At 43.1% G+C, this 70,830-nt stretch overlaps 3 protein-coding genes and 1 long non-coding RNA gene across 7 annotated transcripts; 2 read left to right on the top strand and 2 right to left on the bottom strand.

Annotated features, from left to right (window-relative positions):
- Nucleotides 1-14,837: 14,837 nt before the first annotated feature.
- Nucleotides 14,838-26,752, bottom strand: LOC306964882 (uncharacterized protein; the record flags this gene model as incomplete). Its single annotated transcript, XM_079559049.1, has 7 exons — nucleotides 26,618-26,752; nucleotides 26,208-26,417; nucleotides 23,477-23,605; nucleotides 21,284-21,421; nucleotides 20,879-21,124; nucleotides 17,760-17,885; nucleotides 14,838-15,076 (listed from the first exon to the last, which is right to left on the bottom strand). Exons 1-7 carry the CDS (start codon nucleotides 26,745-26,747, stop codon nucleotides 14,838-14,840), a joined length of 1,218 nt encoding a protein of 405 aa, XP_079415175.1. The 5' UTR covers nucleotides 26,748-26,752.
- Nucleotides 26,753-28,628: 1,876 nt separating this feature from the next.
- Nucleotides 28,629-32,600, bottom strand: LOC306964955. The gene is made up of 3 exons (XR_013793007.1): nucleotides 32,474-32,600; nucleotides 28,774-28,872; nucleotides 28,629-28,698 (listed from the first exon to the last, which is right to left on the bottom strand). It is a non-coding gene; the product is annotated as an uncharacterized lncRNA (long non-coding RNA).
- A 1,958-nt stretch (nucleotides 32,601-34,558) lies between these two features.
- On the top strand, nucleotides 34,559-39,102 carry LOC306964883 (uncharacterized protein). The gene is made up of 2 exons (XM_079559050.1): nucleotides 34,559-34,708; nucleotides 38,235-39,102. Exons 1-2 carry the CDS (start codon nucleotides 34,663-34,665, stop codon nucleotides 39,062-39,064), a joined length of 876 nt encoding a protein of 291 aa, XP_079415176.1. The 5' UTR covers nucleotides 34,559-34,662; the 3' UTR covers nucleotides 39,065-39,102.
- Nucleotides 39,103-53,958: 14,856 nt separating this feature from the next.
- Nucleotides 53,959-58,144, top strand: LOC306964932 (uncharacterized protein). Of its 4 annotated transcripts, none has more exons than XM_079559107.1 (3): nucleotides 53,959-54,271; nucleotides 54,338-54,386; nucleotides 57,521-58,144. In XM_079559107.1, the coding sequence occupies exons 1-3, from the start codon at nucleotides 53,963-53,965 to the stop codon at nucleotides 58,141-58,143; spliced, it is 981 nt and encodes a 326-aa protein (XP_079415233.1). In that variant the 5' UTR covers nucleotides 53,959-53,962; the 3' UTR covers nucleotide 58,144. The 4 variants fall into 4 exon arrangements, with proteins under 4 accessions (XP_079415233.1, XP_079415234.1, XP_079415235.1 ...); XM_079559108.1 differs by having other exon boundaries at nucleotides 54,359-54,386; XM_079559109.1 differs by having other exon boundaries at nucleotides 53,959-54,112; nucleotides 54,272-54,386.
- Nucleotides 58,145-70,830: the final 12,686 nt, after the last annotated feature.

The following is a 70,830-nucleotide window of genomic DNA, read 5'->3' on the forward strand; positions in this document are numbered from 1 at the left end:
AAGCTCGAATGAAAAAAAGTGCGACTGAAAAGAAGCGCGACTGAAAAAAAGAGCGACTAAAAAGAAGCGCGACTGAAAAAAAGAGCGACTAAAAAGAAGAGCGACTGAAAAAAAGTGCGACTGAAAAGAAGAGCGACTGAAAAAAAGTGCGACTGAAAAGAAACGCGACTGAAAAAAAGAGCGACTAAAAAGAAGAGCGACTGAAAAAAAGTGCGACTGAAAAGAAGCGCGACTGAAAAAAAGAGCGACTAAAAAGAAGAGCAACTGAAAAAAAGTGCGACTGAAAAGAAGAGCGTCTGAAAAAAAGCGCGTCTGAAAAGAAGAACGACTGAAAAGAAGAGCGACTGAAAAAAAAGTGCGTCTGAAAAGAAGAGCGACTGAAAAAAAAGTGCGACTGAAAAGAAGCGCGACTGAAAAAAAGTGCGTCTGAAAAGAAGAGCGACTGAAAAGAGCGACTGAAAAGAAGCGCGACTGAAAAAAAGAGCGACTAAAAAGAAGCGCGACTGAAAAAAAGAGCGACTAAAAAGAAGAGCGACTGAAAAAAAGTGCGACTGAAAAGAAGAGCGACTGAAAAAAAGTGCGACTGAAAAGAAACGCGACTGAAAAAAAGAGCGACTAAAAAGAAGAGCGACTGAAAAAAAGTGCGACTGAAAAGAAGCGCGACTGAAAAAAAGAGCGACTAAAAAGAAGAGCAACTGAAAAAAAGTGCGACTGAAAAGAAGAGCGTCTGAAAAAAAGCGCGTCTGAAAAGAAGAACGACTGAAAAGAAGAGCGACTGAAAAAAAAGTGCGTCTGAAAAGAAGAGCGACTGAAAAAAAAGTGCGACTGAAAAGAAGCGCGACTGAAAAAAAGTGCGTCTGAAAAGAAGAGCGACTGAAAAGTGCGTCTGAAAAGAAGAGCGACTGAAAAGAAGCGCGACTGAAAAAAAGAGCGACTGAAAAGAAGAGCGACTGAAAAGAGCGACTGAAAAGAAGCTCGAATGAAAAGAAGCGCGACTGAAAAAAAGAGCAACTGAAAAAAAGAGCGACTGAAAAGAAGAGCGACTGAAAAGAAGAGCGACTGAAAAGAAGCGCGACTGAAAAAAAGAGCAACTGAAAAAAAGAGCGACTGAAAAGAAGAGCGACTGAAAAGAAGAGCGACTGAAAAGCTCGAATGAAAAGAAGAGGGACTGAAAAGAAGAGCGACTGAAAAGAAGAGCGACTGAAAAGAAGAAAAACTGAAAAGAAGAACGACTGAAAAGAAGAGCGACTGAAAAGAAGAGCGACTGAAAAGAGCGACTGAAAAGAAGAACGACTGAAAAGAAGCGCGACTGAAAAGAAGCGCGACTGAAAAGAAGAACGACTGAAAAGAAGCTCGAATGAAAAGAAGAGCGACTGAAAAGAAGAGCGACTGAAAAAAAGTGCGTCTGAAAAAAAGTGCGTCTGAAAAAAAGAGCGACTAAAAAGAAGAGCGACTGAAAAAAAGTGCGTCTGAAAAGAAGAGCGACTGAAAAAAAGTGCGACTGAAAAGAAGCTCGAATGAAAAGAAGAGCGACTGAAAAGAAGAGCAACTGAAAAGAAGAGCGACTGAAAAGAAGAGCGACTGAAAAGAAGCTCGACTGAAAAGAAGAGCGACTGAAAAGAAGAACGACTGAAAAGAAGAGCGACTGAAAAGAAGCTCGACTGAAAAGAAGAGCGACTGAAAAGAAGAACGACTGAAAAGAAGCTCGACTGAAAAGAAGAACGACTGAAAAGAAGAACGACTGAAAAGCTCGAATGAAAAGAAGAGCGACTGAAAAGAAGAACGACTGAAAAGAAGCTCGACTGAAAAGAAGCTCGACTGAAAAGAAGAACGACTGAAAAGAAGAACGACTGAAAAGCTCGAATGAAAAAAAGTGCGTCTGAAAAGAAGCGCGACTGAAAAAAGTGCGTCTGAAAAGAAGCGCAACTGAAAAAAAGTGCGTCTGAAAAAAGTGCGTCTGAAAAGAAGCGCGACTGAAAAAAAGAGCGACTAAAAAGAAGAGCGACTGAAAAGAAGCTCGAATGAAAAGAAGAACGACTGAAAAAAAGTGCGTCTGAAAAAAAGTGCGTCTGAAAAAAAGTGCGTCTGGAAAGAAGAGCGACTGAAAAAAAGAGCGACTAAAAAGAAGAGCGACTGAAAAGAGCGACTGAAAAGAAGCTCGAATGAAAAGAAGAGCGACTGAAAAGAAGAGCGACTGAAAAGAAGAGCGACTGAAAAGAAGAGCGACTGAAAAGAAGAACGACTGAAAAGAAGAGCGACTGAAAAGAAGCTCGACTGAAAAGAAGAACGATTGAAAAGAAGAGCGACTGAAAAGAAGAGCGACTGAAAAGAACGACTAAAAACAAGAGCGACTGAAAAGAAGCGCGACTGAAAAGAAGAGCGACTGAAAAGCTCGAATGAAAAGAAGAACGACTGAAAAGAAGAGCGACTGAAAAGAAGAACGACTAAAAACAAGAGCGACTGAAAAGAAGAGCGACTGAAAAAAAGTGCGTCTGAAAAGAAGCTCAACTGAAAAGAAGAACGACTGAAAAGAAGAGCGACTGAAAAGGACTGAAAAGAAGAGCGACTGAAAAGAAGCACGACTAAAAAAAAGTGCGTCTGAAAAGAAGAGCGACTGAAAAAAAGTGCGTCTGAAAAGAAGTGCGTCTGAAAAAAAGTGCGTCTGAAAAAAAGTGCGTCTGAAAAAAAGTGCGTCTGAAAAAAAGTGCGTCTGAAAAGAAGAGCGACTGAAAAAAAGTGCGTCTGAAAAGAAGAGCGACTGAAAACAAGAGCGACTGAAAAGAAGAGCGTCTGAAAAGAAGAGCGACTGAAAAGAAGAGCGTCTGAAAAGAAGAGCGACTGAAAAGAAGAGCGACTGAAAAAAAGTGCGTCTGAAAAGAAGTGCGTCTGAAAAGAAGAGCGACTGAAAAGAAGTGCGTCTGAAAAGAAGAGCGTCTGAAAAAAAGTGCGTCTGAAAAGAAGAGCGTCTGAAAAAAAGTGCGTCTGAAAAAAAGTGCGTCTGAAAAAAAGTGCGTCTGAAAAAAAGTGCGTCTGAAAAGAAGAGCGTCTGAAAAAAAGTGCGTCTGAAAAAAAGTGCGTCTGAAAAAAAGTGCGTCTGAAAAAAAGTGCGTCTGAAAAAAAGTGCGTCTGAAAAGAAGAGCGACTGAAAAAAAGTGCGTCTGAAAAGAAGAGCGACTGAAAAGAAGAGCGACTGAAAAGAAGCTCGAATGAAAAGAAGCGCGACTGAAAAGAAGAGCGACTGAAAAGAAGAACGACTGAAAAGAACGACTAAAAAGAAGAGCGACTGAAAAGAACGACTAAAAAGAAGCTCGAATGAAAAGAAGCGCGACTGAAAAGAAGAGCGACTGAAAAGCTCGAATGAAAAGAAGAGGGACTGAAAAGAAGAGCGACTGAAAAGAAGAGCGACTGAAAAGCTCGAATGAAAAGAAGAGGGACTGAAAAGAAGAGCGACTGAAAAGAAGAGCGACTGAAAAGAAGAAAAACTGAAAAGAAGAACGACTGAAAAGAAGAGCGACTGAAAAGAAGAGCGACTGAAAAGAGCGACTGAAAAGAAGAACGACTGAAAAGAAGCGCGACTGAAAAGAAGAACGACTGAAAAGAAGAGCGACTGAAAAGAAGAGCGACTGAAAAAAAGTGCGTCTGAAAAAAAGTGCGTCTGAAAAAAAGAGCGACTAAAAAGAAGAGCGACTGAAAAAAAGTGCGTCTGAAAAGAAGAGCGACTGAAAAAAAGTGCGACTGAAAAGAAGCTCGAATGAAAAGAAGAGCGACTGAAAAGAAGAGCAACTGAAAAGAAGAGCAACTGAAAAGAAGAGCGACTGAAAAGAAGAGCGACTGAAAAGAAGCTCGACTGAAAAGAAGAGCGACTGAAAAGAAGAACGACTGAAAAGAAGAGCGACTGAAAAGAAGCTCGACTGAAAAGAAGAACGACTGAAAAGAAGAACGACTGAAAAGCTCGAATGAAAAGAAGAGCGACTGAAAAGAAGAACGACTGAAAAGAAGCTCGACTGAAAAGAAGAACGACTGAAAAGAAGAACGACTGAAAAGCTCGAATGAAAAAAAGTGCGACTGAAAAGAAGCGCGACTGAAAAAAAGTGCGTCTGAAAAGAAGCGCAACTGAAAAAAAGTGCGTCTGAAAAAAGTGCGTCTGAAAAGAAGCGCGACTGAAAAAAAGAGCGACTGAAAAGAAGCTCGAATGAAAAGAAGAACGACTGAAAAAAAGTGCGTCTGAAAAAAAGTGCGTCTGAAAAAAAGTGCGTCTGGAAAGAAGAGCGACTGAAAAAAAGTGCGTCTGAAAAAAAGTGCGTCTGAAAAAAAGCGCGTCTGAAAAAAAGAGCGACTAAAAAGAAGAGCGACTGAAAAGAGCGACTGAAAAGAAGCTCGAATGAAAAGAAGAGCGACTGAAAAGAAGAGCGACTGAAAAGAAGAGCGACTGAAAAGAAGAGCGACTGAAAAGAAGAGCGACTGAAAAAAAGAGCGACTAAAAAGAAGAGCGACTGAAAAGAGCGACTGAAAAGAAGCTCGAATGAAAAGAAGAGCGACTGAAAAGAAGAGCGACTGAAAAGAAGAGCGACTGAAAAGAAGAGCGACTGAAAAGAAGAGCGACTGAAAAGAAGCTCGACTGAAAAGAACGACTAAAAACAAGAGCGACTGAAAAGAAGCGCGACTGAAAAGAAGAGCGACTGAAAAGCTCGAATGAAAAGAAGAACGACTGAAAAGAAGAGCGACTGAAAAGAAGAACGACTAAAAAGAACGACTAAAAACAAGAGCGACTGAAAAAAAGTGCGTCTGAAAAGAAGAGCGACTGAAAAAAAGTGCGTCTGAAAAGAAGTGCGTCTGAAAAAAAGTGCGTCTGAAAAAAAGTGCGTCTGAAAAAAAGTGCGTCTGAAAAAAAGTGCGTCTGAAAAAAAGTGCGTCTGAAAAAAAGTGCGTCTGAAAAGAAGAGCGACTGAAAAAAAGTGCGTCTGAAAAGAAGAGCGTCTGAAAAGAAGAGCGACTGAAAAGAAGAGCGTCTGAAAAGAAGAGCGACTGAAAAGAAGAGCGACTGAAAAAAAGTGCGTCTGAAAAGAAGTGCGTCTGAAAAGAAGAGCGTCTGAAAAAAAGTGCGTCTGAAAAGAAGAGCGTCTGAAAAAAAGTGCGTCTGAAAAGAAGTGCGTCTGAAAAAAAGTGCGTCTGAAAAAAAGTGCGTCTGAAAAAAAGTGCGTCTGAAAAAAAGTGCGTCTGAAAAGAAGAGCGTCTGAAAAAAAGTGCGTCTGAAAAAAAGTGCGTCTGAAAAAAAGTGCGTCTGAAAAAAAGTGCGTCTGAAAAAAAGTGCGTCTGAAAAGAAGAGCGACTGAAAAAAAGTGCGTCTGAAAAGAAGAGCGACTGAAAAGAAGAGCGACTGAAAAGAAGAGCGTCTGAAAAGAAGAGCGACTGAAAAGAAGAGCGTCTGAAAAGCGCGACTGAAAAAAGTGCGTCTGAAAAGAAGCGCGACTGAAAAAAAGTGCGTCTGAAAAAAAGTGCGTCTGAAAAGAAGCGCGACTGAAAAAAAGAGCGACTAAAAAGAAGAACGACTGAAAAGAAGCTCGAATGAAAAGAAGAACGACTGAAAAAAAGTGCGTCTGAAAAGAAGCGCGTCTGAAAAAAAGCGCGTCTGAAAAGAAGTGTGTCTGAAAAGAAGAGCGACTGAAAAAAAGTGCGACTGAAAAAAAGTGCGACTGAAAAAAAGTGTGTCTGAAAAGAAGAACGACTGAAAAGAAGTGCGTCTGAAAAGAAGAGCGACTGAAAAAAAGTGCGACTGAAAAGAAGCGCGTCTGAAAAGAAGTGCGTCTGAAAAGAAGTGCGTCTGAAAAGAAGAGCGACTGAAAAAAAGAGCGACTGAAAAGAGCGACTGAAAAGAAGAACGACTGAAAAGAAGCGCGACTGAAAAGAAGCGCGACTGAAAAGAAGAACGACTGAAAAGAAGCTCGAATGAAAAGAAGAGCGACTGAAAAGAAGAGCGACTGAAAAAAAGTGCGTCTGAAAAAAAGTGCGTCTGAAAAAAAGAGCGACTAAAAAGAAGAGCGACTGAAAAAAAGTGCGTCTGAAAAGAAGAGCGACTGAAAAAAAGTGCGACTGAAAAGAAGCTCGAATGAAAAGAAGAGCGACTGAAAAGAAGAGCAACTGAAAAGAAGAGCGACTGAAAAGAAGAGCGACTGAAAAGAAGCTCGACTGAAAAGAAGAGCGACTGAAAAGAAGAACGACTGAAAAGAAGAGCGACTGAAAAGAAGCTCGACTGAAAAGAAGAGCGACTGAAAAGAAGAACGACTGAAAAGAAGCTCGACTGAAAAGAAGAACGACTGAAAAGAAGAACGACTGAAAAGCTCGAATGAAAAGAAGAGCGACTGAAAAGAAGAACGACTGAAAAGAAGCTCGACTGAAAAGAAGCTCGACTGAAAAGAAGAACGACTGAAAAGAAGAACGACTGAAAAGCTCGAATGAAAAAAAGTGCGTCTGAAAAGAAGCGCGACTGAAAAAAGTGCGTCTGAAAAGAAGCGCAACTGAAAAAAAGTGCGTCTGAAAAAAGTGCGTCTGAAAAGAAGCGCGACTGAAAAAAAGAGCGACTAAAAAGAAGAGCGACTGAAAAGAAGCTCGAATGAAAAGAAGAACGACTGAAAAAAAGTGCGTCTGAAAAAAAGTGCGTCTGAAAAAAAGTGCGTCTGGAAAGAAGAGCGACTGAAAAAAAGAGCGACTAAAAAGAAGAGCGACTGAAAAGAGCGACTGAAAAGAAGCTCGAATGAAAAGAAGAGCGACTGAAAAGAAGAGCGACTGAAAAGAAGAGCGACTGAAAAGAAGAGCGACTGAAAAGAAGAACGACTGAAAAGAAGAGCGACTGAAAAGAAGCTCGACTGAAAAGAAGAACGATTGAAAAGAAGAGCGACTGAAAAGAAGAGCGACTGAAAAGAACGACTAAAAACAAGAGCGACTGAAAAGAAGCGCGACTGAAAAGAAGAGCGACTGAAAAGCTCGAATGAAAAGAAGAACGACTGAAAAGAAGAGCGACTGAAAAGAAGAACGACTAAAAACAAGAGCGACTGAAAAGAAGAGCGACTGAAAAAAAGTGCGTCTGAAAAGAAGCTCAACTGAAAAGAAGAACGACTGAAAAGAAGAGCGACTGAAAAGGACTGAAAAGAAGAGCGACTGAAAAGAAGCACGACTAAAAAAAAGTGCGTCTGAAAAGAAGAGCGACTGAAAAAAAGTGCGTCTGAAAAGAAGTGCGTCTGAAAAAAAGTGCGTCTGAAAAAAAGTGCGTCTGAAAAAAAGTGCGTCTGAAAAAAAGTGCGTCTGAAAAGAAGAGCGACTGAAAAAAAGTGCGTCTGAAAAGAAGAGCGACTGAAAACAAGAGCGACTGAAAAGAAGAGCGTCTGAAAAGAAGAGCGACTGAAAAGAAGAGCGTCTGAAAAGAAGAGCGACTGAAAAGAAGAGCGACTGAAAAAAAGTGCGTCTGAAAAGAAGTGCGTCTGAAAAGAAGAGCGACTGAAAAGAAGTGCGTCTGAAAAGAAGAGCGTCTGAAAAAAAGTGCGTCTGAAAAGAAGAGCGTCTGAAAAAAAGTGCGTCTGAAAAAAAGTGCGTCTGAAAAAAAGTGCGTCTGAAAAAAAGTGCGTCTGAAAAGAAGAGCGTCTGAAAAAAAGTGCGTCTGAAAAAAAGTGCGTCTGAAAAAAAGTGCGTCTGAAAAAAAGTGCGTCTGAAAAAAAGTGCGTCTGAAAAGAAGAGCGACTGAAAAAAAGTGCGTCTGAAAAGAAGAGCGACTGAAAAGAAGAGCGACTGAAAAGAAGCTCGAATGAAAAGAAGCGCGACTGAAAAGAAGAGCGACTGAAAAGAAGAACGACTGAAAAGAACGACTAAAAAGAAGAGCGACTGAAAAGAACGACTAAAAAGAAGCTCGAATGAAAAGAAGCGCGACTGAAAAGAAGAGCGACTGAAAAGCTCGAATGAAAAGAAGAGGGACTGAAAAGAAGAGCGACTGAAAAGAAGAGCGACTGAAAAGCTCGAATGAAAAGAAGAGGGACTGAAAAGAAGAGCGACTGAAAAGAAGAGCGACTGAAAAGAAGAAAAACTGAAAAGAAGAACGACTGAAAAGAAGAGCGACTGAAAAGAAGAGCGACTGAAAAGAGCGACTGAAAAGAAGAACGACTGAAAAGAAGCGCGACTGAAAAGAAGAACGACTGAAAAGAAGAGCGACTGAAAAGAAGAGCGACTGAAAAAAAGTGCGTCTGAAAAAAAGTGCGTCTGAAAAAAAGAGCGACTAAAAAGAAGAGCGACTGAAAAAAAGTGCGTCTGAAAAGAAGAGCGACTGAAAAAAAGTGCGACTGAAAAGAAGCTCGAATGAAAAGAAGAGCGACTGAAAAGAAGAGCAACTGAAAAGAAGAGCAACTGAAAAGAAGAGCGACTGAAAAGAAGAGCGACTGAAAAGAAGCTCGACTGAAAAGAAGAGCGACTGAAAAGAAGAACGACTGAAAAGAAGAGCGACTGAAAAGAAGCTCGACTGAAAAGAAGAACGACTGAAAAGAAGAACGACTGAAAAGCTCGAATGAAAAGAAGAGCGACTGAAAAGAAGAACGACTGAAAAGAAGCTCGACTGAAAAGAAGAACGACTGAAAAGAAGAACGACTGAAAAGCTCGAATGAAAAAAAGTGCGACTGAAAAGAAGCGCGACTGAAAAAAAGTGCGTCTGAAAAGAAGCGCAACTGAAAAAAAGTGCGTCTGAAAAAAGTGCGTCTGAAAAGAAGCGCGACTGAAAAAAAGAGCGACTGAAAAGAAGCTCGAATGAAAAGAAGAACGACTGAAAAAAAGTGCGTCTGAAAAAAAGTGCGTCTGAAAAAAAGTGCGTCTGGAAAGAAGAGCGACTGAAAAAAAGTGCGTCTGAAAAAAAGTGCGTCTGAAAAAAAGCGCGTCTGAAAAAAAGAGCGACTAAAAAGAAGAGCGACTGAAAAGAGCGACTGAAAAGAAGCTCGAATGAAAAGAAGAGCGACTGAAAAGAAGAGCGACTGAAAAGAAGAGCGACTGAAAAGAAGAGCGACTGAAAAGAAGAGCGACTGAAAAAAAGAGCGACTAAAAAGAAGAGCGACTGAAAAGAGCGACTGAAAAGAAGCTCGAATGAAAAGAAGAGCGACTGAAAAGAAGAGCGACTGAAAAGAAGAGCGACTGAAAAGAAGAGCGACTGAAAAGAAGAGCGACTGAAAAGAAGCTCGACTGAAAAGAACGACTAAAAACAAGAGCGACTGAAAAGAAGCGCGACTGAAAAGAAGAGCGACTGAAAAGCTCGAATGAAAAGAAGAACGACTGAAAAGAAGAGCGACTGAAAAGAAGAACGACTAAAAAGAACGACTAAAAACAAGAGCGACTGAAAAAAAGTGCGTCTGAAAAGAAGAGCGACTGAAAAAAAGTGCGTCTGAAAAGAAGTGCGTCTGAAAAAAAGTGCGTCTGAAAAAAAGTGCGTCTGAAAAAAAGTGCGTCTGAAAAAAAGTGCGTCTGAAAAAAAGTGCGTCTGAAAAAAAGTGCGTCTGAAAAGAAGAGCGACTGAAAAAAAGTGCGTCTGAAAAGAAGAGCGTCTGAAAAGAAGAGCGACTGAAAAGAAGAGCGTCTGAAAAGAAGAGCGACTGAAAAGAAGAGCGACTGAAAAAAAGTGCGTCTGAAAAGAAGTGCGTCTGAAAAGAAGAGCGTCTGAAAAAAAGTGCGTCTGAAAAGAAGAGCGTCTGAAAAAAAGTGCGTCTGAAAAGAAGTGCGTCTGAAAAAAAGTGCGTCTGAAAAAAAGTGCGTCTGAAAAAAAGTGCGTCTGAAAAAAAGTGCGTCTGAAAAGAAGAGCGTCTGAAAAAAAGTGCGTCTGAAAAAAAGTGCGTCTGAAAAAAAGTGCGTCTGAAAAAAAGTGCGTCTGAAAAAAAGTGCGTCTGAAAAGAAGAGCGACTGAAAAAAAGTGCGTCTGAAAAGAAGAGCGACTGAAAAGAAGAGCGACTGAAAAGAAGAGCGTCTGAAAAGAAGAGCGACTGAAAAGAAGAGCGTCTGAAAAGCGCGACTGAAAAAAGTGCGTCTGAAAAGAAGCGCGACTGAAAAAAAGTGCGTCTGAAAAAAAGTGCGTCTGAAAAGAAGCGCGACTGAAAAAAAGAGCGACTAAAAAGAAGAACGACTGAAAAGAAGCTCGAATGAAAAGAAGAACGACTGAAAAAAAGTGCGTCTGAAAAGAAGCGCGTCTGAAAAAAAGCGCGTCTGAAAAGAAGTGTGTCTGAAAAGAAGAGCGACTGAAAAAAAGTGCGACTGAAAAAAAGTGCGACTGAAAAAAAGTGTGTCTGAAAAGAAGAACGACTGAAAAGAAGTGCGTCTGAAAAGAAGAGCGACTGAAAAAAAGTGCGACTGAAAAGAAGCGCGTCTGAAAAGAAGTGCGTCTGAAAAGAAGTGCGTCTGAAAAGAAGAGCGACTGAAAAAAAGAGCGACTGAAAAAAAGAGCGACTAAAAAGAAGCGCGACTGAAAAAAGTGCGTCTGAAAAGAAGCGCGACTGAAAAAAAGAGCGACTAAAAAGAAGAGCGACTGAAAAAAGTGCGTCTAAAAAGAAGTGTGTCTGAAAAGGAGAGCGACTGAAAAGAAGCTCGAATGAAAACAAGAACGACTGAAAAGAAGAGCGACTGAAAAGAAGAGGGACTGAAAAGAAGAACAATGCTGGCGCATTCCTACCTCATGGTGGAGCTCCTGAGTCCTGTGTCGTCGTCCGGGGTGAGTTGGAAATCTGTGAAACATTACTACACTATATACTTTCTGCTTGTTATCACAGCCCGGCACGATGCACGTAAAAGGCATCGTTCACAAGTTATCCACGCTTCTTCAACTGTTCTCTGCAGCTCTACAAGTCACGCAGCTTCTACTGACGGAAGTGAGCGGGGAAGTCTTTAGGAGTTACTACGCGGACGCTGTGCTCCTCGTATCATTACGCCTCACAATATAGTCCCCCTTTTTATCTGCTTATAAAATCGACATGCTACATTTCTGTGTAAATATACTTCGCATGAAAACACTTCACGTAACTTTATTTAAATAGGGAACACGTGGAAGAGCTTGGTAGCTTCTATCGTGAGCTTTTTTGGAGCTATGTGACATGTGGGAGAGGCTGCGTATGTGTGAGCGCACGGACAAAGACCAGACGGGGATATATTAACACGACTAAGGTTAGGTAAGAACATATCTCAGTATGTAAAAACGGTGGCCTATTCCTTTAACATGTCACGAGTCTATATCAAATTAGACTCAGATGAATTACAGAAATAATTTTCCGAGTTTGACCCATACAAAAGTAAAGTAGTAAAGTTTACCCTCAGTAAATGAGAGGGAAACATCAGCAAAGCTTTTATGTAACTGACGTTCTTCTAACCGTAGTGAACAGACCAGGAAAAAATACTTTAAAATCAATAGAACTGACTTTATCACCCAAATGTGTCACAATATCATATATTATTAAAAATTCTCAGAGTCTAAACCTTAGAAATCTTTAAATTCACAATATTCAGGACAGGAGTTTTTTCTTACCGTAAAGTCGAGGCTCAGAGTGAGGCTAATCAGGGACACCTGTGACCATAGTTATCACAGAAATGCCTCAGTGGCCTCGTTCCTTTGTTGCATTACGGACGCCGCCATCTTGGACCGGCATGTTATTATTCCAGCCAATGTAGCAGATGGCACTGCCTGGCATAATGACTGATAAAACACATCATAACAACAAATGCAAGTGTGATCATAAGGATTACAGACACTAATCACAGTCCGATATTTTTACAATTTTGCCATATTTGAAAATGTATTTTATTTTATGACGTTTTTATCTAAGCTTGAATTTGTTAAAGTAAACCGTAGATGGAAGCATTCACATTAACATGACTGTTAGCGTTAGCTTAATGACCTCTTACAGACTGTACGGCTGCAAGGTTTCTTCTGCGTGTGTTCTTCTGAGATTATACTCTGTTATAGGCCTGCTCGATTATTGAAAAAATAATATCACGATTATTTTTGTCATAATTGAAATCACGATTATTCAAACAATTATTTGTTGCCTTTAAAAAAAAGTTGATCTTTATTTTATTTATTTATTAATCAAAACACTATGATGATATTTCATGTTTTCTGAACAGTCATTAAAGTACAAATGATTTCAAGTACGCCTTGATTAAAGAGAGGTCTCTGTTTCACACCTGCCCCCTGCTGGCCAGCCCTCACACCTGCACAAGTAAAGTGAGCCTGATGACATCATCACACAGAGCTGTTTGTTTTTATGTCAGACAAAAGCATGAGCCGTGAAAACCGAAGGGAAAATAATCCCAACGGCCCGAAATAACGCAAGTCCGCTTTGCAAAAAAAAAAAAAATAGAAAAAATGTTGAAAAAATATATAAATTATTACAGATTTTTTGCGATTAGGCTAGTTTTGTAATCGTTTACTGTTGTAATCGAAATCGTAATCGAATTTCGATTAATTGCACAGCCCTACTCTGCTAAACGCTCCCGGTTGAGTAGCTGTAAGGTTTCTCTCCTGACTGCGCTCAAGAATCACGAGATGATTCACTCACAAAGATCTGAAAACCCTTCGTGACAGGTTCAGCTTCTGTAGGTGAACCCAGAAATGTCGCACCAAGTTCCGTTAACGTCGCCAACCAGATGTTTTCAGCTGTTGTCCACCGTCGACCACATTTAAGCTTCTGTCAAAGTCTCGTTAGAAATCATTCATGAACGTACAGCCTTTTAGTGGTTTTCTTTTAGATACACATTTGCGCCGACTCCGATTCAGTGACCTCTGACCCCCACCTGAGCCGAGTGCATCGTGTCTAGTTAACTTTTCCTTTCCTTTCTCTCAGAGTCAAAGTGATTTCTAAAGTTTCCCCCTCTGGCTGTTCTCTCATATTAGTTGTTGTTGCTGCAAATGAACATTTTACACAAATAAATGTGACCTCAGCCCTCGTTCTCCGCTAGTGAACGGACTTCGAGCTCTGACAAAGCAACACTGATGCGTCAAAATTATGTTTTTTTATTTTATAACAAACATAAAAACATTGAATAGGAACAAATACAACTGAAAATAAAAGGAATAGAAAGAAACTTGCTTGGTGGAAAGAGTGAAGGACATTAAATAATAGGGCTGCGCACCGATACCGATACTTTAACCATACAAAAATATTTGTCATATAAAACCATGAAACAGATTCATAAAGTTAATTCATTCCTTTTCCTTCCATTTCATTTCTTTTACATTTGTATCATTTGTTTGAAGTGAAACAACCAAGAAACTTCCTTTAAAGTTGCTTTAAGCGATTTTGAAATGTTTTCATCAGTAGGTGTCTGTAGTGAACTCTGCTCTGCCCCCAACCCCCCCCCCCCCTCACCTGGCCACGCCCCCCCTCGCCTGGCCACGCCCCCTCCACCCCTTACGCCGGGCTCAGACCTAGAGCGGCGGAAGAGAGGAGAGCGGCGAGCTTCCATTCATTCCCTATGCTGCCTGGCGACCGGAAAGAAGCCTCCGGAAATCCACAGGAGAGCGGCGAGATACGGGCGGCCGGAGCGGAAACTAGCGTTAAAAAAAATTCAACGCTATGCAAATACAGAGCCATTTCCGGCTGCGGCCACCAACCACAGAACAAGCGCTGACAGACACCTGTGCGTAATTGGCTCATGCGCAAAAGCTGCGTCTCAAACCCACCTCCACGCGCTCCTGCACAAGGGGGGGCTGGCGAAGGAAGTAGAGCAAGCTGAGCGACGGAAAGCGTTTTTTTGCCGCTTGGTGTGAGCCCGGCGTCACCGTTTAGACCACATGCTGCTCTGATTGCATTCAATGAGCTACGGAAATCTCATTAATCTCTTTCTCGATACCAACACCTGGTTTAACGGAGCGCAGCCCTATAGAGCACCACAGTCCCGCCTCCTCTCCGGTCCAGAAGTAAAATCCCCCTCGCTTTGAGACCGTATTGATTTGGAATAAAGTCTTTAACTCTTGGGCTGAATCCAGCTCTGTGGTTACAAAGCGACCGCAAAGTCAGATGCAGGTGAAAAAAGCACGTATGAGATCATTCTAGTTTAACTGCGAGCCTTCGTCCTAGAACTACATTACCCAGGATGCTCGGGAGTCCCATGATCTACTTCGAGGCTTTTGATTGGTGGAGCTTCACGTTCCCACACGTGTTTATTCATCGTAATGTAGAAAACATATTATAAACAATGTATTCAAACATAATGCAGGCAGATAGTTGATGTTTTATCCAAATCTAACACTGAGAGGAAGAAAAACGTCAGATGGATCAAAAAAATGTTCCCAACGATCAATTAAACGAACCACCATCATTTTTAATCACATTAGCAGGATTCAGATTGTTTAATAGTGAAATAATATAGAACTTTTGTCTGCAAAGTAAAAGAAACTGGCCGTGTTTGCTGAAAACCTGGTTGCCTTGACCAGCGGGCGCGATGTCGCAATGGTTCTTGGGATACGGAGTTTCTATAGTCAGGAAGTGAATGATGTCACAGCCTTGTACCTTTGCCTTTTCTTCAACATGTCGTCTTCTTTTTGGATTGAAATGAAACTTTTTATGCTCTCGAATTGCTACAGAGCTGATTAGCTTTTGCGGTGACGTTAAACTCTTAATATTTGAATTTTTGGAAAATCGACGGTCGTGTAGACGGGGATTTTTTGCTTCCGGAGCAACAGGACTGCGAGGGGCGGGACTGTGGAGCTCTATAGAATAAGGAGGAGGCGACGCCCACAGGTCCTTTCGGGTCCTTTCGGGTCCTTTCGGGTCCTTACGAGTCCTTTAGGGTCCCTATAAGTCCTTCCCTGGCGAGAACGTGACCTTTAACTTCTAATCCGGGCTCAGATTCTTTAAGTGGTTTAAAATGATCTGATTCATTTTGGTTTTAACCAGCTCTTGGTCCAAAAAGGGCAGTCTCTCCAGGGAGGGGGCGAGGCTGAGGAGGTAGTGCTCCAAGGGGGTGAACTCCCGGGGCGGGGGGGGCGGAGGCTGCCTCAGGTACTCCAGGAGCGCCTCCTCCACCGACGAGGACGGCTCCCGGGGACGGCGCAGCGCTCTCCTCCTCTGAGCTGCAACGACACAAACATGAGGCACAATCAATGATAATAATAATCCGACTGCAGAGAAACTGATCAGTGACGAACCAGCTCAAACCAGGACGAGAGACACACAGAGATACAGACACTGGGGTTTGAGTATCGGCCGAGATCCGATATTACAAGTGGCTGTTGCGAGTGGAAAAGTGAATTATTTTTATTCCCAGTGTCGGATCAATAAAGTCTGATCTTTTCTTGCAAATCAATTATATCAATTAATAAACTGTAAAAACGAGGATCACTGGACTTTTCTAAATGACTATTAACCTCTTAACTCCCGCCTGAACCGAGAGCATTTTCTCCAGTTCAGCTTTGCCCAAATCCTGTAGGCCAGTGTAACGCCTCATTTGAAAGCTCCTCCCGGGTAACTGAGCTCCTCACCCGATCTCGGAGGGTGCGCCCAGCCACCCTGCGAAGGAAACTCATTTCGGCCGCTTGTATTCGCGATCTCGTCCTTTCGGTCATGACCCAAATCTCATGACCATAGGTGAGGGTGGGAACGTAGATCGATCAGTAAATCGAGAGCTTTGCCCTCCGACTCAGCTCCCTCTTCACCACGACAGACCGATACAGCGACCGCATCACTGCTGACGCCGCACCGATCCGTCTGTCCATCTCACGCTCCATCCGTCCCTCACTGAGAACAAGACCCCGAGATACTTGAACTCCTCCACTTGAGGTAAGGACTCACCGACCTGAAGAGGGGAAGGAGAACCATGGCCTCAGATTTGGAGGTGCTGATCCTCATCCCGGCCGCTACACACTCGGCTGCAAACCGCCCCAGAGCAGCTGAATCCTGATTTGTTGAAGCCATCAGAACAACATCATCCGCAAACAGCAGAGATGAGATCCTGAGGCTCCCAAACCGGACACCCTCCGGCCCCTGGCTGCGCCTAGAAATTCTGTCCATAAAAGTAATGAACAGAACCGGTGACAAAGGGCAGCCCTGGCGGAGACCAACACGCACCGGGAACAGGTCTGACTTACTGCCGGCAATGCGAACCAAGCTCCTGCTGCTCATACAGGGAACGGACAGCCCTTAGCAGAGGGCCCCGGACCCCATACTCCCGGAGCACCCCCCACAGGGCACCACGAGGGACGCGGTCGAACGCCTTCTCCAGATCCACAAAACACATGTGGACTGGTTGGGCGAACTCCCACGAACCCTCGAGCACCCGACGGAGGGTATAGAGCTGGTCCAGTGTGCCACGACCAGGACGAAAACCGCATTGTTCCTCCTGGATCCGAGGTTCAACTATCGGCCGGATCCTCCTCTCCAGCACCCTGGAGTAGACCTTACCGGGGAGGCTAAGGAGTGTGATCCCTCTGTTCTTGGAGCACACTCTCCGATCCCCCTTCTTAAAGAGAGGGACCACCACCCCGGTCTGCCAATCCAGGGGCACTGTCCCCGACCGCCATGCGATGTTGCAGAGACGTGTCGGCCAAGACAGTCCTACAACATCCAGAGACTTAAGGTACTCAGGACGAATCTCATCCACCCCCGGAGCCACCGAGGAGCTTTCTCACCACCTCGGTGACTTCAGACCCGGTGATGGGCGAGCCCACCTCCGAGTCCCCAGCCTCTGCTTCCTCATTGGAAGACGTGACGGCGGGATTGAGGAGGTCCTCGAAGTACTCCTTCCACCGCCCGACGACATCCCCAGTTGAGGTCAGCAGCCCCCCACCCGCACTGTAAACAGTGCTGGTGAAGCACTGCTTCCCCCTCCTGAGGCGCCGGATGGTTTGCCAGAATCTCTTCGAGGCCGACCGATAGTCTTCCTCCATGGCCTCCCCGAACTCCTCCCAGACACGAGTTTTGGCCTCCGCGACCGAACGAGCCGAAGCACGCTTGGCCTGCCGGTACCTCTCAGCTGCCTCAGGAGTCCCACAAGCCAACAAGGCCAGGTAGGACTCCTTCTTCAGCTTGACGGCATCCCTTACTTCCGGGCGCCAGGGAAGTAATTTTTTGGTCAAATAGTAAATTTTTTGTCACTTTTTGTCACATGTTCATCAATTATTTTTTTTTACATTTTTTCGTCATTTTTTTTGTACATTTTTGGTCATTTTTTGGTCATTTTTTGGTCTAAGTTTTCTCCCTTTTTTGTCACATTTCCATCATTGTTTTCGTCTCAGTTTTGTTGCTATTTTCTCACCTTTTTTCCAGAAGCTTTTGGACTGGGGTAAAGCCAAACTGGAGAAAATTGCTCGGTTCAGGCGGGAGTTAAGAGATTAAAAAGGGGAACTATATTGTAAGGCGTAGTAACTCTTAGGAGCACTTTGACGTCCGCACAGTAAAGTCGAAGTGCTCCTAAGATATTACTACGCCTTACAATATAGTTCCCCTTTTTATCCACTTAGAAAATCCACATGTTGAATTTTCTGTAACTAGACTTGGATCGTGTAACGAATCACATAACTGTATTTAAACAGGAACAGCTCGGTGGCTTCTAACTTCATCTCAGTTTGGAGCTATACCTTTGCTGGGAGCGGCTAAATGCTAACAACATTAGCATGACTGAGCACACGCACAAAGACTAGGTACTCATCAACTCATCTAAGCTCAGGTAAGAACAGTTCTTCTCATGTGCATTTCCTGTGCTCCTCCACATTCTCAAACACACATCAGATCAGATGAATCAGAACATCCTCCACACACCTGAGGCCGCAGGAGCAGAGGCGGACGGGGCGGCCGACGGAGACGGACCAGGGAATGGAGACTGGGAGCCAGAGGAGGCCACAGGCGACGGAGGGGCCCTCGGCTCCTGAGGCTCAGCCGGCTCTGCTGGAACAGTGTTCACATGTGATCAGACAGAGCAAGTCATGTGATCCAGTCCACTTTATTTATGAAGCACATTTTAACAACAAACACATTTACAAAGTTCACAAAAACAGCCCTGAGCTGGCTCTGTACGGGGACATGGGCTGGGGACCATGTGAAGAGAGGCATGTTTGTGACATGGTACAGTTATGGAATAGGTTTATCAATATGTCTGACACTAGACTGTCCACACACATCTTTAAATGGGACCTGTCTAATAGATACATTTGGAGTGTGCAGATGGAGAACATTTTTGTTGATGCTGATCTCCAGTTTATTTTTAGAAATAAGTTGAGATGTGATGTTGGAGAAATTAAAAAAAAGTCTACTTTGAAAAGTATAAACTTAAATGGTTAAATGATGTCTTGTTTAAGCCAAAGCTGAGAACTTGTATTTTGATTAAAGATCATTTTGGTCCTGAGCCCTATGTGACCCTGAACCGATCCAGAGGTCAGAGGTCAGTCTGTGCTCAGCTGAGGTCCGGGACTCTGCCCCGGCACTGGAGACGGGACGATTTCACTCGGTCCCAGAGGAGGAGGAGTGGACTTGTTGTTAGTGTCAGTTTAATGATATTGAAAATGAATCGCATTTTGTGTTTTATTGTCCTTTGTATCATGAACCGAGAAGGCAGTTATTTTGTAAACTGTCTGATGTTACGTTTGTTTGAAAAGTCCGATGAGGAAAGGCTTAAGTTCTTGTTCAAGTATCAGCCATTTCATTTGTCTAAGTGTTTGTTTAGCGCTTACACGGAAGAGGACACTCTTTGTTTAATGCTCTTCTGATGTCTGCCTGCATTTGTGTCTTATAAGCCCATGCGGGCTGGGCACCTTTAGGTGCATGACACCAAATAAGAAATAAACTAAACTACAAAGTGCTGCTGATCGTAAAAAACAATATCGCTACTTCTCACCACTATTATAGGGCTGGGCAATTCAGTGTATTTTAATAAAATCACCATTTTAATGAGGGTCGATCTCTGTTGTTTGTGTGTTTTAATTGACAGGATTATTGGCCAATCCTGTTGAAGCAGGAAGCGCCCACATGTTTACAGGGAAAGTGTCTTAACATCTGCCAATGGATCATTTCAACAAAATGGGGTTATACAGACTAATTTATGCATCACAAGAAGCATCGTCCCTCTGAACACGAAGAAAGACACAGATGTAAAAGAATCCAGACACTGCTGCGCCTTTAAGATCAGACCCAGGGAAGCACTCGGACAAACAGGAAGCTGATGCACGACAGCAAGAGGAGACAATCTGGTGAATATAACAATAAAATCAGCTACAAACTCGCTCCAACTCGTCTAATGAGTAAAACTGAGACACTGAGGGGCCGTCAGAGGACCCAGGAAAGTCCCTTTGAGGAAATCATTTTGTTTTTATTTTGGATCGCTGTAGCTGAAAGAAGCAGCAGGGAGTGGATCAGCTGGACTTCTGACAGTGAATTGTAGGTTTGTCTTTTTGCCATGTTATTCCTGGGGCTTCTGTAGAAACCAGGATGGAAGTGATTTCTGAGATGCAGGAAGTTGCTCTGAGCTTGAGCTTGTCTGAGTGTTTCCAGTGGTTTCCAGTGGTTTCCAGGGGGTTCCAGGGGGTTCCAGTGGTTTCCAGGGGTTTCCAGGGGGTTCCAGTGGTTTCCAGGGCGAGTTTTTGTTTCACATAGAGGTTTATTTGAAGATGATTAACGACCAATGGGCGCTGGCTGCTCTGCTTTATGACCACGACACTGGAGGCCGCCATTGCTCCGCCATTGCTGTAGAACCTCTGTATCACCGCTAGGCCCCCATTGAAAAACAACAGTTTAAACACCTTAAAAACAACTTTAATGCCTGGTTTCAATGTTTTCAACACTAGACTAGGCTGATCTTCCTCCTGAGATAACGCTGGGTTAGTCACAATATATGAAACCAGGCTGGTTTTCATAAGAAGAATTTTAGAAATCTGGTACTTAATGAGGGTCGGACTGTTAGCATTGGAGCTACGCGAGCTACACGTCACACAAGGGCGGAGTCTACGGTGAAGATCCCGCCCTTATGCCCTTTTTAGGAACATGCTTCGTCAGAGCTGGGGAGGAGGAGCCTGTAAATCCTCCATGAATTCCCCCTCGACAATGGTCATTGTGGTAAACGGGGAGGAGTGAGGAGGAGACATCCATTTAAATATAAAGTCTATGTCAACGATCGGCCTCCGTAACATTTGTAAAGAGGTCCTTGCGCTGCTCAGGAACATGTTTTGCTGTTCCTTTGGAAAGAAACACGTGGCTCTGGAACATGTCCCTAAAGCTGGGCTTAAACTGGGACAGTTGGGTATTTTAAATGTCTTGGTTATTCAAAGATACACAATAAGCTTCGTAAACAGACTGTCCCTCCGTGTAATCTGAAAATGTGAAGATGAATCATATCATATGAAAAGTTCACAGGATTAGAAGCTCCACAGAAGTTAAGTGGAGACGACTTGATCCATTTTCAGTCCTAAGTTTCTTGAGAGCAGCTCATGGCAGCTCGTAGTTTGGTTCCAGTGGTGACGGCTCGTGTTCCCACATAGTTTAAGTTTCTGAAGCTCATAAAAACTGGATTAGAGCGAACGGTCCACATGCAAAGAGAGAGTGGTCCACATCCTTCACGCAGAGGCTCATGGGCGGAGGAATAAGATGGATTCTTATAAATGCACTGTACAGTAGCAGGTCTCACAGAAACATCCACCTTTTTGCAGTGCCTTCAAACGTCGCTGTACAGTTGTTATAATGACCAATAAAGAACCTTAACCTTTGCGTTGTGTTGATGTGGTGAAGGTGAGGGTGAGACGGGAATGTTACTGCGAGGCTTTTCTGCTCGTCTTTTGAAAAAACAAAAAATCAATCAATATGGAGAAAATAATCCACCATGGCCCAGCTCTAAGCATCAGAACATGAATCAACAAAGAGCAAATAAAGAGTGAGTGATGAGGCCGACGTACCCTCTGGCTCCTCGTCGCTCTCCGGGCCCGAGGTGTTGGAGTGCAGGTCCTCGGCCGGGTCCCCGTGCCGCGTCCTGCTGTTGCGCGGCATCAGGAACTGGTCCAGGAACGACAGCACCGCAAAGAACCTCCACTGTGGCCTGGGCTCGGCTTTAGACCCGCTGTCCTTCTTCCTCTTCTCCTCCTCGCGCTTCTTCTTGGTGTAAGTGTCCCTCAGACCCTTCCACTTGGTTTTGCACATCTCCACTGGAGAGAGATTAGGAAGAGTTTACAAACTCACAGGTAAGATTTAAGTTATGTTTATAATCTACAGAACATTCAAACATGGAACAGCAGCTTAACCAGGTGAACCCAGGAGATAAAAAAACTAATGGTGTAATAAATACATGAGTAAAATCATCTTACCTGGGACTCCAAGTTCTTTGCTGATCTCTCTCCAGGCCAGTCTCGCTCGCTTCCTGTCCCGATAGTGGGTTGACCTGGAGTCGTATAACTCGGGCCGATTACAAACCGCGATGATTAACTTGTCCTCCAGGTAAATCCCTGAAATATAAATACCTCTGTTAGATTATACAAAACATATATATGTCCTATTGCAAAGCAACGATTTAAGTATATCAGGTTTTGATTAGATGGACGTTACAAACATTTGATTTTTATTAGATTTACATAATGTGAGTGACAGACGCTTCTTAAAGGAATAGGCCACCGTTTTTACATACTGAGATATGTTCTTACCGAGTTAATATATCCCCGTCTGGTCTTTGTCCGTGCGCTCTGTCACGCAGACGGAGCACATACGCAGCCTCTCCCACATGTCATATAGCTCCAAAAAAGCTCGACCATGAGGTAGGAATGCGCAGCACTTTCCGAAAATATATTTTCTGCTTGTTGTAAAAGGCTCTGTACAAGTCACACAGCTTCTATTGACGGAAGTGAGCGGGGGAAGTCTTTAGGAGTTACTGCGCGGACGCTGTGCTCCTCGTATCATTACGCCTCACAATATAGTTCCCCTTTTTATCTGCTTATAAAATCGACATGCTACATTTCTGTGTAAATATACTTCGCATGAAACACTTCACGTAACTTTATTTAAATAGGGAACACGTGGAAGAGCTTGGTAGCTTCTATCGTGAGCTTTTTTGGAGCTATGTGACATGTGGGAGAGGCTGCGTATGTGCTCCGTTTGCGTGACAGAGCGCACGGACAAAGACCAGACGGGGATATATTAACACGTCTAAGGTTAGGTAAGAACATATCTCAGTATGTAAAAACGGTGGCCTATTCCTTTTAGTCGTTTCAACTCATCTAAAAGACTTCATCAGCAACTCTAAAGACAGAGGGTGAGCTGGTCTCATGTGGTCTTTAATCTGGTTCATTTCATGGGTGAAACAATCATGTTTCAGGTAAAAGTTCAAATTTGAAACGCTATTTGAGCTCAATATTGATGCCATTGATTATTTACCTTTGATTCCATTGATTTAAAAATACCGTAAATTCTCTAATACTGGCCTGTATACCATTAGAGGCCGGGCCTCCGACAGGGGCCGGGCCTCCGACAGGGGCCAGGCCTCCGACAGGGGCCGGGCCTCCGACAGGGGCCGGGCCTCCGACAGGGGCCGGGCCTCCGACAGGGGCCGGGTTCGCGGCTGGCGGAGGCAAATTAAAGCCGGTCTCTAAAACAGGCCGGGGCTTTTATTAGAAACTATAGCAGTAGAAATATTCCCCATGTTAGGAATTTGTCTCATACTGGTGTAAATGAAAACTCACGTGCAGGAAGTAACAAACGGGAACCCGGGCCGAGGGGGACGCTGCGGAGGAGCTGATCCGAGCGTAACTTTGACACAGATTTAGCAACTTTTCAAACCTCCAGTGATTATTTGTGGAAACAGGGCAAACAACAAATGTTGTGTGACCCTCCAGGGTTTTAATAAAGTCACCATCGCGTCTTCAAAGCACGTCCAGCTGCTCCGTGTGCAGGTCAGTCCCACGCCTCAAAATAACTCCTCCGATCAGCGCGAGCGTCTCGTCTTCTCTCGGGTCAGTCTCATGATCGATCACAAACACAAACGCTCCGTCTAAACTCGCCTTTTACACAAGATAACAACAAATAATCCGGTAAAAACGAAACAGAAACCTGCAGTGACACTGATGTCAAAGCTCCACTAACAGCAACGAAACACTTCCTGTTGTCCCGACAAAATAAAAGGCGTCAATGTTCCAGCCGCTGGGAGAGGGTTTGAAATGTTCATTAATAAATGTTAATTGATAAATGAACCTAATATTTTAGGTGCAAATGGACACAAATCTTGTTTTTCTTCCTTTTCCTGGTCGTCCGTTTTGTTCAAATAGAAATAAAGGCCTGTCTCTAATTGTGGCCTGGTTCTAATAAAGGCCTGGTCCTAGATGCCCTTGAGTAAATAAAGGCCCCGGCCTATATTAGAGCATTTACGGTAGGCTATAAATGATAATATGTGTGCATGTTTCTTTTGAACATGACCCGAGCTCAGATGAGACTTCTGGAAAACAGCGGGTCAGAAGCTCAGGCCTTAATCAGAGACATGTGACTCACTCTGACCCTGTGTTTGTGGGACGGACCTGGCAGAAAGAAGGCTTCAGTCTGAGTGGGCTCTTCCTCCTGTGGGACGCTCGGCTCATCTTCAGCCGGTGACGTGTGAGACGTTTCCCGCTTCCTGCTGGGCTCAGGACTGCAGTGGATCTGACCGTCTGTGGGAGAAAATACATTTGTATTATAATTACTGTCAGTGATCTGGACGTGGCCTTTCAGTTTAACCCCTTAACCCCCACAGTAACTCCCAAATCTAAAAGCTTCTTGAATATTTTACTACTTTGATCATTTTTTCTTTGTTTCCCCACAGACAAAACCACGGCTTCGACCAAATCCAACAATAACCCCATCACTCCATCATAAATAAATATATATATATTATACTTATGGGAAAAGGGGAGAAAATAGGGAAAGTATTAGTATTAAATAATTGCCAAAAAGTAAGAAATTGGGGCAAAAATAAGGATAAAACATGTAATAAAAGAAAGGAAAAAAATGGGGTTAACATTCAGATATTTTTAGGGGGGGGAAATCATTTATTTGAGCTGAAACAACCAAGTCACTTCCTTTAATGCTGCCCATTTACTCGATACTATACCGGTATCTTTAACGGTGCCCAGCCCTATTTATTAGAGGTCGGCCGATATATCGGACCGATATTTGGGGATTTAACAACATCGGCTATCGGCTGATTCTAGTGCCGATAAAAGCCGATATCTCTGGGACCAAAAGACAGAGAGACCGTTTGTTTTGCATCAGAAAGAGCGAAGTCTTGGCTTAAATACAAGTCCTCCCACATCCAGGGGAAAGAGAAACATCGTGATGAAAATATGTTCGCTACAGGTTTGTTAAATATACAGTGAATTTCTCAGTCAATATGGACAGACTCAGAACCTGGAGAATTCAATCACCGGTTTTAACCTCTTACCACCCGCCAAAACCAAATCCATTCTCTCCTCTATGCCACATCGTCACTTTTTATTTCCCTTATGTGTTTTTGTCACTTTTTTTATTACTTTTTGCTGCTCTTCTGTCACTTTTTTGCTGGATTGTTGTCTTTTTTCTGCTGGATTTTTGTCACTTTTTTGCTGGATTTTTGTCACTTTTTTCTGCTGGATTTTTGTCACTTTTCTGCTGGATTTTTGTCACTTTTTTGCTGGATTTTTGTCACTTTTTTCTGCTGGATTTTTGTCACTTTTTTGCTGGATTTTTGTCACTTTTTTGTTGAGTTTTTGTCATTTTTGTCGCTTTTTAGCTTTTTGTTGTTGCGTTTACATCCTCTTCTCGTTTTCTGCCTCTGTTTTGAAGAAGCTTTTAGATTTGGAGAATTTGGAGAAAACATGTTCAGGTGGGAGTTAAGAGGTTAACCGGTTGCAGTCACATGACATCCCCACATTCTACAGAGCCTACAGATTAATATTGAGGTGGAGCAACTGAAAATTCCACGGCGGCAACCATGGTGACAAAAACTGTCACAAAGTTCAAAGTTCTCTCTTCAGCTCATATGAACTATGGTCTAATTCTTTCTTCATAAAAGGCGTCCCAAAGTGGAGCCAATATTCAGAAACATGAGCGTTTCAGACATAAAAATAAGATGTCAGGTTTGTGAATCCAGTCACTGTGTTTTTCTCCCATAGAAATGTATACGTTTATTAAGTGTGACGTCACGACTTCCACTGCGAGAAAAAAACTTGTCACTACTTCCGGGGTTAGCGTAGCTGCTGTGCCGTTAGCATTTATCTCCGCTAACCCGAAGCGATGTTGGTAAATGTGACTTTTACAGCAGTAGGTTCATGTTTGGCTCATGGTTCTGTCTGTCTGGTCTGTTCAGTAACTGAGTTGAGTTTCACAAATATTGACTGTAGTTTTAAAGAGTTTTTTGTAGTTTCTCGCACGTCTGCGAACCCGGAAGTCGAGCTCTGACGCCACCACTTATTATTGGCACCTGCTCTCCAAATGAAATAGAATTCTAGAACGTGAACGCCACATATAGCGTTTTTGATCATTGCACAAAATGCCGCGGTTAGCAACAGCATGCTAATGCTAACAGCAGCTAATCGAGGCTGAACAGAAGCTATGATGGAATCACCTAATGCAGGGGTAGGCAAGTTTTCTTAGCAGAGGGACGATTTTCTTTATAGTAAATAGACCGAGGGCCGAAGGCGCTGATTATTATGATTATTAGCCCAAAGTGAAGCACAACACTGGAAAAATGACAATCTTAAATTAGATAAATGACTTAAAATGGCTTGAATTCATCAAATTCTATGTTGAAGTAGTTCGGTGTGAAATAATCCAAGATACAAATGTTTTAGCGCCAATGGAACAAGAATAAACAACTACTACAACTCTCATCTAAGACCAGACCAAATCTACTCAAACCAAAGATTTAACCTCTTAATTCAAGCAGATTTATGTCATTTCTTCCTTAAAACGATTATTCTTTCCCAGTGTTGTACATACTATATGACCTCATTGGGTGTATTGACAGTATTTCTACCCTTTTTTCTCCCATTTAACTCCAATAATGTTAAAAGTACTTTCTGATTTGTGTAATAATGTTTCTCTTGAGGGCCTGACGTTGCCTACCCCTGACCTAAAGTAATAACATGATATCGGCCTCTGCAGGTGTGGCCAAGTATTTTTGTTTTCACAGGAGTCTAGACCAGACATTTAGTTCCAAACATTGGCCTTAGAAAAACCCATATCGGTCTGTATTACTGTGGTAAGTGTAAGAGCGCTGAATCGTGGCCTCCTCACCTTCCACCTCTTGCTCCTCGTCGCTCTCCTGTCCTGAGGTGTTGGAGCGCGTTATTACAAACCGGTCGAGGAACGACAGCACCGCGAAGAACCTCCACTGGGGCCTGTGGTCGGGGTTCTCCGCGCTGTCCTTCTTCCTCTTCTCCTCGTCCTTCTTCTTCTTGGCGTACGTGTCCCTCAGACTTTTCCACTTGTTCTTGCAAACGTCCACTGAAAACACAGTTCTACAATGTGTTCACTTATCTCAGTGGAAATGTCTGAGGCTGACGTGTTTACACTGGTCAGAAGGTGTTTAGAATGTAAAAACTGATGGTGTGATCAATAAATGAGTGCGACTGGTGTTGAAGATCTCCAGGCAGATTACAAGGCCAATATGAACCACAGGTGAATTACAAAGCGAGATATATTACCTGGCGCTCCTGTCTCCTCGCTCACTTCCCTCCAGGCCAGTCGTCCTCTCTTCCTGTCCCGGTAGTAGTAAGATCTGGTGTCGTACAGCTCGGGCCGATTGCAAACCGCGATGATTAACTTCTCCTCCATGTTACGCCCTGAAATGTAAATACATCTGTTAAATAAGTGATTACACAAAAACAGGACATGTATTTTATTGGGAATAATTTAACCTCTCAACTCCCGCCTGAACCGAGAGGATCTTTTTCCTCACGTCATCAGATTCTTTTTCTTCATAATTTTTTTGTTGGGTGTTCAACTCATTTTTGTAACTTTTTTGTCGTTTTTTTGTCCATTTTTTTTAATCACATTTTTGTCTTTTTTTTGTTGTCATTTTTTGTCAAATTTTGGTACTTTTTTTGTCTAATTTTTATCACATTTTTGCCCTTTTTTTAATCACATTTTTTTAATCCATTTTTTGTCACATTTGTCATATTTTGTCAAATTTTTATCACATTTTGTCACATTTTTGTCATTTTTTTATTTTTTGTCACATTTTTGTCTTTTTTTTTTTTAATTTTGTGTCATTTTTTTGTCATATTTTGTCAAATTTTTATCACATTTTTGTAAATTTTTTAGTAATTTTTTGTCACATTTTTGTCATTTTTTCGTCATTTTTAAATACATTTTTTGGTCACATTTTTGCCCTTTTTTAATCACATTTTTTTTAATCCATTTTTTGTCACATTTGTCATTTTTTTGTCATTTTTTTGTCATTTTTTTGTCATTTTTTTGTCTTTTTTTGTGCCATTTTTTAGTAATTTTTTTTGTCATATTTTTGACACATTTTTGTTATTTTTTTGTCACATTTGTCATATTTTGTCACATTTTTATCACATTTTGTCACATTTTTGTCATTTTTTTGGTCATTTTTTGTCACATTTTTGTCACATTTTTGTCATTTTTTTGTCACATTTTTGCCACTTTTATATCAATTTTTCGTCACTTTTTTGTCACATTTCCATCATTGTTTTCGTCTCAGTTTTGTTGCTATTTTCACAACTTTTTTCCAGAAGAAAATGTTCAGTTCAGGTGGGAGTTAAGGGGTTGAAGCCTGTGTGTTGAGATGGACCAGTCATTTCAGTAAAGCATAGAAAAGGTACTGTAGCTGTGATTCCAGGTAAAAACAACACTTTAACAGTGCTAGCCCACAGATAGAGAATTAGCTCATTAGCTTTAGTACTAGCGCATGGGACTTGGGCTACGGGAATGATAGTGGGAGTTGAGATGAGGACATGTTTGCACTACGGTGGTGATTATAAAGTGGTCATAATAAAGCCTTCACACTCACACCTTACATGCCTGGAACAAAAAGATTCGGCATCAGCTACATTTCCACAGTGGAACATACGTGAGCAGGAAGGAACCGCCCACATCAGTGAAGTGTTCTTACGCAGCGGTCAAGCGGAAACTGACGTATTGTGCCCCTCAAGTCTTCCTGTGTTAGTTTTATCCGGTATATTTCCTGCATTATTACAACATTTTAAAAAAACACTCCTCTACTTCCAAACTGAACTCCGTCACTGGCTGCGCGAGAACTGCCGCCTGCAGTGGGTGCTAGAAAATGTTTTCAAATCCAAACCTTTGTGTTATTAGCCTTATATTCAAACAGGATTATGAATCACAAAAAATCTGCTCATAGATCGTGGATGTGGAAATATCAGCGTTTAAAATGCTGCCACGGCGAAGGACTATTGCTTTTCCCCCATTAGCATTTTGTTAGCCGCAGCGCTGATCACGCCGTTCCCTCGCTGCCACACGCTCTGATGATCACAGAAACGCCCTTGTGTCTCTTTTTCCACAGAGATGAAGCTGAGCCTGTGCTGCTTGTAAAGAGAGTCGCTTGTATACCGAGGGGATCGTTCTGGATCCCAGGTCAGACCTTGTGAGTCTCCAAAGGGACTGAGCTGTGACGGACCTGGCAGCGCTGACTCTCCAGAGAACTGCGGCTCCTCCTCCCGCTGGGCGCTCGGTTCCTCTGGATCCTCTTCAATCGGCTGAGTGTACGACGCGTCCTCAGGGCTGCGCTGGACCTGGACGTCTGTCGGAGGAAATGTGTTTTTATTATAAAGATCTAACCTGAAACCTTCCAGACATTAGACTGAGGGTGACTGACCCCACAGTGAGGACTCTTCGCTCTTCACGCACACAGGAGGTAACTGTGGAAGCGGCTCTTCCTCCTGCTTCACGCTCTCTTCCTCCTTAACCTGGACGTCTGTAACGGACACAAACCGCTGATCCAGAGGTCACCATCCTTAACTACGAGTTATTCTAAGGATCAACATTGAGATTTTGTGATTATTCACCGTTTCTGTTGAATAATAAAGTGAACTTTCAGAAGAATTAATTTATGTTACCTGCTGTGCAATGCTTTTAGTTTTGATATAGCCCGGGAGTAGGTAGGGCTGTGCAATTAATCGAAATTCGATAACGATTTCGATTACTACACTAAACGATTAAAAAATTAGCATAATCGAAACAAAAGTTGTTGTTTTTTTTTTAGATTTTTTTTTTCTTGCATTATTTCACGGCGCTGGGATTATTTTCCCTTCGCTTTTCACGTGCCGTGGCTCATGCTTTTGTCTGACATAAAAACAAACAGTGCTGTGTGATGATGTCATCAGGCCGCGCTGCTCAGTTTGCTTGTGCAGGTGTGAGGGCTGGTCAGCAGGGGGCAGGCGTGAAACAGAGACCTCTCCTTAATCGAGGCAAACTTGAAATCATTTGTACTTTTATGACTGTTCAGAAAACAGAAAATATTCAGCATCGTTTTTTTATTAATAAAAAATATATAAATAAAATAAAGACTTTTTTAAAGGAAACAAATAAACAAATAATCGTTTGAATAATCATGATTTCAATTATGACAAAAATAATCGTGATTATTATTTTTTTAATAATCGAGCAGCCCTATGGGTCGGCAAGTTTTCTTAACAGAGGCCAATTTTATTCATTGTAAAAAGACCGAGGGCCGAAGCCGCCAGTTTTAGGCCAAAGTAAAGCACAACACTGGAAAAATTAGCATCTTAAATGAGAGAAATGACTCAAAATTGCTTGAATAAAGGTTCTTTATGTTGGATTTGAGTCTGTTTGGACTAATCTAAGATAAAGATACAAATGCCAATGGAACAAACATAAAACCCACTTTGAAATCAGACAAATTAACTTTTACTTTTAAAAAGATTTGTTTTTCACTTGAAATGATACAATATAATCTGTTAAGAGAATAATGACATGTTCCATTGGTGATAAGATGTTTTATCTGAACTAAGACCAGAGCAAATCTACTCAAACTGTAGATTGAATCTCATAATTCAAGTAGGTTTCTGTCATTTCTTCCTTAAAATTATTATTATTTTTCCAGTGCACTTTCTGCAAATGCCAGAGTTGTACATGACATGACCTAATTGGGTGCATTGACAGTATTTCTCCCATTTAACCTTAAAAATGTTAAAGTACTTTCTGATTTGTGTCATAATGTTTCTCAAAATCACCTTGGGGGCCAGAGGTTCTGTGCTGGAGGGCCGGATTTGGCCCCCGGGCCTGACGTTGCCTACCCCTGATATAGCCCATGTACGACAGCAGCTGAAACTGAACATATATATTTCTGTTAAATCATAAAACTAACGTATGGCGTCTCCTTTTAATGATGAAATCTGTAATAGTTAAATGACATTTGGTTTAGGCTAAATGCTAACGCCGTCTGTGCTGTGTTTACGTGACTGAGGACACGCGTGAAGAGCAGACAGGTACACATGAACTCATCTAAGCTAGAGTAAGAACATATCTCAGTAGGGCTGCACAATATATCACGAAAGATATCGTATCGCGATATTAGCGGATGCGATATCCGTATCGCGAGAAGCCACAATATATCGCAACATCCCCATAGCCTTCATCTGACTGAAATCCACACATGCATTGAAGTCATGTGTAAAAGTTCAGTTTTAGTTTAACATTTACTAGCTTTATTAACCCCTTAACTCCCACCTGAACCGAGCACATTTTCTCCAGTTTGGCTTTACCCCAATACAAAAGCTTCTGGAAAAAAGCTGTGAAAATAGCAAAAATTTGACAAAAAAAATGACCAAAAAAAGACAAAAAAATGACAAAAAAAGTTACAAAAATGAGTTGAATACCCAGTGAGGAAAAAGATCCTCTCGGTTCAGGCGGGAGTTAAGAGGTTAAATTCTACCCTTGTTTTGGTCCTGATTGGGTGTTTTTTAAGTCTTCTTTTGACACGATTTGCTGAAAAAAATGGAACATATCGTGTTTGGTGAAATATCGCAATAATATCGTTATCGCGATATTGCACAGCCACATCACATATCGTAAGTCACTTCAATATCGTGCAGCCCTATATCTCAGTGTGTAAAAACGATGGCCTGCTCCTTTAAACTTCATTGAAAACCCTCCAAAGACCTCACACAAACGGAAGAGCGTTTAAGGTTTTATTTATGAATCATTGCTTGATTAAAACACTTCTGTTTCCTCAGGGCCGGTGTTTGTGTTTTCATGCAGCAAAGGCCACTTTAGTCTGACCACATTGAAGCCATTAAAGGTGTTGAATATAATAGAGTTTGAAATGTAATTACAAAACAAAAGTACTGCAGAGGGACGTGTGTACATGTAAAACACATATTCACATGTTTAAAGGCCAGGAGGGAGACGTAGAACCAAAACGAACATAGAGGAAAAACAAAAAAAGAGAGAAGAGGGAAATACAGAAAATAAAGTCATTCTAATACAGGATGACATATAGATATAGCATTTACTGTGTTAACATGTGGTATTTGCAGGATGCGTTATGGGCTTTGATGTCTTTGATTAACCACAGTCTTCATTGTTCTGAGATACTGATTGAGTTAGTTTATAAAATGAAGTCCATTTGGCTTTGTTTGTGCCCACTTTGTTTTATGAATATGATATTTGACCAGGTGGAGGATAGTCTGAATCAGAAGGGAAAGGTCTGTGGGAATATTTGAATTATCAAAATACAACATGATGTCACTCTCCTGGAGGTGGGTCACATGGTCAGTTTTGTTCTGGATCAGTTGTTGTACGTGTAGCCATAGGTTGTGACTGTATGTGCAGTGATAAAACAGGTGGATGATGGTTTCTTCTTCAGTTTGACAGAAGTCGCATTTATAATCTATGTCGAGTTTGAATCTTTCAAGTGTGTTTTTTTAGCAGGGTATAAGTTATGTAGGATTTTGTATGAGATTTCTTTGACTTTATTATAGATGCACAGCTTCTCACCAACCAGCCACGCCCTGCTCCAGTTTACTTCCCCAAACACTGAGCTCCAGTGCAGCGTTGCTCTCGGTCTCTGCACAGGCTGGATGAGGTTTCTGATGTATTTGTTTGGACATGTTCTTTTAGTGATATCAATTTCTCCTATAAACAATTTGTTCTGAATTTTCTGTGTTTCATTATTAAATTGATATTTTTTTAAGAGATGCATTATTCCTTTTGGTATAGATTTACAAACTTGAACATATTCACGCTGCGGAGTTGGAGATCTGTATATTGTGATGAATTCGTTGTATGAGAATGCTAGTCTCTGCTGATTGATGAGTTGATTAGTCCATATTATTCCATTATCAAACCAGGTTTGGAGAAAGAGCGTTTTATTGCAATGCTTGATATGTTGATTGTTCCAAATGTAGCACCTGGCTGGTGAGAAGCTGTGCTCGTACATCGCTAGGCTAACCGTTAGCAAGGTACAATATTGGATCAAAACATTGGTACTTTTCCCACAGGAAGTGTCTGAAAACGAGCTCAACAAAACTACAAAAGAATAAAAGTCAACAAACCTGGCAAAGGAATTCGTTTCTGATCGTGTTCTTCTTCAACTTTCACCTCAATTTCGTCCATAATCAAACAAATCCAGACTTTAGGTGAACCATCCTCCTCTCCGCCACATGAGCGGAGCTTCTTCTTTACATGGAGTTTAGACCAGCTCAGGAGCATTAGCGCCCCCACTGGAGGGGTGATGGCAGCGCTGCGCCCCACAGCGTCCCCTGCACGTAAAGTGATGCACGTTTTATTTTGGAGGTCAGTGTAAAAGAGTTAACCTCTGACCCCCACCTGACCCGAGCGCAGTTTCTCCAGCCTGACTTTACCCAAATCTAAAAAATAAGGCATAAAAGAAACAAAAACAAGGAGAAAACACAACAAAGAAACATAAATTGTTTTACAAAAAAGCCAGAAAATAGCAACAGAAACATCTCTTCTTTGGTAAAGACTGAGGGTTTTCTACATTAAACAATAAACTGAAAGCAACAAAAAAGGACAGAAAAGTGATGAAAGTGAGTGACAAGAGGCGGGGCCAATACAACTCTATGGGAGAAATACAGTTTTTGTAAGAAAGCTCCAAAACTAAAATTGACAAATGTTTTTCCTCATCAGTATTTGATCCTGATCGGATTCACAAACCTGTGATTTTATTCTTATGTCTGAAAGTCCTTTCTATTGGACATCACGCTCATGTTTTCGCATATTGTCGCCAAATTTTGACGTTTGTCGGAGAAAATAATTGTACATTAGTTCATATGTGACAGAGGAGATTATGAACTTTGTGACAGTTTTTGTTTCATGTGGATTCCTCCAGTAATGACTGAGATATGAGCCAAAAAACAAAGACATAAAAATATGCATTTTGTCAGTTACCACAGTTAGTCACCGTCAGTTGCTCCACCTCAAGGCTCTTTAGAAAGTTGTGATGTCACGTGAACGCAGCCTATTTATGTGCAAATAAATAAATGAATATTACCAGGGGCGGACTGGGACTGAAAAACAGCCCTGGACTCTGACCAGCCTGGCCCAAATTACCGTAATTGTGACTTCCACAAATACATATTTTAACCTCTTAACCCCCGCCTTAACATTAACGAGTGCTTTTTCCCCAGTTCTGCTTTTTATTATTATATTTTTGATCGGCATCATCAGCAAAAAGAGCGGGAAAGGTCGTCGTAGAAACAGAAGCAAATTCATTAATATAAATAATAAATAACAATGGTCCCAAAATTGAACCTTGTGGTGCACCATACTCCACGGAATTCCTTTTAGATTCATGTTTTTTTATACTGGGCTTTACCCAAATCTAAAAGCTTCTCGACTGGAGATCAACAATGTAACGCCTTATTTGAAAGCTAAGACCTACAAAAGTGACGGAAACTTTTCGTCACGTCGCCACATTTTTGTCATTTTTTTGTTGTGTTTTCTCATGTTTTTGTTGACTTTTCGTCCTCTTTTTCTCGCTATTTTGATGCTTCTCCTTTTAGCTTTTAGATTTGGGTAAAGCTCGGTTGAGGCGGGACCTTCTGTGCTCTTCCAGAATGGACATATGGCCAGTCCGCCCCTGAATATTACATTTATTTACCGCCTTTGCTCTGCCTGACCCGTCAGATCAGGAGCAGGAAGAGCCCGTTTGGCCGCCTGGGTGAACGTAGTGAGTGGGGGTGGGGGTCGGGGTGGGGGTCGGAGGGGCCAATGGCACAGACTGGTCGCTTTGCTCCCGGCACCTGTGGCTACAATAGTAGCTGACCACCACCAAGTATGGAGTGAATGAATAATGGAAAGAGTCTTTGAGTGTCCAGAAAAGCACTGAATAAACCAATGCATTATTATTATAGTATATAAATAAGTCAATAAGTAAATAGTGTTGCTTTAAAGGGATTTATTTATATTCAAGATTAAGATTTCTTGCGAGAGATGAATTCAGAGAAACCTCTGATAATAAATGTTATATTGGAGGTGATTTTTATTAATTTTTGTTATTTATTTAAATCTAAAATAACTCTTTGCATTTTTATTTCTCTGTTTTTATTCATCAATGTTTTCATATTTATTATTTTATTTAAATTACTTTCATTCCTTCCATCCGTGTGAGTGTTTTTGTTTCCCCACATGAATCCACCAGGGGGCGCCCAGACCGGAAGCGGCGGATCGTGCGGTGACATCAGTGTTTGGCACGAAGGCACAAAGGCAGACATCAGTGAGGATGAAGAGTGAAGAGGAGCCCGACCCCAGAGCGTCCGATCCAACAGGTAAATGTCATCTTTAAATCTGCTCCTGTTGAAGCGGCGCCGCTTCCGCTCACGTGCGGCTAACGGTTTGTTTACGTTAGCTTTAGCATGTCGTCAGCGCTGGCAGACAGGTGGGAATTAGAAACATGAACGTGTCAGAGCGCGCAGTGACACGAGCAGAACAGAGCCAGCGTCACGAGGCCGAGCAGAACCAGGGCCAGGACCAGGACCAGGACCAGGACCAGAGTCAGAACCAGGACCAGGACCAGAAACAGGACCAGGACCAGGACTAGAACCAGGACCAGGACCAGGACCAGGACCAGGACCAGGACCAGGACCAGGACCAGAACCAGAACCAGGACCAGGACCAGAACCAGAACCAGGACTAGAACCAGGACCAGGACCAGAACCAGAACCAGAACCAGAACCAGGACTAGAACCAGGACTAGAACCAGAACCAGGACCAGGACCAGGACCAGGACCAGCTGTTTCTGAGTCTGAGTAAGAGGAACTTTACCTGAAAATAATCCTACTCAGGAAGAATGAACCTCTTAACCCCACCTGGACCTTAGGGGGGGTAGGGGTCGGCAAGTTTTCTTAACGGAGGCCAATTTTATTCATTGTAAAAAGACCGAGGGCCGAAGCCGCTCATTTTAGGCCAAAGTAAAGCATCACACTGGAAAAATGACCATCTTAAATGAGTTAAATGACTTAAAATTGCTTGAATAAAGGTTCTTTATGTTGAATTTGAGTCTGTTTGGACTAATCTAAGATAAAGATACAAATGCCAATGGAACAAACACAAAACCCACTTTGAAATCAGACAAATTAACTTTTACTTTTAAAAAGATTTGTTTTTCACTTGAAATTATACAATATAATCTGTTAAGAGAATAATGACTTGTTCCACTGGTGATAAGATGTTTTATCTGATCTAAGACCAAATCTACTCAAACTGTAGATTGAATCTCTTCATTCAAGTAGGTTTCTGTCATTTCTTCCTTAAAATTATTGTTATTTTCCCAGTGCACTTTCTACAAATTGCCAGAGTTGTGCATAATATGACCTAATTGGGTGCATTGACAGTATTTCTCCCATTTAACCTTAAAAATGTTAAAGTATTTTCTGATTTGTGTCATAATGTTTCTCAAAATCACCTTGAGGGCCAGAGGTTCTGTGCTGGAGGGCCGGATTTGGCCCCCGGGCCTGACGTTGCCTACCCCTGCTTTACCCAAATCTAAAAGCGTCTTGGTAAAAACAGTCCAAATAGCAACAAAAACGTGACAAAAATGTGTGGCAAAAACACAACAAAAATATGTTTTCCCAGTGTTTTTTCCAAAATGTTTCAAATGTATTTATTTATTGTATCGGGACAACACTCATTCATGAACAATCACATACAAGTAAATGTGCCAGATTTCCTTCTGTCTGTAGGAGCTTTTCCAAGACTGACCTGATGGACAGTTTGTCCTCATCTCCTCCAGGCGGCGCTCTGGTGCGGAGACCCTCTAGGTTTAACGTAGTTCGAGGGGGCGGGGCTTTGTAAACAAGGCAACAGTTTTGAAAAAGAATTGAGCATTTAGTAATTTTCCAGGGTGTTGCAGTGATGACACGACCGAGGCTTTTGATCCAGAACTTTAAGGACTTTTTGAAGAGGATTTCTCTGGTTTGATGTTTGTTTCTCCAGTGACCAGGTGTAATAAAGTCTGAGTTAAAATATCTAATATATAAACATCTTTGCTCAATCGATTGTGGCCTGATTTTGTCTTTTAACCTCTTAACTCCCGCCTGAACCGAGAGCATTTTCTCCAGTTCAGCTTTACCCAAATCCTGTAGGCCAGTGTAACATCTCATTTGAAAGCTAAGGTCTACAAAACTCATCTAAATGGATCTTTTTCCTCACATCATCAGATTTTTTTTCCATCAATTTTTGGGGGGTTTTCTACTCATTTTGTAACTTTTTTGTAATTTTTTTGTCAAATAGTACATTTTTTGTCACTTTTTGTCAATTTTTTCATCATTTTTTCATCAATTTTTTGTACATTTTTCGTCATTTTTTGTCACTTTCTGACATTTTTTTAAATCATTTTTTAAATCTTTTTTTGTCAATTTTTTTTGACATTTTTGTCACTTTTTCATAATTTTTTGTAAAAAATTGTCAGTTTTTTGTCGGTTTTTTGTCACATTTTCATCATTGTTTTCGTCTCAGTTTTGTTGCTATTTTCACACTTTTTTCCAGAAGCTTTTGGATTGGGGTAAAGCCAAACTGGAGAAAATGTGCTCGGTTCAGGTGGGAGTTAGGGGGTTAAATGTTGATGACCAACATCTTCAAAACTTGAATATAAAGATTTTATATTTCTTTTCGATGCCTGATTTCGATCCTTTTATTTTTTTTATACCACTAGTAGGTATGTGGGTAAATGTTCAAACTCAATAGAAAGGCAAGTAAATAGTTTAAGTGGAAAGATGCAGTAACCCCCGACAATATGCAATGAAATGTGTGTATGTTCAGTATGAAGAAAGTTACAGCGGTTTCTAGTTCAAAATCAGCATCTGTCTTTAGCCCCGCCCCTTCCATTGAAACGAATGGAGGTCAGACCAGAACTTTTTACATATTCAAGATTCTTTCATCAACATTTCAGTAAACATTGATTTAATATATTTCCATTGGTTGTACGTGTTAAAACATATTTTAGCTCCTTTAGTTCATTTAACCTCTTAACTCCCGCCTGAACCGAGAAGATCTTTTTCCATCATTTTTTTGTCAGGTATTCAACTAATTTTTGTCACATTTTTGTCCTTTTTTGTCAATTTTTTTTTTCATTTTTTCGTCATTTTTTTGTCACATTTTTGTCACATTTTTGTCACATTTCCATCATTGTTTTTGTCTCAGTTTTGTTGCTATTTTCACAGCTTTTTTCCAGAAGCTTTTGGATTGGGGTAAAGCCAAACTGGAGAAAATGTGCTCGGTTCAGGTGGGAGTTAAGGGGTTAAACTTTGGAGTTTGGTTTAATGAGGCTGTTTTCAGTTGTGTCAGTGCAGAGTCAACAAAACTAATGATCGTGGACAGAAAGTGGGAAAAACGAGCAACAAAAGTGGAGCTGAGTAACTGAATGGTGTTGGAAAGATCACACAACTTTGAGCAGCAAACGACAACAAGACCCTCTTCATGTCCAGCTCCTTCTCCACAGTGTCCACCTCCTTCTCCACAGTGTCCACAGTGTCTGAAAGGTGTTTATTACATTCTTACATGTTGAATTTGCTGCTGTGGGAGTAAATGAAGACCGATTCTCTCCGTTTCTACACGAGACTGAAGACAATTATCCTGACGACGTGACGAGTGACTTACTGTGGGAATGACCGTCTAATTTCAGCCAAACAGGCCATTTGCTGTCCCGCTCTAACAATGATCAGGGCAAAACCCGGTCACAGATATTGGGGACAAAAATGGCGACTCCATTTTACAAATCTCCACATACCTACAGTAGTAACTAAACCAGAACAGTGTGGTTTTACCTCTAATAATGTGTTTACTCTTTTCCCGCAGAGAGTCTGAACCTCGAACCCGAACAGTCGCCGCAGATTAAAGAGGAACCAGAGGAGCAGAGCGTCAAACACGAGGAAGAGCAGCTCCCGCAGGTCACCGCTGTCTGCGTGAAGAGCGAGGAGCAGAGACGAACCGAGCGCCGAGAGGAAACGCGCTCCGAGGCCGAGGAGCAAACGGACACTTCTGACGACGACGACGACGACTGGGAGCCTCCAGCCGGCACTTCAGCTGCGCAGACGGAGCCGGAGCGCTACGACCGGGTCCGGACGAAACACACGGGTCCACACGCGGCGGGGGCGGAGTCCGAGCGTGAGACGAACCCAAAGGAATGTCCCTTCTGCAGGAAGAAGTGTCGCACGAAGCAGGATCTGTTACGGCACACGCGGGTTCACTCCGGGGAGAAACCTTACAGCTGCTCCGTCTGCGGCAAGACCTTCACGCTCAAGTTCAACCTCAAGGTGCACATGCGGATCCACACGGACGAGAAGCCCTTCAGCTGCCCGGAGTGCGGCGCCAGGTTCACCCAGAAGCACCGGCTGACCGAGCACGTCCGCACGCACACGGGCGAGAAGCCGTACACCTGCCCCGTCTGCGAGAGGGGCTTCTCTCGCAACGGGAAACTCAGCGAGCACGTGCGGACCCACAGCACCGACAAACCTTTCAGCTGCACCGTCTGCCACAAAGGCTTCAGGCAGAAGGACTACCTGAAGGACCACATGAGGGTTCACACGGGCGAGAGACCTTTCAGCTGTCCCGAGTGCCAGGCGGAGTTCAGGTACCAGAGCAACCTGAAGTATCACTTGAAGATCCACGCCAAAGACACGCCGTAGTGTTTTCTGAACTATGTCCACTGAGTTTCAGAGTTTGGATGGAATGTTCTCAAGGTCTCTCTCGGAAAAGCCTCTACTGTCCACAAAATTATATGAAGATCTTATTGTTAATAGTCATTCTTTGCCTTTTATTTAGTAAGAGGTAAGTTATTAAAGGGTCACATTTATATAGCGCCTCAAAGTAGAGCTGAATGATATTACACAACCCTGTCTCCACAGAGATGAAGGTGGAGCTGCTTCTAAAGAGTAAAGAGTCGTTTGCAGTTGGGACCTTTTAGAACCTAAAAGGAGCTTATGTTTGGGGATGTTGTAGATAAAGATAAGAACTTACCTCTTAAAGGAACAGGCCAGCGTTTTTACATGCTGAGATATGTTCTTACCTGAGCTTAGACGAGTTCATGTGTACCTGTCTGGTCGTCACGCGTGTCCTCAGTCACGTAAACACAGCACAGGCGGCGTTAGCATTTAGCCTCTCCTCTATTTTATTGTTTTATTTGTCCTTGCATAATTTAAAGTTTAAATCAAGATAATACACTCAGATAAAACAGCTGCATGTTAAAGACTTTGTTTTTAGATTTTTCAATAGTGATTTCAAAGTATGGAAGTATGAAGTGATACAAGTTCTTTTAACTGAAACTCCTTCTGTAGCTCATTCCAAGTCCATTCCCAGTTCTGTTTGCACCCTGGGCACAGAGAGCAGGAGGAGGTCCTGAGAGCGCAGGCTGGAGCTGCTGCAGATACGGAGGGACAAGTCCAGCAATACATTTATAAATTAAAAGATACCAATGTTTCAATCTACAAAATGACAAAGACGACCAGGCCACCCGGGCGTAAAGGCAGTGATGAGTCAGACCTCATGTTTGTAATAAAGCTCCAGGAGACACAGTGTCCAAAGCAAAGAATCTGTGGAGGCATTCATGAATATAACGTCACAATCGTCCAAAACAGGCATAAAAGCAGCATCACATGTTTCTGTAGCTCCAAACCAGGTGGAGACAGAAGCTCCCGAGCTCTTCCACGTTTCCCCTATTTAAACATGGTTACGTGAAGCGCTACACGATAAAGTATAACTACACAAAATGTTTATTTTATAAGCGGATGAAAGGGGGACTATATTGTAAGGCGTAATAATACCAGGGGTAGTTCGACATCAGCGCAGTGATATCTTCACTTTACAGTGCGGACGCCGAAGCACTCCTGGTATTATTACGCCTTACAATATAGTCCCTCTTTTTTTGAAGGTACACATGAACTCGTCTGAGCTCAGGTAAGAACAGATCTCAGTATGTGAAAGCGGTGGCCTGTTCCTTTAATAAGTCAGTAAATATTTCATGAGCGATAACTTTGTCTCAGTTTAGGCTATATTTTAATTATATCTGCAAAAGGTTATTAACGGGAAATAACCAAAATCGTTCAGCCCTAACTCAGAGTCACTCATTCCCTCTGTCACACACCAGTGCACTCAGACACTGGAGGTAAGGAGGGGGAAGTGTCTTGCCCAAGGACACAACGACCGCTCTACTCTCGGTGCCACCGTCGCCCCCGTCAGATCATTCACTGTGGAAACTCAAAACGTTCAAGATGAATCTGAGCAGAATCCAAACATGAGACAGTGGTTCATTTAATGATTCTGGTCTTAAAGTCATTCAGTTTCAGTTTTCCTCCGTTTGATGGAACGTTTTCAAATCTTAACCCTTTAACTCCCACCTGAACCGAGCACATTTTCTCCAGTTTGGCTTTACCCCAGTCCAGAAGCTTCTGGAAAAAAGGTGAGAAAATAGCAACAAAAATGAGACGAAAACAAGGATGGAAATGTGACAAAAAAGTGACGAAAAATTGATCAAAAAGTGGCAAAATGTCACGAGAAATTTACATAAATTGACAAAAAAACTGCAAAAATGTGACAAAATGTGATAAAAATTTGACCAAAAAATTGATAAAAGATTGACAAAAAAGGACAAAAATGTGATAAAAAATGACAAAATTTTGACCAAAAAAAGACCAAAAAAATGACAATAAATTGACAAAAATGTGATAAAAAAAATTGACAAAAAAATTACAGGAAATTGATAAAAAAAATGGACGAAAAAATGACAAAAATGTGACAAAATGTGAACAAAAAATTACAAAAATGTGATAAAAATTTGACAAAAAAATTACAAAAATTTGACAAAAAAATGACAAAAATGAGTTGAATACCCAACAAAAAAATGATGGAAAAAAAATCTGATGACGTGAGGAAAAAAATCCTCTCGGTTCAGGCGGGAGTTAAGAGGTTAAAAAATGAAACACGCACAGATTATGGACATTTGTGACATTAAACATACTGTATTGTAAAACATTTGAAGTTGGTGCCGCCTGTACAAACCCTGTAATATATTCCACTTACTACAATATGTTTATTCAGCTCCACTCCAGAGGAAGTGCCGGGTTTGAGGACATTAAAGTGACTAAAAGCTTAAACTAACGGTAAAATCCTCATTATTAACACACAGAATCGCTGAGACATTGTAAATAATGATGATAAATAATAATAAACATCTTCCTCGATCATTTTCAGCGAGAGATTCGGTCCATGTGAAATGATCTGTTTTATCTGATTTACTCTGACTGTGTCTAAAAGCTGCTATCGTTGTTGTGTCGCTGCTCTACAAACTTGTCCTGTAACTCGTCCTGTGGCTGTGATCAAACTGTGATTCTTTTTTCTGCATTAAAGGCTCGACGAGGAGTTCAGAAATGAAAGGTTTGGTGAGTTTATTCTGTTTCCTTCAGAGTCATTTTGTTTCAGCTGAGCCGCGAGTCAGATTTACCGTCTGTTCTACAATGACAATGTAGAGCAGGGGTGGGCAACGTCAGGCCCGCGGGCCAAAACCGGCCCTCCATCACCAAACTCTGGCCCTCGAGATGATTTTGAGAAACATTATGACCCAAATCAGAGCTCAAAGGCCTGTTAAAAGTACCTTAAAATGTCTTAGCAGAGCACCCTTAGGCCATAATCCTAAAAGAACACTCATCTATAGGTAGAAATGACTTAAATCTACTTGAATTAAGATCTAATGTTTGAGTCGGAGTAGATTTGGTCTGGCCTTAACCTCTTAACACCCGCCTAAACCGAATGCATGCTGTCCTCTTTGGCTATAGGCCTCATTTGAAAGCTAAGACCCACAAAACTGATCTTTTTCCTTACATTTTTGTCATTTTATTGTTGAGCTTTTGTCACTTTTTTTTTTGGTCACTTTGTTGATTTTTTGTCACATTTTTGTCGAATTTTTGTCAAATTTTTGTCACATTTTTGATGAATTTTTGTCACATTTTTGTTGAATTTTTGTCACATTTTTGTCACATTTTTGTCACATTTTTGTCACATTTTTGTTGAATTTTTGTCACATTTTTGTCAAATTTTTGTCACATTTTTGTTGAATTTTTGTCACATTTTTGTTGAATTTTTGTCACATTTTTGTCACATTTTTGTTAAAGTTTTGTCACTTTTTTGTCGCGTTTACATCCTTGTTTTCTTCTCATTTTTTGTGGCTGTTTTGGTGCTTTTTTTTCCCCAAGAAGCTTTTTGATTAGGGTAAGGCCAAGCTGGAGAAAATGTGATCCGTTCAGGTGGGAGTTAAGAGGTTGAAGCAGATAAAACCTATTCTTGCCACTGGAACAAGCACAAGTTTCTTCTTAATTCAGATCATTTTGTATAATTTCAAGTGTATAATAAATATTTTTTACAGTAAAAGTTAATTTGTCTGATTTCCAGTGGGATTTCTATTTGTTCCATTGGCATTAGCGTTTTTATCTGATCTTAGATTAGTTCAAACGGACTCAAATTTAACATAAAGAAAACCCTTTATTCAAGTGATTTTAAGTAATTTATCTCATTTACGATGGACATTGTTCCAGTATATGATGTACAACACTGACATGTGTAGAAAGTGATGCTTTACTTCAGTTGCTTCAGTCGGAGGGTCCGGCTCTTGGTCTTTTGATGATGAAGAAACCGGCCCTTCTTTGTGAACTTCAGGGTTCTTTGCCTAGGGCTGCGTTCATGTGACATCACAACATTGGTGCAGCTGAAAACTCCATGGCAGTAACCATGGTAACTGTCAAAATAAAGATTTACTATTTCCCTGTATTTCTTGGGCCAATTCACATGAAACAAAAACTGTCACAAAGTTCAAAGTCCTCTCTTCAGCTCACATGAACTATGGCAGGGGTCGGCAACGTCAGGCCCGGGGGCCAAATCCGGCCCTCCAGCAGAACCTCCTGCCCTCAAGATGATTTTGAGAAACATCACACAAATCAGAGAGTATTTTTATCATCCATCCATCCATTTTCTTCCGCTTTATCCGGGGCCGGGTCGCGGGGGCAGCAGTCTCAGCAGAGATGCCCAAACTTCCCGATCCTCACACACCTCCTCCAGCTGTTCTGGGGGGACCCCGAGGCGACACCAGGCCAGCTCGGAGACATAGTCCCACCACCGTGTCCTGGGCCTTCCACGAGGCCTTGTCCCACTAGGACATGCCTGGAACACCTCCCGCGGGAGGCGACCAGGAGGCATCCGAAACAGATGCCCGAGCCACCTCAGCTGGCTCCTTTCGACGTGAAGGAGCAGCGACTCTACTCCAAGCTCCTCCCGGGTAACTGAGCTCCTCACCCGATCTCGGAGGGTGCGCCCAGCCACCCTGCGAAGGAAACTCATTTCGGCCGCTTGTATTCGCGATCTTGTCCTTTCGGTCATTACCCAAATCTCATGACCATAGGTGAGGGTGGGAACGTAGATCGATCGGTAAATCGAGAGCTTTGCCCTCCGACTCAGCTCCCTCTTCACCACGACAGACCGATACAGCGACCGCATCACTGCTGACGCTGCACCGATCCGTCTATCGATCTCACGCTCCATCCGTCCCTCACTCGTGAACAAGACCCCGAGATACTTGAACTCCTCCACTTGAGGCAAGGACTCCCCACCGACCTGAAGAGGGGAAACCACCTTTTTCCGGTGGAGAACCATGGCCTCGGATTTGGAGGTGCTGATCCTCATCCCGGCCGCTACACACTCGGCTGCAAACAGCCCCAGTGTGTGCTGAAGGTCCTGGTTCGTTGAAGCCATCAGAACAACATCGTCCGCAAACAGCAGAGATGAGACTCTGAGGCTCCCAAACCGGACACCCTCCGGCCCCTGGCTGCGCCTAGAAATTCTGTCCATAAAAGTAATGAACAGAACCGGTGACAAAGGGCAGCCCTGGCGGAGACCAACACGCACCGGGAACAGGTTTGACTTACTGCCGGCAATGCGAACCAAGCTCCTGCTGCGGTCATACAGGGAACGGACAGCCCTTAGCAGAGGGCCCCGGACCCCATACTCCCGGAGCACCTCCCACAGGGCACCACGAGGGACGCGGTCGAACGCTTTCTCCAGATCCACAAAACACATGTGGACTGGTTGGGCGAACTCCCACGAACCCTCGAGTACCCGATGAAGGGTATAGAGTTGGTCCAGTGTGCCACGACCAGGACGAAAACCGCATTGTTCCTCCTGGATCCGAGGTTCAACTATCGGCCGGATCCTCCTCTCCAGCACCCCGGAATAGACCTTACCGGGGAGGCTAAGGAGGGTGATTCCTCTGTAATTGGAACACACCCTCCGATCCCCCTTTTTAAAGAGAGGGACCACCACCCCAGTCTGCCAATCCAGGGGCACTGTCCCCGACCGCCACGCGATGTTGCAGAGACGTGTCAGCCAAGACAGTCCTACAACATCCAGAGACTTAAGGTACTCAGGGCGAATCTCATCCACCCCCGGAGCCTTGCCACCAAGGAGCTTTCTCACCACCTTGGTGACTTCAGCCCCGGTGATGGGCGAGCCCACCTCCGAGTCCCCAGCCTCTGCTTCCTCATTGGAAGACGTGACGACGGGGTTGAGGAGGTCCTCGAAGTACTCCTTCCACCGCCCGACGACATCCCCAGTCGAGGTCAGCAGCTCCCCACCCGCACTGTAAACAGTGTTGGTGAAGCACTGCTTCCCCCTCCTGAGGCGCCGGATGGTTTGCCAGAATCTCTTCGAGGCCGACCGATAGTCTTCCTCCATGGCCTCCCCGAACTCCTCCCAGACCCGAGTTTTAGCCTCCGCGACCGCACGAGCTGCAGCACGCTTGGCCTGCCGGTACCTCTCAGCTGCCTCAGGAGTCCCACAAGCCAACAAGGCCAGGTAGGACTCCTTCTTCAGCTTGACGGCATCCCTTACTTCCGGGCGCCACCACCGGGTTCGGGGATTGCCGCCGCGACAGGCACCAGAGACCTTACGGCCACAACTACGAGCTAGAACTATTTTTATCATGATTAGAGTTAAATGGGAGAAAAAAATGGTAGAAATATTTTCAATACACCCGATTAGGTCATATACGTACAAGACTGGCATTTGAAAGAAGTGCACGGAAAAAAGTGACATAAATCTACTTGCATTAAGAGATTAAATCTAAGGTTTGAGTAGATTTGGTCTGGTCTTAGACGAGATAAAACCTCTAGTAGTCGTTATTCTCTTAATTCAGATAATTTTGTGTCATTTCAAGTGAAAAACAATTATTTGTCTGATTTCAAGTGGGTTTTATTCTTGTTCCATCGGCGCTTTAGCATTTGTATCTTGGATTAGTTCAAACAGACTCAAATTCATCATAGAAGAACTTTAATTCAAATAATTTTAAGTCATTTATCTCATTTAAGATGGTCATTTTTCTAGTGTTGTGATTTACTTTGGGCTAAAAATCAGCGGTTTCGGCTCTCGGTCTGTCTACAATAAAGAAAATCCGCCCTCCACCAAGAAAACTTACCGACCCCTGAACTATGGTCTAATATTTTTCCCTCATAAAAGCGTCGAAGTGGAGACAATGTTCAAAAACATATGATGCTCTGGCAGGTTTGTCAATCCAATCACTGTCAAATAATGACCAGGACTTTTTCTTTTTCCCATAGAGTTGTATAGTTTCATTTTGATAGAACGTTGAATAAAGCACAACCACATAGCCTAAATGTCGAATCAGCAAAGTATATTATAATAAAAATCACAATAACGGGTCGCATTTTCTATTTTTTTTTTACAAGAGTTCTTGAGTAGAATGGACCTGAGCAACATGGCCGCAGGAGCCGGTAAGCTCAATGGATTACCATGGCAACGTCCTAATTAGAATTATCATCATAGCCATGCTTTAACCCCCGCCATAACCGAGCACGTTTTCTCCAGTTCAGCTTTACCCAAATCTAACAGCTTCTCGACTGGAGAGTCAGTGGAACGTTTTTGTCGCTCTTTTGACGATTTTGGTTTCGTGTTGGTCACGTTTTTATGTAAATCTTTTGTCATGTTTTCGTCATGTTTTCGTCATTTTTTGGGGGGGGGGGGTCACTTTTCTAGTTCTTTTTCAGCAGGTTTTTCATCGCTCTTTTGTTGCTTTTTCATCACTTGCTTGTGTTTTCATCCTTATTTTTTGTTGCTATTTGGATGTTGTTTTTTTGTAAGCTTTTAAATTTGGATAAAGCTGAAGAAACTGCGCTCGGGGAAGCTTTTATTTTAATCTTATTTAACCTCTTAACTCCCACCTGAACGGATCCCATTTTCTCCAGTTTGGCTTTACCCTAATCAAATAGATTCTTGGGAATAAACACTAAAACAGCCACAAAAAATGAGAAGAAAACAAGGATGTAAATGCAACAAAAATGTGACAAAAACTCAACAAAAATGTGACAAAAATTCAACAAAAATGTGACAAATATTCAACAAAAATGTGACAGAAACTGAACAAAAAAATGACAAAAATTCAACAAAAATGTGACAAAAACTCAACAAAAAAATGACAAAAATTCAACAAAAATGTGACAAAAACTGAACAAAAAAATGACAAAAATGTCACAAAAATGTCACAAAAATGTCACAAAAATGAAAAATAAATAAATAAAAAACATACAAAAGGTGACTCAACACAGCAACAACGCGAGGAAAAAGATCAGTTTTGTGGGTCTTAGCTTTCAAATGAGGTGTTACACAGGCCTATATAATAGCCAAAGAGGACAGAATGCATTTGGTTTAGGCGGGGGGTAATAAGAGGTTAAAAAAATATATATTTAATTTTTTCCTCCTAAGACCTTAAGATAAGATTAGCGAAGTAGATTTAAAAAGTACTGCGTGATTTAAAAAATAAAAATAAAACAAAAAGCAGCGCTGTCCACGTGATCAACCCGGAAGTAGATTCAGGCGGGACCCGTTTGTTTGGTGTGCGCGTGTTCGTCCAGAAGCCTTGTTACAGTTTGAGGAAGATGGACGTCGTTACAGTGAAAGTTGAAGAGGATTACGAGCAAACACCAATCCCTTTACCAGGTTAGTTCATCTCGCTCGTGTTTAGTTTGCGTTGGGCTCGTGTTTGTGCCTTTTTGTGCCTCCGTCTTTACGACACACAAGTACATACACAAGAGTGGACCCACTCTCAGGGCTCCGTGGGGCCTTTCACCTCTGAACCCCCACTGGAACTGAGCAGTTTTCTTCAGTTTGGCTTTAACCAAATCTAAAGCCTTCCCGGGGGAAAAAAAAGTGTCTAAATTGCGACAAAAACGTAACTGAAAACGCAACGAAAAGTGTAATAAAAACACAGCAAAAAAGCTACGCAAAATGTGACGCAAAAGCGATGAAAAGGCGGCAAAAAGCTAATGTTTTAACCCTAGAACACTATCGCTCACATTCATGACCCCGTCACTAACGCCTAGTAACCTGAGATAAAACACCCGAGAAGAACTTCATCAAAATCTATCAAAGCATGACCATACAGGACACGTGTGAGTCTTTTATATTAACCTCTTAACTCCCACCTGAACATGTTTTCTCCTGTTCTCCAAATCTAAAAGCTTCTTCAAAACAGAGACAAAAAACGAGAAGAAAATGAGGATGTAAACGCAACAAAAAACGCTAAAAAGTTACCAAAAAAAGCGACAAAAATGACAAAAACTCAACAAAAAAGTGACAAAAGAGCAACAAAAAAGTGACAAAAATGTGGCAAAAATTCAACAAATATGTGACAAAAATTCGACAAAAATGTGACAAAAATGCGGCAAAAATGTGACAAAAATTCAACAAAAAAGTGACAAAAATCCAGCAAAGATGTGACAAAAATTCAACAAAAATGTAGCAAAAATGTGGCAAAAATTTAACAAAAATGTGACAAAAATGCGGCAAAAATTCAACAAAAATGTGACAAAAATTCAACAAAAAAGTGACAAAAATCCAGCAAAGATGTGACAAAAATTCAACAAAAATGTGGCAAAAAAGTGACGAAAATCCAGCAAAGATGTGACAAAAATTCAACAAAAATGTGGCAAAAAAGTGACGAAAATCCAGCAAAGATGTGACAAAAATTCAACAAAAATGTGGCAAAAATTTAACAAAAAAGTGACAAAAATCCAGCAAAAATGTGACAAAAATTCAACAAAAATGTGGCAAAAAAGTGACGAAAATCCAGCAAAGATGTGACAAAAATGTGGCAAAAATGTGACAAAAATGCGGCAAAAATTCAACAAAAATGTGACAAAAATTCAACAAAAAAGTGACAAAAATCCAGCAAAGATGTGACAAAAATGTGGCAAAAATGTGACAAAAATGCGGCAAAAATTCAACAAAAATGTGACAAAAATTCAACAAAAAAGTGACAAAAATCCAGCAAAGATGTGACAAAAAAGTGACAAAAATCCAGCAAAGATGTGACAAAAATGTGACAAAAATTCAACAAAAAAGTGACAAAAATCCAGCAAAGATGTGACAAAAATGTGGCAAAAATTCAACAAAAATGTGACAAAAATGCGGCAAAAATTCAACAAAAATGTGACAAAAATTCAACAAAAAAGTGACAAAAATCCAGCAAAGATGTGACAAAAATGTGACAAAAATTCAACAAAAATGTGGCAAAAATTTAACAAAAAAGTGACAAAAATCCAGCAAAGATGTGACGACAATTCAACAAAAATGTGGCAAAAATGTGGCAAAAATTCAACAAAAAAGTGACAAAAATCCAGCAAAAATGTGACAAAAATTCAACAAAAATGTGGCAAAAAAGTGACAAAAATCCAGCAAAAATGCGGCAAAAATTCAACAAAAATGTGGCAAAAATTTAACAAAAAAGTGACAAAAATCCAGCAAAGATGTGACAAAAAAGTGACAAAAATCCAGCAAAGATGTGACAAAAATGTGACAAAAATGCGGCAAAAATTCAACAAAAATGTGACAAAAATTCAACAAAAAAGTGACAAAAATCCAGCAAAGATGTGACAAAAATGTGGCAAAAATTCAACAAAAATGTGACAAAAATGCGGCAAAAATTCAACAAAAATGTGACAAAAATTCAACAAAAAAGTGACAAAAATGTGACAAAAATTCAACAAAAATGTAGCACAAATGTGGCAAAAATTTAACAAAAAAGTGACAAAAATCCAGCAAAGATGTGACGACAATTCAACAAAAATTAAACAAAAATGTGGCAAAAATGTGGCAAAAATTCAACAAAAAAGTGACAAAAATCCAGCAAAAAAAAAAAGACCAAAAAAATGACAAAAGAGCAGCAAAAAAGTTATAAAGTGCCAAAAACACAAAAGGGAAATAAAAAGTGACGACAATGACAAAGAGGAGAGAATGGATTTGGTTTGGGCGGGTGGAAGGGGGTTAAACTGTGTCATGTCTAATAAAATGAAAGAAAAGCATCATGAGACGACCAGAGAAAAATGATCCAAAATTACTGGAAAAGTAGGGATTTGGGAACAAAATATTCCTAAAAAATGTGACAATGCAGATGTGACGTAGTTTCCTGGATGTGTGAGACGTCTCTGGTGAAGCTCAGTGTCCTTCAGGAGAGAGAAGCTAAATATAAATAACTCACTCACTTACTGTGAGGCCGGAGACACAGACACACTGACCCTCCCCGACCTTCATCACTATGGAAACATGAGGCTGTAGGAGAAACACCCAGAACATCAGAGACGTCCAAGACCCAGGACACTCAGATCAGATCAGGAACATCACACACATGGACCTGCTCTATAGTGTTTAGGGTTAAGTAGAGTTGAGGGTAATGATCAGTTGTATCTGTGCTTTTACTCATGAGCGTAACGTCGTGTCTTACAGATGGCGGCCAAGTCTCCACATCAGACCATGACTTTTTTGAAATCAAAGTGGAGCTCGAGGATGATTACATCAAGGAAGAGGAAACGCTGCTGCCCGTCTCTGCCGACTCCGGAAACGACAACAAACAAGGCATTAAGGAAGAAAACAGCTCGCCGGTTATCACTTCCTTCTCCGGGAACAGTGACGGCGGCCGACACGTTATAGAAGAAAGGTCAGAGATGGAGATGAGGCCTGAACGAAGCGCTGCTGAAGTCGCCGACTCGTACGACTGCGAGTTCTGCGGCGAGAAGTTCGCGCGGCGGCCGAGGCTGGGCAAGCACATCATGGCGAAGCATCTGGACGAGCTGCTGGTCAAGTGCCCGGACTGCGACATGCAGTTCGCCAACAAGCGCGCGCTGGCCAGCCACCAGATGTTCCACGCGGGCAAGAAGATCTTCCTCTGCAACAGCTGCGGCGCCGCGTTCAAGTACATCAGCAACTACGTGTCGCACATGAACGACCACATGGGCGTGCAGCCGTACGAGTGCGGCGAGTGTGGGAGGGGCTTCAGCACCAAGCGCAGGGTCAACGTCCACGTGGACTCCTGCCACTCCCCCTTCTGGCCCTACAAGTGCTCGCTGTGCCTGGCGCCGTTCCTCGAGGAGCGCAAGTTCCTGCGGCACCAGGAGAAGAAGCACGGCATCGTGAGGGAAAGGAAGTTTCGCCGCTCGGATCTGGACACGTATTAAGACTTTCCACGTCCAGCACTAAAGCGACGTCATGCAGAACGTCCTGAAGCGTTTCTTCATCCGTTTGTTGTTTCAGAAGTTCATGTTTCAGTCTCGAAGACGCCGTCACAGTCTCTGATTACTATGACAACGGACAGCGCCATGTTAGCCTGACATAGCCATGGGTCAATCATCCCACACCCGGCATGAAACGGCCGAGCTCAGGTGTGAGGTTGTGCCTCAGACAGAGCAACACGGAGCAGCCATTGAAGCTGGTTTCGGCACAACAGGAAACGACGCGGGAGCAGCAGCGTCACAGTAGCTTCATGTTTTCAGAGGAATTTCCATTTAAACAGCGATAAAAAGAGAGAAATGACAGTGTTTCCTCCTGAGCTGCAGAGACAGATCAGATACTGTTAAATCTCAACTTTTCTAAACACACTTCACATGTCAAAGATCTTTACACAGAGCGAGCGCTCACTGTGGCACTAACGTTTTACCCAAACTTTACCAAAAATGTCGAATACAGAGTGAGCGCTCACTTTTCCACTTGTTGTCACTGCTTTTCTCTTTGTCTAAAAGCTCTAGTTTATTCAGTCAGTCCTGGTTTAGTCCTGATTTCTAACCGGTTTAGTCTAAGTCCTGGTTTGGTCCTCAGACCTGCCTCGGACCTGCCTCGGACCTGCCTCGGACCTGCCTCAGACCTGCCTCAGACCTGCCTCAGACCTGCCTCAGACCTGCCTCAGACCTGCCTCAGACCTGCCTCAGACCTGCCTCAGACCTGCCTCAGACCTGCCTCAGACCTGCCTCAGACCTGCCTCAGACCTGCCTCAGACCTGCCTCAGACCGCGGCTGTGCCTAAGTTTAGTTAGTAGTAAATGATAGTTTTGCTTTGCTTGGTAGTTAAAGATGGCTCTGTTTCCCATGCCAGGTGTGAGGTGTTTCCTGATCCATGGCGCTGTCCGTTGTCATGGTAATCAGTGACTGTGACGTACACGCCGCCTTCGAGAACATTAATGTTTCACTGAATCCACCTGAGAATGTGAAGGGTTTTGTTTTCTTCTGTTTCGGAGCGTTTGAGCTTTGTTTTTTTGTTTTTGCTCAAGTAGAATCAACTTCCTGTGATTTTTGTTTTGTTTCTGCTCCTGGTCCAGTTTTGTGGAGACAGAGGTTTGCACATTTGTGAATAAAGCTGCTATTGATCTGGAGTTTGTGTCGTAGTTTGGCCGAAGACAGAAGATCAACAGCATATTATCACGGTGGACAGTTGGCTCTGGGTACAGAAACATCCCTGTTAAGGCAGCAACTAACTGTCATCGATGAGTCTGCAGATTATTTATCTCTATCTATCTATCTATCTATCTATCTATCTATCTATCATCTATCTATCATCTATCTATCATCTATCTATCATCTATCTCTATCTATCATCTATCTCTATCATCTATCTATCTCTATCATCTATCTCTATCTATATATCATCTATATCTCTACCTATCATCTATCTCTATCATCTATCTATCTCTATCATCTATCTCTATCATCTATATCTATCATCTATCTATATCTCTATCATCTATCTATCTCTATCATCTATCTATCTCTATCATCTATCTATCTCTATCATCTATCTATCTATCTCTATCATCTATCTCTATCATCTATCTCTATCTATATCATCTATCTATATCTCTATCATCTATCTCTATCATCTATCTCTATCATCTATCTATCTCTATCATCTATCTATATCTCTATCATCTATCTATCTATCTCTATCATCTATCTCTATCATCTATCTCTATCATCTATCTCTATCTATCTATATCATCTATCTATATCTCTATCTATCTCTATCATCTATCTCTATCATCTATCTATCTCTATCATCTATCTATCTCTATCATCTATCTCTATCTATATATCATCTATCTATATCTCTACCTATCATCTATCTCTATCATCTATCTATATCTCTATCATCTATCTATCTCTATCTCTATCATCTATCTATATCTCTATCTCTATCATCTATATCTATCTCTATCATCTATCTCTATCATCTATCTATATCTATATATCATCTATCTATATCTATCTCTATCATCTCTATCATCTATCTATCATCTATCTCTATCATCTATCTATATCTATCTCTATCATCTATCTATCATCTATCTATCTCTATATCTATCTCTATCATCTATCTATCTCTATCATCTATCTCTATCATCTATCTATATCTATCTCTATCATCTATCTATATCTATATATCATCTATCTATATCATCTATCTATCTCTATCATCTATCTATCTCTATCTATATATCATCTATCTATCTCTATATCTATCTATCTCTATCTATCTATTCCTATCTATCTATCTATATCTATCTATCATCTATCTATATCTATCTATCATCTATCTATCTCTATCATCTATATATATCACTATATCTATCCCATCTATCTATGCAGCTAAACTTTGCTCAAAACTGCACATGAACACAAGCGGAACATTTGAAAGCTAAGAACCTCCAGAGTTTATTTCTAAACTTTAAATATATATGAGTAGAGTCAGTTTTTGGAGATTTATGACATTTACACTAAACACTTCAGACCCTCCGTTTTTCATTAGCTTCTTACTCCCCGCCTTCAACTGGTGAGTTTTCTCCAGTTCAGCTTTACCTGAATCTGAAAGACTCTGTGTGACGCCTCAGACCTAAAGCTAACCTAAACTCACTTATTTTCTTGTGCTGTCACTTTTTTTGACGTTTTGTTCATCGCGTGAAATTATTTAATCTCGATTCACTCAGATTATTTACAAAAATCCCCCAGTCACTAAAAAAAATCTACTTTGTTCCAAACAAAAAAGATAAAAATGAAAAACTGAACTCTTCGTGTCACCGTAGGATCTGCTGCAGTGCCGTAACGCGCCTGCAGGGGGCGCTGCGGTTTCAACCGTTTTGGGAAAGGAGAAGAAGAAGAAGAAGTCAGTGGCTCAGGTCGGTATTAGCTCCGATGCTAAAGCTAAAGTTTGTAAACATGTCCAAGAGGAGCCGGACTCTGAGAGCTCTGGTGACGGAGCGGCTGACGGAGGCCGCGGAGGAGATCTGTGAGCTGCTGGAGAGGACCATAGCGGAGTATGAGGAGGAGCTGTGGAGATCTAAAGAGGAGAACCAGAGGAGACAGGAGGTTCTACAGGAGGAGAACCAGAGGAGACAGGAGGAGAACCTGAGGAGACAGGAGGAGAACCAGAGGAGACAGGAGGAGAACCAGAGGAGACAGGAGGAGAACCAGAGGAGACAGGAGGAGAACCAGAGGAGACAGGAGGAGAACCAGAGGAGACAGGAGGTTCTACAGGAGGAGAACCAGAGGAGACAGGAGGTTCTACAGGAGGAGAACCAGAGGAGACAGGAGGAGAACCAGAGGAGACAGGAGGAGAGCCAGAGGAGACAGGAGGTCATGGGTGCGTTCACTTAACATCTAAACATTCATGTAAAACGGTTGTTTAAAAAAAAAAAGTGTATTATTTTTTTTTAACATGTGCAACACATCAAATATGGCAGGAATGTTCCGTATTACAAATTGTTAACCCCTTAACTCCCACCTGAACCGAGCACATTTTCTCCAGTTTGGCTTTACCCCAATCCAAAAGCTTCTGGAAAAAAGGTGTGAAAATAGCAACAAAACTGAGACTAAAACAATGACGAAGATGTGACAAAAAAGTGACGAAAAAATGATGAAAAATGACAAAAAATGTAACAAAAAAATGACAATAAAATGACAAAAAATAGATTTTAATAAATGGATGAAAATATTACAACAATGTGACAAAATTACAAAAAATCACAAAAATATGATAAAAATAAAAATGACAAAATGAGTTAAATACCCAACAAAAAAATGATGGGGAAAAAAAATCTGATGACGTGAGGAAAAAGATCCTCTCGGTTCAGGCGGGAGTTAAGAGGTTAAGTCAGAGCAGGACAAAAACACAAAAAACAAGAAGAGAAAAGAAAAAAAAAGAGAATTGCAATGTAGAGGTTTCTTATTAAGTCCAGATCATCAATGATGTTTTTAAAGTTCACACCATTGTTTTTCCCATGAAGGAAACAGAGGAGAAGAATAAAGACAGTTCTTTGTGAAAAGTGACAAATGATGGTTTTGTTTTTAAAAATCGACATTTGTGGATGAAGAATTTACCCAATATAATGATAACATTTAAAACCAGTTCTATATTGCTTTCCTTTTTTAAAATTCCAAAAATAATGTCCTTGCTTGAAAAATTGGGAATCTTCGGGAAAAGCCAATACTGGATGTCACAGCACTTTGGAGAACATACAGTCATAAAACAAGTGTTCTGTAGATTCAATGTTAACAACACAGAAAGCACAACAGTTATCTTTGTAAAGGTGAAAGGATCTTAGTGAAGAGGTTTCCAATTTTACAGTTTGTAAGATTTGGAGAAGTAAAGTTCATTCCATTTACCAAAAGTTTAGGAAGACACAGGGATTTACAGCTAGGATTAGTAAACAAGAAGGAAACTGATGCAACTAATGCTACCTGGGGGAGGTGATCTGCTGTTATAGATCTCTGAGTTGAATATAAACAAACTTCACATTAGAGCTGCTCCCCTGACTGTCTGTTGTGGTAAATGCAGTCCTTGTATTGCTTTGTTTTCACCTGAATGTTTATTGAACGATGGAAGAGAAAAGTAGAGTCTTTATTTTGGTCCTGCTTCACTTTGCCTCTGCTCACAGCTGTACACGGAGCTGTGGGATTGTGAGAGCTAGGAACGAGTTTGGACCAAAACATTTAACAGAAAAATCAGGCACTTGATTTTAACCATTTAACCACATCCTTTGTGCGATGTCATGTTTCCACAGCAGCAGTCTGAACCAGGTTTCTCTCTTTTCAATAATATTCACAATGTCAAGAAACTTTTAGACATTTTTTTTGTTTATGTTGAACTCTCCAAATATTTACAGTTACTGTGCCGCTCATTTTCATTATACAGTAGTGTAGAGATGGTCCTGGGTTCGATTCCCACCTGGACGGAGCCTTTCTGTGTGGAGTTTACATGTTCTCCCGGTGTCTGCGTAGGTTTCCTCCAGGTACTCCGGTTTCCCCTACCATTGCATTGCATTACATTATATTTATTATATAATTGATTGACTGCGGAATTCTTCCGCAGTCAATTATTGGTTTTCATGTTCTTTATTATTATTCCTCTTCCATCTTTTTCCCGATTTTCTCCAGCTTTCAGCACCTTCATGCTTTGTGCAATTTATGCAAGTTATGCATCAAAATGTTCCGCATGTTGAGGAGAAGGGTGCTGTTACTTTTGGGACTTCTGCAACTTACGGTTTTTCCGCAATCGGCCAAAATGTTGGAGATTTTTCCCATTGACTTATAATGGGGCTGCCGCAAATCCATGCTTTTCTGCACTTTTTTCTGCATTTTATGCAATTTCTGCACTTTGTGCATGTTCAGCTTCTGCAACTTGTGGGTTTTGAGAAAAAATTGTCCTTCTGCAGATTTCCAGTTTTTTTATACGAGAGTTTGAAATTTTTGCATTAGTGTGTATGGGGGAATCCAGCCAATGGGGAGACTCCAGGACTTTCAGCCATTTGTGCTTCTGCCAAACAAGCACTGAGGCCATTTCAACAGTTTGACCAGTTTATGGAATATAAAAGTTTATGCAATATTAACAATTTATGCAAAGTAACCACTTTATGGGATTTAACCAGTTAATGCATTTTAAAGCGTTTATGCAACTTAAGAGTTTATGCCATTTAGGATTTATGAATATTAAAGCGTTTATGCAATTTACATAATTTATGCAAATTAACCCATTCATGCATTTTACGACTTTATGCAGTTTAAACAGTTTATGCAACATGACATTTTATGCATTTTACCAGTTTATGCAAATTTGATTATGCAATTTGAAAAGTTTATGCAATTTCTGCATTCGCTTCCCGCATTTCCGCAGTCAATCGCAATGGCGCAGCCATTGCATTTCTAGTTATTATTATTATTATTATATATTTATTGTATTTACCATCCATCCATTTTCTCCTCTTAATCCGGGGCCGGGTCGCGGGGCAGCAGTCTCAGCAGAGACGACTTCCCGATCCACACACACCTGCTCCAGCTGTTCTGGGGGGACCGCGACCTCCTCCAGCTGTTCTGGGGGGACCGCGAGGCGACGCCAGGCCAGCTCAAAGCGGAGATAGGAGAGCATTTGCATCTGTGTTTTTAGGTCCTTATTTATGCCTTTCACAACAAAGGCTTTTGCTTTTATTTCGTAAGATAAACAAAGTCCTGCGAAAGGAAATCCTAAAAGTCAGTAGATCCGGGTTTATCCTTATTCTGATGTGACGGCTTAGATTGAGGAGCGTGATCCGCGGTTCTGACGGCGTGACCGCGCGTTAGCGTGAGCAGAAACCTCAGTCTGCCCTTTATGTTGCATTTAAGCGGCTAAACTTGGTCTAATATTATGGCAGATTACTGTTTGTGCGTGAGGGACTTTCTCTTTCCCTGGGGTTACATGAAGCATCATACAGAGACTTGACTTTATTGTTCCGTGTTTTGCAGACGCCCAGGTTCAGACGGCGACTCCAGAGAAGGTCTCAGCTCCGGGACTGGAAGCCGCTCAGTCCGTCGAGGTCAAAGTGGAACCAGACGAGCCTGAGCACAGAGCGGAAACACAGGGAGGAGGGCGGGAACAGAACCTTTCAGCTCAGTGGATGGAGGCGGAGTCAGACGGAGGACTCTACGGCCCAAAGACAGACTGGGACATGAGCCTGGTTGATAATGACAGGTCTTTACGTAACGACCGCAGGGAGAAAAAGCTCATCCCGCTCAAAAGGAATCTGCGACGACACCGGCAAGTTCCCGGTGGAGACAAAACATTCAGCTACTCTGTGCACACAAACGGGTTCATGCAAAGAGCCTACGTCAGCATGTATGTGCCGGCGCGCCCCGGAGAGACGGCGTTCTGCTGCCCGGTGTGTGCGAGGCAGTTCAAACTGGAGGACCAGCTGAAGAGACACATGTCCACACACGCCGCGCTGAACGGGTTCAGTTTAACGAAGGGAAGCGGCGCTCAGAGCCACGAGCAGGCGAGCGACAGGCCTTTCAGCTGCTCCCAGTGTAACGCCAGGTTTCGGCGAAGGGTCAATCTGAATCGTCATGTGACGGTTCACTGTGAGAAATAATGGCGGCTCCAGAGACATGTTTCTCATCCAGTTAACTGGAAAATGATCACATCATTAGGAAATGTAATCTCAGTCAAACATTTCAAAATCACAGATGTTTTCCATCTGACTGAGTTGAGTTTTTTTCCTTGACATCTTGGTTTTAACTCTGTCAGAGTAAAAAACAGCCCAAACTCTTTATGAGGTTTATTCTCAGACGTTTTGTCGCTTTAAGCCGGAGATTTACAGGAAGTAACTCCAACATGGCGGCGTGCCTTGGTAGAGACCAATGGCCGCTGGCTGCTCTGCTTTGTGACGACAACACTGGGGGCCGCCATTGCTCTAGTACCTCCATATCGCCGCTAGTCTTCCATTGGAAAGCATTGTGCTGTAGACTTGTTAAAATAGATATTCCTCCCGTGATAACGCTGGGTCACACAAGGGCGGAGTCTACAGTGAAGATCCCGCCCTTATGCCCTTTTTAGCAACATGCTTCGTCAGAGCTGGGGAGGAGGAGTCTGTAAATCCGCCATGATTTCCCCCTCGACTGTGGTCACTGTGGCAAACGAGGAGGAGTGAGGAGGAGACGTCTATTCTTTTGAACGGTCTATGGCAGAGACCTGCACAGGAATGGATTTTCAATCCGGCTCCTGAACCTCCTGAGGGACTGTCCTCCCTGATGGAGTCCTACGGGTCACAAGTTTTTTTTTAGGCCAGCTCTGAGTGCAATGTGATGAAACTGTGTTTCTAAGCGTCGGCTTTAATGTCTTATTCAGACGAAAGAGTTTATACAAGAACTAAACAAGATCCAAAATCCCTCTGAAAATCAAAGATCTAATGTCGCAAAATAAAAACACACATTTAAACCTGGCTCTGTCCATTATTTCATTTTTGTTTGAAACACACTTTTTCACACACAAAAAAAGTGTGTTTATGTGGTGCTAAATGGCGTATATAACTTCAGTCCCATCACTCATCCTGGCCTATTGTACATGTTTTTAGTGGCAGGGGAAACCGGAGGAAACCTACACAGACACGAGGAGAACCTGCAAACTCCACAGAAAGACCCCGTCCAGGTGGGAATCGAACCCGGGACCTTCTACCACTGTGCCATCAAGTACAAAGTGGCCCAACAATTACTGAAAAAGTACTTTGAGAAATGTTACTTGAGTACTGAGAGTAACTGAGCAAAAAAGTCTAATTTAGTTTCACTGACGCCATAAATTCTGAAACAAAAAATCACAAAATGACAGAAAAACAAAATAATTCTAAAGAGCAAGCAGCACGAGACAAACAACATCTGTTTTGAAGCTTTTGTCACTTAAATATTTACTCAGCGAAATTATTTTTACTCAAGTAAGAAACAAATACTTCAATATTTTACTTTCAAGTAGAAGTAAGAAGTACCGTATGATGAAACAACTCTAAGAAGTACTTAGTTTGTCTCTGGAAACAAGTTACATAGAAATAAAAATATACTAAATTTGTAAAATGTACTTGTTTAACCTCTTAACACCCGCCTAAACCGAATGCATGATGTCCCCTTTGGCTATAGGCCTCAGTTGAAAGCTAAGACCCACAAAACTGATCTTTTTCCTTACGTTTTTGTCATTTTATTGTTGAGTTTTTGTCAAATTTTTGTTGAATTTTTGTCACATTTTGGTTGAATTTTTGTCACATTTTTGCTGCATTTTTGTCACATTTTTGCTGAATTTTTGTCACATTTTTGTTGCATTTTTGTTGAATTTTTGTTGAATTTTTGTTGAATTTTTGTTGAATTTTTGTTGAATTTTTGCTGAATTTTTGTCACATTTTTGTCACATTTTTGTTGAATTTTTGTTGAATTTTTGTCACATTTTTGTCACATTTTTGTCACATTTTTGCTGAATTTTTGCTGAATTTTTGTCACATTTTTGTCACATTTTTGTCACATTTTTGTTGAATTTTTGTTGAATTTTTGTTGAATTTTTGTCACATTTTTGCTGAATTTTTGCTGAATTTTTGTTGCATTTTTGTCACATTTTTGTTGAATTTTTGTCACATTTTTGTTGAATTTTTGTCACATTTTTGTTGAATTTTTGTCACATTTTTGTTGAATTTTTGTCACATTTTTGTCACATTTTTGTCACATTTTTGTTGCATTTTTGTTGCATTTTTGTCACTTTTTTGTCACATTTTTGTCACTTTTTTGTCACTTTTTTTTTAGTCACTTGGTTGAATTTTTGTTGAATTTTTGTTGAATTTTTGTTGCATTTTTGTTGCATTTTTGTCACTTTTTTGTTGAATTTTTGTCACATTTTTGTTGAATTTTTGTTGAATTTTTGTTGAATTTTTGTTGAATTTTTTGTTGAATTTTTGTTGAATTTTTGTCACTTTTTGGTTGCGTTTACATCCTTGTTTTCTTCTATTTTTTTGTGGCTGTTTTGTTGCTTTTTCCCCCAAGAAGCTTTTTGATTAGGGTAAAGCCAAACTGGAGAAAATAGGATCCGTTCAGGTGGGAGTTAAGAGGTTAATTTAATCCACTGAAACTGTTGCGTTTTTAAAGTGGGAGGAACTGTTGAGCGCTACCGGAAGTAGGTCGGAGGTGTTTTCATGTGACACTGGACACAACAACAGCGGCGCCGCGTTAGCTCCAGTGCTAAAGCTAACATCGGTTTGTGAAAATGTCTAAGCGGAGCCGGACTCTGAGAGCTCTGGTGACGGAGCGGCTGAGCGCGGCCGCGGAGGAGATCTTCCAGCTGGTGGAGAGGACCATAGCGGAGTACGAGGAGGAACTCCAGAGGAACCAGCTGCTCCTGGAGGAGAACCAGAGGAGACAGCAGCTCCACAGAACAGGTCAGTGTCGGTATTCAGCTCATGTTTAATATCAGCTCTTTTTACGCTTTTTGCTTAAAAAAACAAGGCAAACTTTATCTGTTTTTTTTTTTTTTTTTTTTTTTTTTTTCAATCAAAGCAGAAACGAGGCAGTTCAGTGGTTTGTAGACTTTACTTTCTCACGTGAATTAGTTCAGAATAGTTTTTATTGCCATGGTTTGAGAAGAGGTTCACGAACTAAGAATTTAGATACAAATGAGATGGAGAACTTTAAACTACAGGCTATGCTAGAGCTGGGCGATGATTCCCCCAAAAAACTCGATTTACGATTCGATTCGACTGTCGCAGATGTTTGTGTTTTCTGATGAGTTAGCTCAGCAGCATCTGTTTACATGATCGTCCAGGAAAGACCACATTTATTGTTTCTTTCTTTCAAACAAAAATAATCGTATCGAAAATCGAGATCGATCAATATGGGGAAGCAGGGCTGGACTGGCAGAAAAAATCGGGACTTTTGGGTCAAGACCGGCCCTCTAAAAAAAAATATAATCATAGTCAATGCAATAGTCGAGGTGATGAGCAAAACAATAAGCCCTTTGCTTGAACTAAAACAGTATAAGCTACGAATCGAGGACAATAGATGCATTTTGTTTCTGCCGAGTTCAAGCTCACGCCTCAGAGACTCAACACTTTAAGCTTGTCATTTATAACTTGAAGGAACTTTTGTAAAATGAATTAACAATTTTAAAATGTGCGTTCCGTTAATGAAGTTCCTCTCGCAACTGCAGCACAAATAAACTTCTCAAAACCAACCACATGATCCGACTGTAGATGAAGATGAAACGGTAAAACTCACCACGGAGTTAGAGACGTGTGGAGTGAGAATAGAAATCCCAAAAAGACCAAACATTAAATCCTTTCAATGGAAACTAGAAGATTTCCAAACTGCACTGACGACGAGGGGCAGGACGGAGTCACCTGACAACTCCCAGCATGCACTTCTTTGCAAACATTTGTCTAAAATGTGTAAAAAATAGAGGTCTGAGGTTCTGTGGGTCCTGGAGGGAGTTACAATAAACTATTTCCTCTTATGTTCACAATGTGAGGGGCATGAGTGTTATGTCCCAGAGGCCCATCGCTCATTATACCAGATTATCTGAACCATGACTCAAGAAAGGCCAGAGGGTATAAAAGGCGTCACATCCCTCTAGTGGAGGAATTGTGTAATTACATAAATGTAATGATAGAGATTCTGAAGGCTCTTCCTGTTAATTGTGGGCCGGTGTAAAGTATAATGGGCCTTATTTCGGTGTGATTGGCCCATCCGGCCCAAAAGTACGTCGGCCCACCGGGAAAACTCCCGAATCTCCCGATGGCCAGTCCAGCCCTGTGGGGAAATGAATGGTGATTATTTTTTTCCCACACTCGCCCAGCCCTGGAGACAACGTGCTGGGTTCAGGCGGGGGCTCAGGCGGGGGCTCAGAGGTGAACCAGGCGCAGGTGACGTCTCATTAAATGTATTATTTCCGTGTGCGATGCTCCTCAGACGTCCAGGTGCAGACGGAGGCGGAGCTCTCACTGACGGAGGCGGAGCTCTCACAGACGGAGGCGGAGCTCTCACAGACGCAGGAAGCGCCGGAGCCTCCGTATCTGGAGGAGGACCCCGACCTCTCGACCCAGACGTTCTACTCTCACGTAAAAACTGAATCCGAGGAACCACAGACGGGCGTCGATGTGGAGCCTCCGGGCGAGAGCTCCACCCAGACGCTCAAAGCAGAGGCGGAGGCGGAGCGGTACAGCCCGGTCCAGTCGAAGCCGCCGTGCCAGTACGAAGGCTTTTCCTCCATCGCGGCGCCGGCGGAGCTCACGGGCGCCGGCGGGAGAGACGTGGCTAAGAAACACGAGTGCTGCTTCTGCGGGCGGAGGTTCCGGGAGGAGCGGAACCTGCAGAGACACATCGCGGTTCACACGCGGCACAAACCCTTCGTCTGCGCCGTGTGCTCGCGGAGCTTCTCCCAGGAGGAGACGCTGAGGCTGCACATGGCGCTGCACGGAGAGGGCGCCGCCTCCCCGCCGTCCTCCCCGACCTCCCCGACCTCCCCGACCACCCGCGGGCTCCGGGCTTCACAGGTACAGCTTCACTTTTGTCATGGTTTTCTAATGTTTTTGTTACATTTTGCAAGACAGCACACAGCACCGGAAGCCCCGCCCCCAAAAGTTCCTACCCTTTCCGTAAAAACATAACTTTGTTTAAAACCTTTGTGTTCTGCACTTCCAGGCCACCGTACTTTTCCCATGTTTTTTCTTGTTACATTTCTGTCACTTTTTTGTCATGTTTTTGTTGCATTTTTGTCACAGTTTTGTCACGATTTTGGCACTTTTTTTGTTGCTTCTTTTGTAACTGTTCCGTTATCGTCTCGTTTTTCTGACTCTTCTGTCCCGCCTCTGCCCTGTCGCCTCGGCTCTTCGCAGGTGTCGTCCGCGGGCCCGGCCCGAGTGGCTCCGTTCAGCTGCGCGCTCTGCAACAAGCGCTTCACGCGGACGTTCTCGCTGCAGTCGCACATGCTGACCCACACGGGGGAGAAGCCGTTCCCCTGCCCGCTCTGCAGCACCAGGTTCAACCGCAAGTCCAACCTGAACCGGCACCTCAAGGTCCACGCGCAGAGGTACCACAGCGCCGTGTAGCTCCTCCAGGTCCACACGCAGAGGTACCACAGCGCCGTGTAGCTCCTCCAGGTCCACAGCGCCGTGTAGCTCCTCCAGGTCCACACGCAGAGGTACCACAGCGCCGTGTAGCTCCTCCAGGTCCACAGCGCCGTGTAGCTCCTCCAGGTCCACACGCAGAGGTACCACAGCGCCGTGTAGCTCCTCCAGGTCCACAGCGCCGTGTAGCTCCTCCAGGTCCACAGCGCCGTGTAGCTCCTCCAGGTCCACATGCAGAGATACCACAGCGCCGTGTAGCTCCTCCAGGTCCACGTGCAGAGATACCACAGCGCTGTGTAGCTCCTACAGGTCCACACGGAGAGATACCACAGCGCTGTGTAGCTCCTACAGGTCCACACGGAGAGATACCACAGCGCTGTGTAGCTCCTACAGGTCCACACGCAGAGATACCACAGCGCTGTGTAGCTCCTCCAGGTCCACATGTGGAGATACCACAGCGCCGTGTAGCTCCTCCAGGTCCACGTGCAGAGATACCACAGCGCCGTGTAGCTCCTACAGGTCCACACGGAGAGATACCACAGCGCCGTGTAGCTCCTACAGGTCCACGTGCAGAGATACCACAGCGCCGTGTAGCTCCTACAGGTCCACACGGAGAGATACCACAGCGCCGTGTAGCTCCTACAGGTCCACGTGCAGAGATACCACAGCGCCGTGTAGCTCCTACAGGTCCACGTGCAGAGATACCACAGCGCTGTGTAGCTCCTCCAGGTCCACATGTGGAGATACCACAGCGCCGTGTAGCTCCTCCAGGTCCACACGCAGAGATACCACAGCGCCGTGTGGCTCCTCCAGGTCCACACGCAGAGATACCACAGCGCTGTGTAGCTCCTCCAGGTCCACATGCGGAGATACCACAGCGCCGTGTGGCTCCTCCAGGTCCACGTGCGGAGATACCACAGCGCCGTGTAGCTCCTCCAGGTCCACACGCAGAGATACCACAGCGCCGTGTAGCTCCTCCAGGTCCACGTGCAGAGGTACCACAGCGCCGTGTGGCTCCTCCAGGTCCACGTGCGGAGATACCACAGCGCTGTGTAGCTCCTCCAGGTCCACACGGAGAGATACCACAGCGCTGTGTAGCTCCTCCAGGTCCACACGGAGAGATACCACAGCGCTGTGTAGCTCCTCCAGGTCCACACGTGGAGATACCACAGCGCCGTGTAACTCCTCCAGGTCCACGTGCAGAGATACCACAGCGCCGTGTAGCTCCTCCAGGTCCACATGCGGAGATACCACAGCGCCGTGTAGCTCCTCCAGGTCCACACGCAGAGATACCACAGCGCTGTGTAGCTCCTCCAGGTCCACGTGCAGAGATACCACAGCGCCGTGTAGCTCCTCCAGGTCCACATGCGGAGATACCACAGCGCCGTGTAGCTCCTCCAGGTCCACACGCAGAGATACCACAGCGCCGTGTAGCTCCTCCAGGTCCACGTGCAGAGATACCACAGCGCCGTGTAGCTCCTCCAGGTCCACATGCGGAGATACCACAGCGCTGTGTAGCTCCTCCAGGTCCACATGTGGAGATACCACAGCGCCGTGTAGCTCCTCCAGGTCCATGTGCAGAGATACCACAGCGCCGTGTGGCTCCTCCAGGTCCACACGCAGAGATACCACAGCGCTGTGTAGCTCCTCCAGGTCCACACGGAGAGATACCACAGCGCTGTGTAGCTCCTCCAGGTCCACACGTGGAGATACCACAGCGCTGTGTAGCTCCTCCAGGTCCACATGTGGAGATACCACAGCGCCGTGTAGCTCCTCCAGGTCCACGTGCAGAGATACCACAGCGCCGTGTAGCTCCTCCAGGTCCACACGGAGAGATACCACAGCGCTGTGTAGCTCCTCCAGGTCCACACGTGGAGATACCACAGCGCCGTGTAGCTCCTCCAGGTCCACGTGCAGAGATACCACAGCGCCGTGTAGCTCCTCCAGGTCCACACGGAGAGATACCACAGCGCTGTGTAGCTCCTCCAGGTCCACACGTGGAGATACCACAGCGCCGTGTAGTTCCTCCAGGTCCACGTGCAGAGATACCACAGCGCCGTGTAGCTCCTCCAGGTCCACGTGCAGAGATACCACAGCGCTGTGTAGCTCCTCCAGGTCCACACGTGGAGATACCACAGCGCCGTGTAACTCCTCCAGGTCCACGTGCAGAGATACCACAGCGCCGTGTAGCTCCTCCAGGTCCACGTGCAGAGATACCACAGCGCCGTGTGGCTCCTCCAGGTCCACGTGCAGAGATACCACAGCGCCGTGTAGCTCCTCCAGGTCCACGTGCAGAGATACCACAGCGCCGTGTGGCTCCTCCAGGTCCACGTGCAGAGATACCACAGCGCTGTGTAGCTCCTCCAGGTCCACACGCAGAGATACCACAGCGCCGTGTAACTCCTCCAGGTCCACACGCAGAGGTACCACAGCGCCGTGTAGCTCCTCCAGGTCCACAGCGCCGTGTAGCTCCTCCAGGTCCACAGCGCCGTGTAGCTCCTACAGGTCCACACGGAGAGATACCACAGCGCTGTGTAGCTCCTCCAGGTCCACACGCAGAGATACCACAGCGCTGTGTAGCTCCTCCAGGTCCACGTGCGGAGGTACCACAGCGCCGTGTAGCTCCTCCAGGTCCACACGCAGAGGTACCACAGCGCTGTGTAGCTCCTACAGGTCCACACGGAGAGATACCACAGCGCTGTGTAGCTCCTCCAGGTCCACACGCAGAGATACCACAGCGCCGTGTAGCTCCTCCAGGTCCACACGCAGAGGTACCACAGCGCTGTGTAGCTCCTACAGGTCCACACGGAGAGATACCACAGCGCTGTGTAGCTCCTCCAGGTCCACACGCAGAGATACCACAGCGCCGTGTAGCTCCTCCAGGTCCACAGCGCCGTGTAGCTCCTCCAGGTCCACACGGAGAGATACCACAGCGCTGTGTAGCTCCTACAGGTCCACACGGAGAGATACCACAGCGCTGTGTAGCTCCTACAGGTCCACACGGAGAGATACCACAGCGCCGTGTCGCTCCTCCAGGTCCACACGCGGAGAGATACCACAGCGCTGTGTAGCTCCTACAGGTCCACACGCAGAGATACCACAGCGCCGTGTAGCTCCTCCAGGTCCACACGCAGAGGTACCACAGCGCCGTGTAGCCTCTCACTTCTGTTTTAGCTGCAGAGACTCTGAATCATCAGTTCAGCCTCTTCCAACATCCAGGCGGCTCATCGGAGAACGGCTGCTGATGCTGATTTTTCCAAATGTCTGGTCTATAATCCTGAAAAAACATAAATACTTGGCCCTTCCAGCCGTGGCCATTATATTTTTTTACTTAAGGAGATACAATCCTAGTTTCTGTCCCAGCTTTGATTAGTTGTCGTTAGCATTAGCTGTTGCTAGCCACGATATTTTGCGCAGCGATGAAAAATACAATTGCGGAGGTTAAAACTAACTTAGCGATTGAATTCTCTTCTTCAAAATGACATTCAGCATGTCCATATTCACTGAGGTTTGGTGAAACTGGTATTAAAGCAGTACTAAGTAACTTGTTTACCTTAATAAATCCTTCCAGTAGTCCAGACCTGGGCAAAGGCGAGGTGATTCAGTCCGGCCCACTACTTGTAAGGCATAAATTCATGTATGTCAAGTATGTCAAAAAAAAAGTACGTCTCTAGCCCATTCCTGTGCGGAGTTATGATTTTTTTTAAATGACCAGAATGCTCACTCCAGCCAGTAGGGGGCAGCTTAAAGAATTCCACAGTTGTCCAGCAGAGGGCACTGACATAATAAGAAGTCAGGATATAAACACACTAGCTGAGACCCGGCCTTCGGCTCGCTAGTCTCCACATTTGATATTCTGAGATTGTGAGTGATTACAAAGAAATGTCCAACCCGTCACACAGTTCAGCTGTAGACCAGTGGTTCCCAACCCATTCCAAAAACTATGGCCACTACAAATGAGTAAAAGAATGAAGGCAAAAAACAATTTCAAACAAACTGCAATTGGAGTGTTTGATGCACCCGCACTCCTTTCTTATAAACTACATCAACAAAATGTTCGCTAAACTCGGGGAACAGGATTCAAGAGACAGTGGAATAATTATGGATAAATATTAGGGGTTCAGCTTTAACGGTTTGGTTCACGGTGCAGGACCCGTGGTTTGGTGCATCACAGTAGTGTACAATAAGAAAAATAATGAGTAGGTTTTGAAATGAAATAGCCTAATGATCGTTAGACAGTATTTATAACCTTACAATAAAATTGGCAATGCGTTCAAAGCAGCTTTAGAATAAAATGTACCTCTGGGCTCACAATACGTGAAAGCAAAATAGAAAACAAATGGTCCAGCAGCAAAGTAAAAAAAAAGAAAAAACCTACGCATTGCAGGCCATGCGCTCGTTAAGTGTTAGTTTCATTTTCGCTTTTACTCACACGGAGGATAAATCAGTCGGAGCAGCGCGTTTGATTAGAGGCTCGTGTTTGAGCAGGTTTTGGGCACGCACGCACGCACACACATACACACACGCCCACACACGCACACATCGCCCTGTTTGGATGCGCGCGCACACATACATACACACACGCACGAACACACACACACGCGCACACACACATACACACACACACACACGCACACACACATCGCCCTGTTTGGATGCGCGCACACGCACGGCAGTCAGATCTCGTGCACTCGCGTTTTTGTGACAGCGGGTTGTGCTTGGACAGCAGCACTGCGGTCCATATGGACCCGTGGCCAATGCCCGCGGCCGGTGGGACCGTCACGTGGGGGCCGGCCGCGGATGTAATAAGCTTCAGAGGAACGGTCTCCCATCCCAGTTCTAACCAGGCACTTCCCTGCTTAGCTTCAAAGTCGGTATGGGAAATAAACATGGCGGCGCCCAGGCGGCGGCCATTGAGATTGCGTTTTCTATTGAGATTGCGTTTTCTATAATAGATTGTAGTCAAGTGGGAAATGGACAGTTTGCCCCTGCAGTCCTATAATTATTCATTTATTGAAAAAAAAAGTCGTCAATGTATTTTCCCAATATTGGTTTATTTTGGAGCTTTTGTTTATGGACCCCGGTGACACACTCCTGATATATTATACCTATATCCCGATATAAGTTTGAGTTATTGTTGGTGCGGCTCCGACTCAATTCAGGCTTCTCATTTGGCCCCTTATGAAAATTAATTGCCCCCCCCCCTGCCGTAGTCCCTCTGAGGGTAATACAAGTGTTAAAGGGAGGATTGGAGGGTCTTTCATCTCCCCCGGTGTCTCTGGCCAGAAAACCACAATTGCAACTTGACTGTCACCGGACCGGGGCAACCAATACACACAAATAGAATCACGAAGAAGAAGCTAACAGGCTAACAGGCAAAGCTAACATCGGGCTAGCGTCACTTAAACAGTATTTACAGCCAAGTTTGAGTGAAAAAAAAGATCTCCATGGATGAACAATATCCCTCTGTCCCTTTGTCTTTTCTGTCAGCGCAGTATTTACTCACAGAATATTAATGAGTAAAAAAACACAACATGCTACGACACCTGCAGTGGCGCTTATGGCCTCTAGGGGCAGGAGTTACTTAGTACTGCTTTAACATCTCGGTTCCCCTGAGGCCCAGGAGGTTTATGGAGGACTGACTTCGCTCTTTCCAAGAAACGGAAAGTCTTTATCACTTTCTGTTCGGCCTTTCTCGGCGCTAGATCGGCCGATGTTGTAAGTTATATTTATATTATATTTATAAAGCTCGCAAATTGGCGTGTAACGGTGCACTTAAAGGGGCTGGATGCAAGTTCGCCATTTTATACTCACTACTGCCACCTCAGGCCATACGTGTAACTGCAGCTTCTATATTAAGCTCGTGCATGACGGCAATTGGGGCCGAAGTGACGCCTTTTTGAGCGACAGTGCAGGATTTTAGAGGCAGTTGTGGTGAACAGGTCTGAGCTCATTCTACACTACAATACATCATTTTAACATTTTTAAACTCCTTATAGTCCCTTTAAATTAGACATTAAAGAGAAATAAATATGTCTTTTTAAATTATTTTTGTAAGTAGTTGAACCGACATGTTAGTGAACCGTGACACCCCGTCTTGCTCAGCACAAAATGAGGTCAGGACTTTGAAAAGTGGTGTTTATAAACAACAAACTGAACATGGAGCCTAACCTCTCGCTGCTCTACGAGGTGTTAGGTTAAACTAATACACACAAAGGATATTTTTATACATTTCACAAACGAGAGCTCTCTGTGTCCCCGAATCTGCAGTAGACGTGCTCAAATCCAGCAACGTTGATTTATTCACTAAAACTAATGATGATGTGTAAGCTGTTTACGTTGTACATGTTTTGTTTTGGTTCTGTCTGTGAGGAAACACTGAACTTTGATTAAATTGACTAAAACAAGTCCAAACGGTGAAGTGTTTCTTTTGTGTGCCGGATCTTTAGGAACTTCCCTCTCCCAACTACACAAACACAAACTTGAACTACACAAACTCAAAGGGTCGGGCAGGGAAATGGTGTAGTGTTTTTTTTATTGATAGTTTAATGTACATTACATACACACATGTTTTTTACATTAAAGGAACAGGCCACTGTTTTTCCAGACTGAGATCTGCTCTTACCTGAGCTTAGACGAGTTGATGTGTACCTGTCTGGTCTTTATGTGTGCCCTCAGTCACGCAAAAGATGTTGTTAGCATTTTGCCTCTCCTAATGTATTCCTATGGCTCCAAACGGGGGTGAAGTTAGAAGCGACCGAGCTCTTCCAGACAGGTACGGATCAACTCGTCTAAGCTCAGGGAAGAACAGATCTCAGTGTGTAAACACGATGGCCTGTTCCTTTAACATGTGCAGCTTCATGACATCTCCACATGCTTCCACATATTAACATAATACTGTACAAAAAGGAGTGGGAGGACGTAAACGTATAAGTTTCCACCCCTGGAAGTATCATTTCATTGATGTGATTGGAGCCAGTAGCAGGGCAATGTACGACAACCTGATGGCAACAAAACAGCACAACGATCCAGCCAATCCCAGCAGTGACGTACAAACCCCCCTCCAACAAGTGACAGGATGCCACGTTCAGTCAGTACCACCACAAATACAATCTGTTTTGAAAAATCTGATTTGTATTTGTTTTTTCCCTTTTTAAAAGAAAATCTTTCCTATTCCAGTAATGCATATCG

The sequence above is a fragment of the Gobius niger genome, assembly GCF_951799975.1.
Source record: "Gobius niger genome assembly, chromosome: 6".
Lineage (NCBI taxonomy): Eukaryota > Metazoa > Chordata > Actinopteri > Gobiiformes > Gobiidae > Gobius > Gobius niger.

What these genes read in the sequence shown, in the direction of transcription:
- LOC306964883 (XM_079559050.1), top strand. Translation starts at nt 34,663, where the DNA reads ATGAAGAGTGAAGAGGAGCCCGACCCCAGAGCGTCCGATCCAACAG. An exon ending in CAGAGCGTCCGATCCAACAG is followed by an intron (nt 34,709 to 38,234) that starts GTAAATGTCATC and finishes CTTTTCCCGCAG; the next exon opens with AGAGTCTGAACCTCGAACCC.
- LOC306964932 (XM_079559107.1), top strand. Translation starts at nt 53,963, where the DNA reads ATGTCCAAGAGGAGCCGGACTCTGAGAGCTCTGGTGACGGAGCGGCTG. An exon ending in AGAACCAGAGGAGACAGGAG is followed by an intron (nt 54,272 to 54,337) that starts GTTCTACAGGAG and finishes AGGAGACAGGAG; the next exon opens with GAGAACCAGAGGAGACAGGA. An exon ending in GAGGAGACAGGAGGTCATGG is followed by an intron (nt 54,387 to 57,520) that starts GTGCGTTCACTT and finishes CGTGTTTTGCAG; the next exon opens with ACGCCCAGGTTCAGACGGCG.